Here is a 61,631-nt window from a genome sequence, read left to right as displayed (position 1 = left end):
TATACTTTTACGAGCATGCTAATATGAAGTCAGGCTGTGCTAGGAGAGCTTAGAAGCTAGCAAAAAGTAAACACACCCAATAATTTGATGATAAGATGAAGCTGACCCATTTTCACTGTATGTATCACACCATCTATAAAGAAACCTGTAGCCTTATCTTGTGACCCCTTGAAGTATAACATTTCTGGACTAATGATATTTTTGTAGACTAATGTATTTTTCAAGTTATTCCATTGGATTATTTAAATGGTCCACCTTGTATATGAAATTAACAACATTCAAACAAAATTTCATACTTGAATTAGCTTCTTTTGCAATATATTTGGTTTAGCTTGCTGATTAATGTATTATTAATCTAAAAAAGAAAGTTCTTACAGTTTGTCTCTCCCCACTAGCTTCACAAGTTTGCAGAGTACAAGACATGCATGTCCCCATGGATCCTTTTGTTATAAAATTACACAAAACATTAACTAAACCCAAGTCTTAAGTATTAATGTGTAATGTTAATCCCAAGATTCAGGATTCTGGGATTGCAATCTTAAATTATGATTCTTCTTACACTCAGTAGTAATACATATGTTAATTTCTAACAAACATAATAGAATGACCAATAAATCTTTAAAATCTGACAAAATATAACATCTGTGCCAGAGCATAATTTGAACTCAATAATTAGCTATTTCTCTTCGTCGTCCTCCAACATTATTAGTCCCACTGTCACTGCTTCCTTTCTGATTTGGCTTTGTTTTATGACTGGATGCTTTTTTCTTCTTGGTTGATTCCTGGTCTGGATCAAAAGATAAAAAGTTAGTAAACTTATTATTTTGATCCAAACATGGAATCTGCTAGAATCACTAGACTTTCAAATTCTAACTGGTTTCTATTATAGTCATTAATTTTGCATCTTAATTCTCCTACAGTTTATTAATTTCAAATGCCGATGTTTTCGGACATATTTAATCAAGGATGAGGAGTTGGAGGAAAAATACACAACTCCAAACTCCTTTCACTAATGCACCACAAGTAAGTTCGTAGTTTGATTAATAGAATTAAAATTGGTTGTAATAAGCTTTTGATGAAAATAGTACTTTAAAATATATAAGAGTCTACCTCTATGGTACACCAATATCTTATAATATTACTGAAATTTTTACTGTCTTTCTGTACAGGCTTTTAATATAAAATTAAGAATAACAAGCACTTTCAACAAATACAAAATTGTCTTCTTCAGGAAACAAACAAAACAATTTGAATATGTAACAATGTTCCAATAGAACAATTAAGAGCTACGAGCTATTAGAATGTTTTCAAATTCTTCTGTTTGTTTCCTGAAGAAGACAATTTTGTATTTGTTGAAAGTGCTTGTTATTCTTAATTTTATATTAAAAGCCTGTACAGAAAGACAGTAAAAATTTCAGTAATACAATTACATTACATTAGTATTTTATTTATTATATACTAAAAAGATTGAATGAAATTTAATTAAGAAGAATTTGTTCTGAAAAAGAAGACTAGCCTCCATCATGTCAGCATGCAAATGAGATTTGATTAAATGCAGAGCTGAAATTAATTGTTCAACATTGACTTGGGTAGGAGGCAGTGCAGTAACATGGGCTGCCTTTTGTAGTATTTAAAAAGTCAAAAAATATTTTAAATGTCAAAGCAACGTAAGGAATCGAGAGTCAATATGTTTTCCAACTCCCACCCTTAAACATAGGACACCAGAATTGTGTGCATAATAATACAATTGACTCAAGTCTGAACATCCAGAGAAAATATTAGCTTTAAAAATATAATTATTTATCAAAGCATACTTAATGATAAAAATTTTAAATCATTTTGCAACCTTTGTAAATTCCTATGAGATTTGTGTTAAAACAATTTCATAAGATACAAAAATTATATTCAAATAGATGATTGACCTTTACAAACGAAAATTTTCAAGTTGGAAGGAATATTCTCTCTCTTTTATTTATCTTTGTGCAGATATACATTTTTCTCTTGATAGAAACAATATAATAAAGAACTGTCTATATACATAAAAAATAATACAGTCTGCAATTTATAATTTTACAACAATCAAACATATAATTAAATTAGCCAAAACACTTCACTCGAATCACTTAAATAATTTATCCATGAACACGTCGAACATTCACGTCACTTTGATAACAATGCTGATATTTTTAAAACACTAACTTGAATATTAAACGAATTTGTCCAGTATATGAAATTTAAAGACTGGCTTGGCTTCCTTACAATCTAACTCTCAAACTAGTTTAAAATGTAACAGATGGAGGGACTTTTGTTAATTACATTTTTTGGTGTTTATGCATTTGTAGTACCGACATTAAATATTCATACCGACATGTTCATAAAAACAGAAGACCTTCTTTCTTTCGAGCAATGTACTTACATAAATATTGATGGCAACTCATATCTTCTCATTCTTCTGCTTTATATTTAATTCATCAAATGTAATGACAAAGTCATAATAATGTTTATAGTAATTCCTGTGAGTAATTCTTTCAAAGTGAAGATATATCCGTGAAATCTTATATGCTTCATAAAAATATTCTTTATAGTTGCAGAATGACTTGACACAATTTTATTGACTTTGGATGTATGCTTAATATTATCATCAATTGGTAAAATTGTGAAGGGTTAAGGATGCTATTTATCAATAGTCTATTTGCATATGACTTTTGTAGTTCAAGTGACTGGAATAATGACAAAACTGGTAGTTCTTCAGACTGGACAATCATAATAATTTCATACAAAACTATTGATAAATGACATCAATAATTATTCCTGCAAGTTTACCAATTGATAACAGTTTAGGAGCACAAACCTTTATCATTAAAAAGTCACTTATTAAGTTCAATTAAAATATAACCTGGGAAGTAGACTTTGAACTATCCTTAGTATCTAGTCTCTTGTATCCTCCATTTGGTCGTCTTCTACGTTCATGACGTCCCTCAATGATAAGTGCAATGATCTGAAATTAGATATAAGCTATATTCTTCATTTGGCTAGATAAAAACAATTCATGAAGTAATGTGACTAACCTTTTGTTTATTGTGAAAGACTAGATATCCAGCAATGCACAGTACTATAATTGTTAGGAAATAAGCAAAGAAATGACTGTCTTCTTCTTCGGGAAATACAGATCCCATTCCGTTACCTTTACCAATGGTTATTTCAAGTTTCTTGTCACTCTCTGTCTTGTCTTCTGGTTTTTCCTTGCTGACAGTGGGTGGCAATTCCTCTTCCGAATAGTCTGATGGCAAAATTGTCGAGATATTATTTAATAAAATTAGTAAAGCAAGAAATTAAAATAATGGTAATTTGGCCAAATTAAACAGAAAGAAGATAGTTAATCATAAGCACAGGATATAAAATTGGCATTCTTTTACAATGTAAATAAATGGAAGATATTGAAAGAAATTTGTTAAAATACGAAAGATGTTATGCAATACATATATATGCATTTTTATCATGCAATCTAGCTACATGTGCATGAACCTCATGCATTATTCTCATACCTACCATTAGATGGATCCGGAAACTCGTCACTGAATTCATTAGGTTGATTTCCAAATTCTGCTAAAGAGTAAAGACTTTTCTATGTAAATAAAACATCTTATTCTTTGTTATAATAATAAAATATACAGAGTGAGATGTTTAAAGAGGAATATTTAAATAATTTATTGAAAATTTAACTTAGTAGCTATTTTTGAGATAAGAAACATTGCAATGTTGTTTCTTATCTCAAAAATGTTGCTGCAAGTGACATTGCTAATCAAGTAGCCTGTAGCGAGATTTCATCTCATATTTACAAAGAAATAATGTGCCTCTATATAATGAGCTGTACAACAACAGTTTATGTGATAGATTAGTCACAAAATGGCCATCTCTGTTTCTTTCAATTGCATAAATCAAAACATATTCAGGCTTAAGTTTAGTTACAATGTCTTATAAGAAACAGAAATACTTGTTTGATTTAATTCTGTAATATATTAAAATCTTCCTATTTAAATATCTCATCCTGTATATTATATTGAAATTTCAATGCCAAAAATTCTATAACATTATTATCTAAAGTTAAACAGTTTCCTTTTCTAGTTTTATTATCATTAAACTAATGTTCCTGTCTGTCATTTCTAACAATGAAAGAACAATAAAAAATGGCTAATAAATTCTACAAATTTTGGAATCTTCCAAACCATTGCCGAGATAGCAACAGAAAACGTAGTCAGGGTTTAATTTGGGTAATTTATTTTATAATTAAAATAAACATTTCTTTAGTGAGCAACAGCCAAAAAGCACAGATACTGATTAGTTTATAATGATAAACAATAACTAATTAAAAGCAAGAATAAAGATCAAATTTTTGATGAAAGAACTTTTGAAAGAATGATTAAAATATAACAAACTTCCTAAAACCAAATACAGAAATGGTTCTAATACAAAATTTCTTTTCTTCTTCAATATAGAAGAAATAAAGAAAACTTCTATTTTTCATAATTATTTAAAAATAATAAAATCAAAATAAATAATTCATTTATTTTGATAAAAAATATGTTTTTCTATGAAAATTCAATAGATTAATAAGTTTTTTATTTCATTTTATATATTTTGTAATGTAATTTATAACCCAACTAGCCGACCCGGCCACACGTTGTTGTGGCTCAAAATGTATCTATTATAAATGTGTAACACTTCCCCCATGGGGGGAATTTCAAAAAATCCCTTTTTAGTGTATATTCTGTTGACGTCACCTATTAAAACGCAATTAAAAACGCAAAAAACCGCATGTAAAATAGTATAAATAGAAGCCGAGTTCTTCACGGTAAGCCTTAATCCTGTCCCTTTCCCCGCTGGGGAATATCGAAAAATCCCTTTTTAGTGTATATTCTGTTGATGTCACCTATTAAAACGCAAAAAAACGCACGCATGTAAAATAGTATAAATAGAAGCCGAGTTCTTCACGGTAAGCCTTAATCCTGTCCCTTTCCCCGCTGGGGAATATCGAAAAATCCCTTTTTAGTGTATATTCTGTTGACGTCACCTATTAAAACGCAATTAAAAACGCAAAAAACCGCATGTAAAATAGTATAAATAGAAGCAGAGTTCTTCACGGTAAGCCTTAATCCTGTCCCTTTCCCCGCTGGGGAATATCGAAAAATCCCTTTTTAGTGTATATTCTGTTGACGTCACCTATTAAAACGCAATTAAAAACGCAAAAAAACCGCATGTAAAATAGTATAAATAGAAGCAGAGTTCTTCACGGTAAGCCTTAATCCTGTCCCTTTCCCCGCTGGGGAATATCGAAAAATCCCTTTTTAGTGTATATTCTGTTGACGTCACCTATTAAAAACGCAAAAAACCGCATGTAAAATAGTATAAATAGAAGCCGAGTTCTTCACGGTAAGCCTTAATCCTGTCCCTTTCCCCGCTGGAGAATATCGAAAAATCCCTTTTTAGTGTATATTCTGTTGACGTCACCTATTAAAACGCAATTAAAAACGCAAAAAACCGCATGTAAAATAGTATAAATAGAAGCAGAGTTCTTCACGGTAAGCCTTAATCCTGTCCCTTTCCCCGCTGGGGAATATCGAAAAATCCCTTTTTAGTGTATATTCTGTTGACGTCACCTATTAAAATGCAATTAAAAACGCAAAAAACCGCATGTAAAATAGTATAAATAGAAGCAGAGTTCTTCACGGTAAGCCTTAATCCTGTCCCTTTCCCCGCTGGGGAATATCGAAAAATCCCTTTTTAGTGTATATTCTGTTGACGTCACCTATTAAAATCGCAATTAAAAACGCAAAAAACCGCATGTAAAATAGTATAAATAGAAGCAGAGTTCTTCACGGTAAGCCTTAATCCTGTCCCTTTCCCCGCTGGGGAATATCGAAAAATCCCTTTTTAGTGTATATTCTGTTGACGTCACCTATTAAAATGCAATTAAAAACGCAAAAAACCGCATGTAAAATAGTATAAATAGAAGCCGAGTTCTTCACGGTAAGCCTTAATCCTGTCCCTTTCCCCGCTGGGGAATATCGAAAAATCCCTTTTTAGTGTATATTCTGTTGACGTCACCTATTAAAATGCAATTAAAAACGCAAAAAACCGCATGTAAAATAGTATAAATAGAAGCAAAGTTCTTCACGGTAAGCCTTAATCCTGTCCCTTTCCCCGCTGGGGAATATCGAAAAATCCCTTTTTAGTGTATATTCTGTTGACGTCACCTATTAAAACGCAATTAAAAACGCAAAAAACCGCATGTAAAATAGTATAAATAGAAGCCGAGTTCTTCACGGTAAGCCTTAATCCTGTCCCTTTCCCCGCTGGGGAATATCGAAAAATCCCTTTTTAGTGTATATTCTGTTGACGTCACCTATTAAAATGCAATTAAAAACGCAAAAAACCGCATGTAAAATAGTATAAATAGAAGCAGAGTTCTTCACGGTAAGCCTTAATCCTGTCCCTTTCCCCGCTGGGGAATATCGAAAAATCCCTTTTTAGTGTATATTCTGTTGACGTCACCTATTAAAACGCAATTAAAAACGCAAAAAACCGCATGTAAAATAGTATAAATAGAAGCCGAGTTCTTCACGGTAAGCCTTAATCCTGTCCCTTTCCCCGCTGGGGAATATCGAAAAATCCCTTTTTAGTGTATATTCTGTTGACGTCACCTATTAAAACGCAATTAAAAACGCAAAAAACCGCATGTAAAATAGTATAAATAGAAGCCGAGTTCTTCACGGTAAGCCTTAATCCTGTCCCTTTCCCCGCTGGGGAATATCGAAAAATCCCTTTTTAGTGTATATTCTGTTGACGTCACCTATTAAAACGCAATTAAAAACGCAAAAAACCGCATGTAAAATAGTATAAATAGAAGCAGAGTTCTTCACAGTAAGCCTTAATCCTGTCCCTTTCCCCGCTGGGGAATATCGAAAAATCCCTTTTTAGTGTATATTCTGTTGACGTCACCTATTAAAACGCAATTAAAAACGCAAAAAACCGCATGTAAAATAGTATAAATAGAAGCAGAGTTCTTCACGGTAAGCCTTAATCCTGTCCCTTTCCCCGCTGGGGAATATCGAAAAATCTCTTTTTAGTGTATATTCTGTTGACGTCACCTATTAAAACGCAATAAAACGCAAAAACCGCATGTAAAATAGTATAAATAGAAGCAGAGTTCTTCACGGTAAGCCTTAATCCTGTCCCTTTCCCCGCTGGGGAATATCGAAAAATCCCTTTTTAGTGTATATTCTGTTGACGTCACCTATTAAAACGCAATTAAAAACGCAAAAAACCGCATGTAAAATAGTATAAATAGAAGCAGAGTTCTTCACGGTAAGCCTTAATCCTGTCCCTTTCCCCGCTGGGGAATATCGAAAAATCCCTTTTTAGTGTATATTCTGTTGACGTCACCTATTAAAACGCAATTAAAAACGCAAAAAACCGCATGTAAAATAGTATAAATAGAAGCAGAGTTCTTCACGGTAAGCCTTAATCCTGTCCCTTTCCCCGCTGGGGAATATCGAAAAATCCCTTTTTAGTGTATATTCTGTTGACGTCACCTATTAAAACGCAATTAAAAACGCAAAAAACCGCATGTAAAATAGTATAAATAGAAGCCAGAGTTCTTCACGGTAAGCCTTAATCCTGTCCCTTTCCCCGCTGGGGAATATCGAAAAATCCCTTTTTAGTGTATATTCTGTTGACGTCACCTATTAAAATGCAATTAAAAACGCAAAAAACCGCATGTAAAATAGTATAAATAGAAGCAGAGTTCTTCACGGTAAGCCTTAATCCTGTCCCTTTCCCCGCTGGGGAATATCGAAAAATCCCTTTTTAGTGTATATTCTGTTGACGTCACCTATTAAAATGCAATTAAAAACGCAAAAAACCGCATGTAAAATAGTATAAATAGAAGCCGAGTTCTTCACGGTAAGCCTTAATCCTGTCCCTTTCCCCGCTGGGGAATATCGAAAAATCCCTTTTTAGTGTATATTCTGTTGACGTCACCTATTAAAATGCAATTAAAAACGCAAAAAACCGCATGTAAAATAGTATAAATAGAAGCCGAGTTCTTCACGGTAAGCCTTAATCCTGTCCCTTTCCCCGCTGGGGAATATCGAAAAATCCCTTTTTAGTGTATATTCTGTTGATGTCACCTATTAAAAACGCAAAAAACCGCATGTAAAATAGTATAAATAGAAGCAGAGTTCTTCACGGTAAGCCTTAATCCTGTCCCTTTCCCCGCTGGGGAATATCGAAAAATCCCTTTTTAGTGTATATTCTGTTGACGTCACCTATTAAAACGCAATTAAAAACGCAAAAAACCGCATGTAAAATAGTATAAATAGAAGCAGAGTTCTTCACGGTAAGCCTTAATCCTGTCCCTTTCCCCGCTGGGGAATATCGAAAAATCCCTTTTTAGTGTATATTCTGTTGACGTCACCTATTAAAACGCAATTAAAAACGCAAAAAACCGCATGTAAAATAGTATAAATAGAAGCCAGAGTTCTTCACGGTAAGCCTTAATCCTGTCCCTTTCCCCGCTGGGGAATATCGAAAAATCCCTTTTTAGTGTATATTCTGTTGACGTCACCTATTAAAACGCAATTAAAAACGCAAAAAAACCGCATGTAAAATAGTATAAATAGAAGCCGAGTTCTTCACGGTAAGCCTTAATCCTGTCCCTTTCCCCGCTGGGGAATATCGAAAAATCCCTTTTTAGTGTATATTCTGTTGACGTCACCTATTAAAACGCAATTAAAAACGCAAAAAACCGCATGTAAAATAGTATAAATAGAAGCAGAGTTCTTCACGGTAAGCCTTAATCCTGTCCCTTTCCCCGCTGGGGAATATCGAAAAATCCCTTTTTAGTGTATATTCTGTTGACGTCACCTATTAAAACGCAATTAAAAACGCAAAAAACCGCATGTAAAATAGTATAAATAGAAGCCGAGTTCTTCACGGTAAGCCTTAATCCCGTCCATCTCCCCCCCGTAGGGGGAATTTCGACATGTATATTATATAAAAACACGTGCATATTCGAATGCAACGTTGTGTCAAAATTTCAAAGGAATCGGTAGGAACAAACAAACGTTGTATTTTATTTATATAGATAGGTAGAAAATGATCTGCTTAGGTCCATTCTCACAGAAAAGCATAATGCCTCACAGAAAAGCAAACTTAGGTCGTTGGAAGTTAGCGCCATCTGTTGGACATAAAAGCCTTAATCCATATATAAATATATTTTTGAAAGGGGGGAAATGGTGATCTTCACATATGCCACAAACCTTTGCGGGAATGTATTAAACAACTTCCCAAAGTTTCATGGCAATCGGATAAATGGTGTGGTAATGCATGAAGGACAAACACACACACACACACACACAGACATACATTCGTTTTTATATATATAGATTTACTAAGATTATCTTGTAAATTACTGTATAAAAACAGTTTAAATTCTACTCTCTTTATAATAAACCACATAAAATCTAATTTCTGATGTTTGTACAATACAAATATCATAATTAAAACCTTTATTATGGTAATTACTTATAAGCAGCAATAAAAGTTAATGTAACTTACGTTTATCATTTTTTTCAGGTTCCTGATTGGGACTATTTCCAGATTCTGAGGGATTGTCTTTGCTGGGATTTGGTAGATCTTTAGGTTCATCTTCTGGCAATGTCTTAACATTAATTGCATCTGTAACTTTTTTATCAACACCATCAAAATTCTCTGAGCTTGCAACATTAGTATTGGCAGTGTTAATGGGAGTTTGGGCTGATTTAGATTCCTCAATCTTGTTTGTGTTAGGCACATTATCATCTTTCACCTGCTGGATGGTGGCTGGCTTTATTTCTGTGTCGTCATTATTTTTGGCTGTGGGCAACTTTTTTTTTGTCTCACTTGTAGGTGATAGCATGTGCTTATCTGGAGAAACTTGATTACTTGCACTACTTTTTGGCAAGTCTTGACTAGCAGTAGATGGTTTTTGATTACTTGTTGTCTCATCTTTGACGGGCTCATCTTTTTCAAGTCTACTCCCTGCAGCCCTATTATCTTCACTTTCAGTAGTTGCATCTGCCTCATGAATTTGAGATTTACTTGGTTTCATACTTTGATTTGGAGCTGTCATTATATTAGGTGGTGGTGGTACTCTAGCTGAAAGTTTAATATGATTTTTTTATAAATACATTTAATAAATAATAAACAACTACACACAAATTATTATGCCTTTGTGTCCTTTTTAACTCTATTTAAAATTTATTTTGTATACTAATACTTTCTACATAAACACCAATAAACAAGCAAAAAATTTATATATTAAAACAAAAAACAAATGTTATAAATATAAACGAATGCATATTCTAAAAATAGAATATGCATTCGTTTATATCTACTTTCTTCTAACCCGAAGATGACCGTTTAAAATGAAAGAAAACATTTGTTTTTGGTTTTAATATATAAATTTTTTGCTGTTTTATTGGTGTTTACGTGTAGTTGTTATTATTTATCTGTATTACACCGTAGTATAATAGAGACTGTATTAACACATTAAAAAATAATTGAATTAATTAACATTAAAAGATAAACTTTAAACTTACAATCATCACTGTTTTGAGTTGGTGAGTGCTTTGGCAGATTGTTCAATTGATTAATTTCTAAAGTAAAAAAGAAGAAAATAAAATATATTTATTTCTTTAATTTCAAATTTATTAAAAATATAATGACAACAGTGATTTAAATTAGAAAGATAATATGTGCAATTCAGCATGTGACCAGAAAAAAGATGTTTTCCTATTGAAAATAATGTTCTGGTGCACTTGGCTGGAATTGTCATCTAATTTTTGGCTTGTCAGCACTTACCCATTCTCCCTATTTACCAGATCTTGCCCCTAAAGACTTTCCTGTTCTCAAAGATCGAAAGTTTGCTTAAAGGGATGTTGGTACGATTTAAAAAACATTTAGCAAGTGTGACAAGGAAACCGAAGAGCATTACAGAAAAAGACTCTGAACTATTTACAGGAAGTTAATGAGATGTCTTCAGAGCCTGTTAAATTCATTTAACCAGTATTCTTCCCATACTGGCATAGACTTGTCTTTGAAATGTCCTGTATTGTAATTACAAATTACAGTTGACTTCATTGCATGGATAATCATTAACAACAATGTGAGAATTTAATACACTAGTCTTGGATTTAAATCTCAATATATCATTCGTCTTCAGTACCATTTCAGTTCTTAGGTATTCCTTAATTTTATTGTTAGATATTTACATTATTACGTTAGTTTTAAATATATCAGAAAAAAAACACAAGTTTGTTATATTCAATTTAAACCATTAAAATAACGAAAGAAAGCCACATAAATACAAAAATTGAGAGCACACTCGATGTCAATTTCACAAGTAACACAATAAATAACCATCTTTTGTCATTAAAACTCTTTCCTATTAACACAAAATATATAAAAGCAAGCACTTTTGACCATGCATTACAATCTTCCTCAAGCAAATTATCTAGAATGAGATGTCAAATATTAAATTATCAGGCAAAAAAACAATTAAAAATTTTTAATGTACATAAATTTTTAACCTTTTTTTTCAATTCTATAACAGACCAAAGCAAAGGAACACAAACTGATGTAAAATAAGTTTTAAAACTATAAATTTGAAACTATAGTCCCAACATTATAATTAAAAATTAAATTTTTAGAAATTTGAAAATCAACTTAAAGTTCTGGTAGGTTGAGGATTGGTTTATTACAGAAGTCCATAGTTGATATGTATACGGATTTCCAGATAAATGTGTTTCTCCAGTCCATGTACTAGTCACAGTAATGAGGTTTCCAACCACAGAGAATCATAATTACGTTCTAACTTCTTCTTGGTAAGCTTGGTAGAGAAACTATTATTCAAAATGTCATTTTGGTGATTAGCAATACAGTCAGCAAGCTTCCTGACAGTGACTTCTATGTAATAGTTTCAAACTCATCTGTGAATGTTGCATTGATATTATATAAATACCAGACATCTCTAAATATGAAAACATCCCTATCATTAGAAAATATTCTGTGCAAGGATAACTATGGTTTTACATTCAGGGTGAAACTGTATTTTTGAAAATATGAACAATCAGTGCCAGATTAACTTCTAGCAGCCCATTTAAAAAAGTTGCTCCTGAAAAAAATCTGAAATAATGTCACTTAAAATTTTTAATAATAATAAAGAATACAAACTAATAATTGTGTAATAAGAGTTTCTGGTATAACAATATATATATATATATATATATATATATATATAAAATCATAGTCATTAATCCACCTTTAAAAAGTTTAAATTATTTGTTTTGGGATTTTCATTTCAGAAAATTTTTTAAAAATTTATTTATTTTTAATCTTTTTTCTGTACTAAAGCAGTGCTCCTCTGAATTACAGCAGGCCCTAGACATTTGTCTTATTTGTCTATTGGTTAACCGGCACTGTGAACAATGCATTACAGAACTTTACACTCTCCTAAGACTGCATTTATTTACAGCACAGACTCTTATACACCTTTTTACACACAGCCGTATTTTGCTATCATTCAAACGTTTTCAGTTATTTTTAATAACCTTTTTCAAGAACCGTTACAGTCGAATGCGGTCGTAATTTGAACAAATGTCGCCAATCAAAATGGAACTTTTTTGAAATGCTTCTATTCGTGATCTCCTAACGGGAAATTTACAAACCATAAACTTATAAACATGAAGATAAACATATATCCTTAATACTCATGCCAGCTCTTCATTCGTGATATGTATCACAATAACTTAACTGATTCACCTGCTTATCCCTTATTATACCTACTATACTTGTATAATACACCTATGATTCTTGTAAATTGCTGCTGTACATGAATTTCCTTGCCCGTTGCTATGCCTACTACAATTGTGAACCAAATATCGCATTCGTATAAATATCTGCTGTAGCTGGTTTTCTTATCTGCCGCTATCTTTTCTTCCTTACAACACACTGTTTCTCCATGCCGAATGAGATCTTGCTAGCTTCCCTGAAGTTAACAGCCTGCCCTTTGTAGCTGGTTTTGAAGATATTTCATGCTTCTGCATACTTTAGGTGTTTTTTGCTGTATACTTTTTGTATGAACTTTGCTTTATCCCAATCTGCCTTTACTTCTTGTTGGTCTGCTAGTATATACGTTGCCAGGGCGGTGTTAGGTTGTTCGAGTCTTATATCTCTTTGGTGCTCGGTTAGTCTTTCTTTAAGGGATCTTCCTTTTGCTCCCACATAGTATAGTTCGTTCTGTCGTCTAATATCTATTACCGAGATTTTGTACGCCCGTGGAATGAGGTCTAGGTTCGGCTCGTCTTTGTCGGCTCTTAGCAGCTGATATATTGTCAGGTTCCTTTTGTATACTATTTTTTTGTTTGTAGCCACTCCTATTCTTTTGTATACATTATTTAGTTGCGCTCTGTATTCCATGATTGTACACTCGTCTGTTTTTCTTCTATTTTGCTCTTTGTTGTTTGGTGGTTTGTAGTTAGAGAAAGCCTTGCTGTACACCCCGAATTGCTTTGCCAACGTATTGATATATTTCAACTCTTCGTTTCTATCTTGCAACTTGCTGCAGTGCGTGTATGCTCTTGTCACTAGTGTGCGGAAGGCTGCTAGCTTATATGATACAGGGTCGTGGGAGTTCCATGGTATGAACCATGGGAGTTCCATGCAAAGAGCAAAATAGAAGAAAAAGTTGGACAATTTTCAGCAGGCAAGGGAGAAACATTGAGCTCACTCGCCAGAACATAACCAGGACAGTAGTTCTCAACGTTTCTCACGTCATGGACCCCTAAAACCCCTACACCATGATGGACTGCAGAATCTCTCACAGATCACTGGTAAATGCAGCACCATGACATAAGGCAATGCGCAGATTGACAGTTTGTTGCAGCAATATTCTCTAGTTAAACCCAGTACTATAACTACAAATGTAGTTATAGTACTGGGTTTAACTAGAGAATATAGACAAAAATACCACACATGTTACTAATAAAGTTACATTTCACTTGAGAGAGGGAATGGCAACATTTGGTATTATATACACTGTAATAAATTGAGGATTGTAATTTAAGTTTTAATACAACCAGATGTATGTATCCATCAGTGTGACTGGTTAAAGGCTACAAGAGACCAGAGAGCTTCACAAGGCCTGTCTAGAGGAAAGAAGGGGGCATCATATAAAAATGACAGTGTGAAAGAGAGAGTAGGTAGGTGCAATGGTCTGCTAATGCCATGCCCATATGGTTTAAGGCCATGAGAGGAAAGATGGAGAATACTAATTGCCAACTGTCAACAATAACCCCAGAGCCAGACTGGTGCTGCCGACCTTCCCAAGGAGCATTGCCAGTAAACAGGGTACATAGACACTACACAAAGGATGGAAAGACAAGTCACAGCAGCCAAGGACGCCCACTCAAAAAATTACAACACTCCTGAAGGAAAACAGGATATTGCACTTCCAGTGCAAAAACACTAGATCATTTTAGTATACAAGGTGGATGGGGAACAATGATCTCAAGATCCCAGCACTGATGTAGTTAAATTTGGCATGAGAGTATCCTACATTGCTCACTGCAGTAACAACATACTATAGCTCCTTTGTACTAAAGATTGGGAGGATCCAACTTATTTAAGTAAGTCCAGTTTACAAGGGCAGATATAACTGCATTTATGTAATAAGACAACTGTAAGTGAGTATTAGTGATGGGACAATTAATTGGAATCGAAATCAGAAAAATTGGGCATTTCCCAATAATTAGAATCGGAATCAAGCAAATCTCGTTACAATTTCCGATTATTAAAAAAAATTCTTTCATATTTTAGAGAAAATTAATTATTTGTTTTGGTCGAAGATTAAAATTTTTTAAAATTACGATATTAACAATTAAGTTTTAGTTTATTGGAAACTTTTGACAAAGCAGAGAGTACACAATGCCCCATACTCGAGGTTGTCATGGCAGACTTTTCTTGTGTGTAGTCAGAGTGACAAGACATTGCATTCAGTCAGTACTAACTAACTGTCCCCATTTTAGGAGAGATAAGGTGATTTTAGTGTTTCCATCCAGCTGACATTGGGCTGGCTTGACTCTGTATATACAATATGTTAAAAGCAAAATGTTTGTTTGTTTAGTTACTAAAGTTATGGCAACTCAACACTTGGGTGATCTGCCTTCTAGGAGATCTTTTTAAGGGTAACTGGCCCCTATTCAGGCATTACAGATGTGGAGAAAACCCTGAAAACTCCATGTGGCCAGTCCATCCTGGCAAGCCATGACCGAACTCCTAGTGTTTGGGGAACAGAACCACTTGGCCACTGGTGGACCTTAAAAGCAAAATGTTCTGTCACTGCTGCACTCAAATAACATAACTTTAAAAATTAATTTGGTTTACAATTTGAAAATTTCAAAACAACTTTTAAGTGGTTTTTAAAATCTTTTTAATTTTCAATTCATTTGATTTTAATTAATTTTGATTTCAGTTTTGATGTAAAGACCAGAGTTTTATCTATTATTTTTATAATTTTTATTTAATTTTGCCTGCATTTTTTAACCCTTAATATTTTTTTTGTACAATCTGTATTTCTCAAGACATTTCATGGCCTCAAGTTAAATGAAACACCTGTATATTTATTATTAATCAGATTATGCAAATCAGTCATGGAGTTTACAATCCAAGCAAGTTGAAGCTTTCTTTCTTGCACTGTGGATATAGCATCCAAGTAAATGTCACTGTACAATATATAGTCTCACAAAATTGTGGATAACAGAAACTGACTTATGCCAGGGAGATGAGGAATATCTATCAACAATTTGAATATAAATTACCAAAAACAAATAATTCAATGGAAGGATGGTACATGTTTTCAGTCCAATGCTGGAAGTTTCTATCCCACCATTTGGAAATTCATTGGTTTTCTTTAAAGAGAACAAGTATTATATAAGTTTACTCCAATCAAATTCTGACTGGTCATCCTTCACAAGCTCTGAGAGAGAAATATGCTGATTCAAATGCACTGATTCTTACCATTGAGCTACCATAATCACAACAATATGGACTTTATACATGGGATAGCAAGCAGTCTCTCTCTCTCTAATATGTAAATAATAATATTAAATTGCAAATTTTATCAGAAATTACAATATTTCAACTATAAATGACTAGAATTGATAATTTGTTTTCTCTGAAACATACATATTAACTTAAGTATTTTTAAAAATTTGTATCAGCATTTTGTTGTGTTGAATAAATTTCAAAGAAACGTTTAGTTTCAGGAAAAGTTTTTATTTTTACACAGATGCAATATTGTCCTGAGGGGTCTCACCAAGGAAGATTTTATCCAGGGGTTATTTGTTCTGTTACATTCTGTAATAAAACAATCTTCAACCTCCCAGAACTAAATGTTGCTTTTCAAATTTCTAAAAACTTAATTTTTAGTTATAATGTTAAGCACTATAGTTTCAAATTTATAGTTTTACAACTTATTTTACATCAATTTGTTTTCTTTTGCTTTGGTCAGTTATAGAATTCAAAAACAGATTGTTAATTAGATTAATTGTTAAAAAAAGGTTGTAACATTACAAAATTTAAATTATGTTTTCTTGCTTGATATCCCATTCCAAATAATTTGCCTGAGAAAGACTACATTGCACTGTTTAAAAATGCTTGCTTTTATATATTTTATGTTAATAGAAAAGAGTTTTAATGACAAAACAGTTATTTATTTGTTATTTATATAAACACTTTTGTCTTTGACAAGTACAAATTCTTGGGATACAGAATTTCATCAATGTTATTTGAATACAGAAAAGCTTTTATATATCTCACAATACATAAAACTATACACACACATTAAAATCTTGATAATCCCAGTAAATAATTTAATGTAAATTTGACAAACATTTTTGATCTTACACAAGATCTGCAGGTCAACAGTGTTCTAAAGTGGAATGTACAGAACAGATTTCAAAATTTTGGAGTAAAACATACAGATATAAAATGTAAAACTACATAAATAATGATTAGGCTGCCAATCTACGATGCATTAAATAACATGTACAGAATTTAAACAGATACAAGAAATAATTATATACAAATACAGTAAGATCCCGCTTAACGCTGATTTGATATAATGCAGTCTGCTTGAAGCCTTAAAAAAGCTCAAAATTTACGCTGATTTAAATTATCGCAGCATTTCATTGATTTGTATATAAATACAATTATTTATGAACACAAACCAATCAGAAAAAGGTGACAAAACGGTGCACTTTCTTTAAATCTATGTTTGTTTGGTGCAATTTTGGAAAAAATATTTCATTATGGATGCCATAGGCAATATCGGCTTTGCTTGGCAAGAATTAACTGACGAAGTGTGGAAGAAGTTATGGCTGAAAGTATTCAAGAAATCTCCATGAAAAGAGTCTATCGCTGTATCATTAGGTAGACCAAAGTCAACCTAATCGATACAGCAGGATTAGGAGATGTAGACAAGCAGGATATAGAGGCGTTACCACAGGTTTCTGGTGAGAGTCTTACCAATGATGACCTTCAAGAACTGGAAGAACAAGGAATTCTCGTAGAACTGGAAAATAGAGATTCTGAAAACGAAGAACCCAAAAAATTTCTCTACAGACTTCCTTAGTAAAAGTTTGGTAACGATAACCGAAATCGTTGATCAAATTGTAGCAAATGATCCAAATTTTGAAAGGAGTGCAAAAGAAAAACCAAGCATTTTGGATGTGATCTTCTGCTACCAACATTTGCTTAAGGAAAGAAAAAAGTGACAAATGAAACTTCACAACTTTATTGCAAAAAAACAAGAATTTCAGAAAAGTCAGGACCTTCATCACAAAAAATGAATTTTACATTTGTGTGCGCATATGTTTGTGTGTTATTTAACATATACAAGGGCTATTTTTAAAATAAGGTCCGTTTGTGAATGAGAGTGAGAATAATGTGCAATCACGGCAGTACGCATGCACTTCTGCTCCGAGCAAGCTTCGCACGTGTTTTGACGCCATTTGCAGCCATATCGTCTGTCTGTATGCTGAGCTGTAGAAGTTTAAAATGTTTAAGAAAATTGAGTCTCTCGCCGACTGTGAGATACGATCTGCTATTTGATTCTCGAGTGCAAGAAACTTGGCAGTAGCAGAAATTCACTGTCAGATTTGTGTAATTTACGGTGATAATGCTATGAGTGACAATAAAGTTCGAAAATGGGTAAGAATGTTCAAGGATAGGCGAGTTAATGTGCATGATGAGCCACGCCATGGCGACCTTCTGTGATTTCTGAACATCCAATAAAACATTAAGTATAATATCAGGCCAGTCCATAAGTTTGTGCGTATTTTTATCTACAAAACAAGCAACAAAAAATTTTAATTAAATTTTATTTCAATCTATAATGTATTCACCATTATTTTGTACAATTTATTGCCATCTTGATGGTAGCTTTTTAATCCCGTCTTCGTAAAATGATTTTGGTTTTGAATCAAAATATTCAGTAATAGCCTTGTTCTCATCCTCAAAAGTTTTCCCTTTTAAAAAATTCTGCAAACTGCGAAAAAGATGATAATCACTGGGAGCAATATCTGGTGAATATGGTGGATGAGGTAAAATTTCCCAGTTGTAGCTTTCAAGTTTCTGTAATGTTATTTTTGCAGCATGTGGTTTGGCATTGTCATGTTGCAAGAGAACCTGCTTTCTATTCACTAATGTCGGTCGATTTTTTTCAATTTTTCATTTAAACGCTCTAATTGTTCACAAACGATTTGAGCTGTAATTGTTTGATTAGGTTCTAACAGCTCAAAGTGAATTACACCTGACATATCTCACCAACGCGGCAACGAAGCAATAGAACGACTCGTTCGCTGGGGAGAGCTGCACAAGCTATCCTTCAGCCCTGAGAAATCAGAGGCCCTGACAGTGGCCCAGACTGGTGTGTTGGCACGCCGACCAATATACCGGATACGGTGCAACCCCATCAGAAAGGTGAACGAGCTAAAGTACCTCGGTGTTATCATTGACCAGACACTATGTTGGACGCCACATCTGAGGAGTGTTCGTGAAAGAACAAACCAGACGATAGCGGCACTATCAAGACTAGCTAGGCAGGACTATGGGCTAAGTGGAGAAGCGCTTCGATCCATCTATAAGATGAGTGTAGAGCATGTTATCTGCTATGCTTGTGGGGTTTGGTAGAAGGATTCTGCCAACGTCAAACAGAGCAGGACGCTGCTAACAATCCAGAGACCCGCTGCCCTGTGGATCACTAGGGCGTACAGAACTGTGTCTACGGAGGCGGCCCTGGTCTTGGCCGGGCTGCTCCCGTTGCCCTTGGTTGTAAGCCAAGAGGCAGCCCTACTCTGCACGAGTGTGCGGTCGCCCGCTCCTCAAACTGCATTAGTGAGTTCAGCCACAACTTTCTCCAGATCCTCGACACTCTCTACCGCAGAAACGCGGTTGATGATATCGGCCGTCTTTTCGACGAGGCATTTGCTAAATCGATGGCGGTTTCCTTCAGTCAGCTTGTAGCGCCTACTCAGCCACTGGGGCGAGCCGCACCCCACCTCAAAAGAGATGAAGCGGTGGTCACTACAGCTTTCTGCATCGATAGTTTCCCACTGCGAGGTCAATCTCAGCATTGCTCCACTCACGATGGTGAGGTCAATCCAGCTCTCGCCCAAAGGAGAGGAAAAGGTAGCAATCCCGAACGGATCGTTCAGGACATGCATCCCCCATCCCTCCACCGTATCCTTCATTGCGTTCCCGTCAGGATCGTCCACAGGTGAACTCCACAGAGAGTGCTTGGCGTTAAAGTCGCCAGCCAAGACAAGCTTACTGCGGAGCGAGACAATCCCTCCAAGTTCGCTCAGGAGAACTCCCAGATGTAATGACGGTGGGCGATAACTGGAGACGCGACCCATGTGCAGGTGGGTGACCGTATTTCTACGGCCACCACAAGTCGCGAGACGTGGAGAGCGAATGCATCGACGTCCCTCCGTGTTAGAACGACTGCGGCACAACACTCATCACCTTCTTGGGCAAAAACGCTCCATTGAAGTGATAGACCACTAACCTTTCCTTGTACTAAGTACGGCTCTTGTAGCAGGAGGATGTCAATCTCCCGCTCGACTACTTCCACCCTAAGTTAGGCGGTCGCAGCTCGGCACTTTTCGGCATTAAACTGCAGCACTCTGCAGTAGCGTTCTTTGTCCCTCTGTGTGTATAAAGGTGAGGTATCAAACGCAAAATTGTTCGTTATCCCTGATATCTATGACTATAGTCAGTCCTGGCCCGAACCCTTTCAAGTTCCCACACGTAGCACGGACAGTTGGCACTCATTGCTGAGTGGCCGGTATCCAACTGCAGGCTGTTCGCTTTAGCGCTCGTGCAGTTTATACACTTCGAGGTGGTTGCCTTGCACTCTTTGCAGGAGTGCTCCCTCGAACATCGGCTACATTTTTGAGTTGCCGCCATACAACTCTTAGCGATATGCCCGAAGGCATAGCACTTGTAGCACCGAGTGCAAGCTATGTACTCCCTCACTCGGTTGCGGGTCCAGCCCAAGTGGACTCTCCCCCTTTGCAGGAGGGTGTGGAAGACTTTGGGAGTTGTTGGAAAAATAAATTTTCTACATTTTCATGATCTGTCCATAGGTGGCAACACGATCGTTTTGCTGTGAGCTCCCTCTTTTTTTTTTCCGCCCTTTTTTGTTCTCTCTTCAGATGTGTGAAGTTGTAGTGTTCCTTCTTTTGTGTAAATTAAAGTTTTTTGTTAGTTATAACAGTGTCTGTTGCAAATTTAATCATCCAGTTTCAACAGGTTATGGGCCCAGATCGCTTTAACTGTGCGATGGAACTTTCTAGACTTCACATTGGATATTTAGAAGGCAAGTCTAACTGGTCGACTTGGAAATATAAAATTTGCATCGTGTTAAGGAGTATTCCTGGTGCAATGGACGTTGTTGAAGGAAAAATTTCGAAACCGGAAGAATTAGATTCCGACGCTTCAAAGGAAGAAAGAACAAGGTATGAGAAAGAACTATTAAATTTTACTAATTACGACAGTAGTGCCTTGTTAGTTCTAACTTGCAATTTGTCTGAAGAAACCTTAAAGAAAGTCATGCGTTTTACGACAGCACGAGGCGTCTGGTTAGAATTGCATAGATTATTTGAAGGCGTCTGTGAGGACAAGGCTTACGATCTTTGTATGAGATTTTTTGGTTATAAACGTCAAGTTGGAGATGATATGGCCAGCCATTTATCAAAACTAAAAAACATTTGGAATGATTTGAATGTAGAATTGACAAAAGACAAAGGAATGGAAAAGTTGCCAGATTTATTGTTAATTTGTAAAGTCTTAGATACTTTACCTGACGACTATTTTTCATTTAAGTCAAGCTGGCTTCTTATTTTAAGAAAAGATCGTACTATAGATAATTTAACTGTTCAGTTGTGCTCGCATGAAAGAGCTTTAGTTTGTAAGGACAATGAGAATGAAAATCAGGAGGTCTTAGTTACTAACACAAGTAAGAAGCTGTTCAAATCTAAACCAACGGGAAAGTCTAGTTCAGATATAGTTTGTCACTATTGTCACAGATCTGGTCATAAAATAAAGTATTGTTTTAAAAGAAAAGCAGATAGTAAAACTAAACAAGAAAGTAAAGAGTTTTCTGCGGGATATTGTAGAGATAATAATTGTAATATGACTCTCTTGACAATTATGTCGAATATAGTACTTAGTGAAAATGATAAAGACTGTTGGTATGTGGACAATGGAGCTACTAGTCATACTACCTATCAACGAAATTTGTTTTGTGATTTTGAGCACTTCAAAGATCCACATTCAGTTACCACAGCTAATGGAGATAAAATATCTGCAATAGGTAAAGGAACAATTGAAGTAGAAGCATATGTGGACAATACATGGAATAAAATTACATTATGTAATGTTTGGCTTGTACCGGATCTTAAGAAAAATTTATTTTCAATGTTAGCGGCTCAAGATCGTCATCACTCCAGTTTATTTATATCAAAGGCTGAAGAATGTAAATTAAAAGTTGATGGACGCGTAATAATAACTGGTAAACGTAGCCGACATGGAGGTCTTTTTAAGCTTAATTTAAGAAGTGTAACATGTAGTAAGCCATGTGAGGTAAATGCAGTTACTAAGTCAAATTTATTACAGATTTATCACGAGAGGCTGGGTCACCAAGACAAGAGACATGTGAAAACAATTGTAGAGCGAGAACTTGGTGTTAAAGTCCACTTAGATAATGAAATATGTGAAGGATGTGTTTATGGCAAATCTCATAGATTAAAGTTTGGAACACGTCCACGTGCTACAAAACCGGGTGAACTGATACATACGGATGTATGCGGACCGTTTGAACCATCTATGTCTGGTTATAGATACTTTGTTTTATTTAAAGATGATTTTTCAAGAATTCGATTTATCTATTTTATTAAGAAAAAGTCTGAAGTGTCTGAAAAGCTAAAACAGATGATAACTGAAGTTAAAGTTACTGGACATACAGTCAAAGAAATTCTGAGTGATAATGGCAGAGAATTTGATAATGCTATTGTTAGAAAAATTCTACAGAAAAATGGAATAAGACAACGATTGACTATGCCATATACTCCAGAACAGAATGGCTGCTGTGAACGTGAAAATAGAACAATAGTCGAGGCAGCAAGGTCCTTAATGTATACTAATAAAACTTTCACTCAAAAGCTATGGGCTGAGTTAGTAAATACTGCAACCTATATCCTAAATAGAACAAGTCCATCAAGTATTGAAGGTAAATCGCCATTTGAACTGTGGTTTAATAAAAAACCAAATATTAAACACTTGAGAATTATTGGAAGTGTACCTGCTATGCCCATGTACCCAAACAACTAAGAAAAAAATGGGAGAAGAAAGCACAGAAAGGTATCTTGATAGGATATGATAATGATAATGGTTATCGCATTTGGGACAAAGAAAATAACAAGCTCATTCGTTCGAGAGATGTCACTTTTCAAGAAGAATCCTTGATAGTTAGAAATGATAACTTGAATATACCTCATCCAGAAATAATCATGAAGCCTGATAGCTTACAAGAAGACGATAGTTATCTGAATGCTGAAAAAGAAGATTTGAGTTTCCAAGATGAAGTTCAGAGCAAAGAGGCAACACAACAAATGACTCTACGGGATCGTTCAGAGCTTATACGTCCCAGAAGATTTGATGACTATGTTATGTCAGCGATCTCAAATGCTTTTGAAGATCCGAATACTTATACAGAGGCAATTACTTGTGAAAACCGAGAGAAATGGTTAAGTGCTATGAATTGTGAAATAAAATCCTTAAAAGATAATGAGACATGGACCCTTGAAGAGTTACCAGATGGAAGAAAAGCAATTCCATGCAAATGGGTATTTAAAACAAAGACCAATCCAGATGGTTCAATAGACAAGTTTAAGGCAAGACTGGTAGCGAAGGGATTCTCTCAGAGAAAAGGAAAGGATTTTGATCAAACATTCAGTCCTGTTGCTAAGTTAGGAACAATTAGAGCACTTTTAAGTGTTGCAGCAAATGAAAATATGTCTCTGACACAATTTGATGTCTCAACAGCTTTCCTATATGGTAAAATAGACGAGGACATTTACATGGAGCAGCCAGAGGGGTTTAGTGATAGTACAAATAGAGTCTGTAAGTTAAAACGAAGTCTTTATGGACTTAAACAAGCTTCACGATGTTGGAACAAGAGATTTGGAGACTATCTTTTGAAATTGGGTTTCCAAAGAAGTAATGCAGATCCTTGCCTGTACATAAGAAAAAGAGGTCCGAATAAACTTTTGCTAGCCTTATATGTAGATGATGGTTTAGTGGTGGCAACAGATCCTCAGGAATCAGCAGAGTTTATAGAGCAATTAAAAGGTGAGTTCAAGATTGTTTCTAGACCTGCTACCTATTTCTTAGGTTTAGAAATTCACAGACAAAGTGACGGATCAATTTTTGTAAATCAAAGGTCTTATACTGAAAGAATTCTTAAGCGTTTTGGCATGCAAGATTGCAGACCTGTATCAACGCCAATAATTAATGAAAGCAATAAATCAGGGAAAGTAGGTTCCTGTGAGAATAATGAACACACAGAGGATAAACCATATCGTCAAGCAGTAGGTGCTCTTATGTACCTGATGGTTGGTACACGCCCTGATATTGGTTATGCAGTGGGAGTTGCTTCAAGATCACTTGAAACTTATAATAATGAAAATTGGATAAGTGTTAAAAGGATTTTCCGTTATCTAAAAGGTACACTTGATTATGGAATACTTTATAAGAAAGGATATAAGAAGGGCATCCTTGAGGCATATAGTGATGCTGATCATGGTGGAGATTTGGTGACTGGACGTTCTACTTCTGGAGTTGCCTGCATTTATTCTGGCGGAGCAATCACTTGGCTCAGTCAGAGACAAAACTCAGTCGCAATATCTACCACAGAAGCAGAAGTGGTGGCTGCAAGTGAAGCAGCACGAGAAATAGTATGGCTAAAGCGGCTGTTAAGGGATATTACAGAACTCAAAGAGCCTCCTGAATTACAAATTGATAATGAAGCCGCAATAAGACTGGCGCAAAATCCAGAATATCATCGCCGCACTAAACACATTAAAACGAGACATTTTTTTGTACGCGAACTTGTTACAGATGGAACCATTATGGTAAGGAAAGTAACCACAGAGTTCCAGGTGGCTGACGTACTGACAAAGCCTCTTCAGAAACAGAGACTAGAATTACTTTGTAGAAAAATGGGTATTCAACATCAGCAGATCATTCAATGAGGGAAAGTGTTGGAAAAATAAATTTTCTACATTTTCATGATCTGTCCATAGGTGGCAACACCGATCGTTTTGCTGTGAGCTCCCTCTTTTTTTTTTCCCGCCCTTTTTGTTCTCTCTTCAGATGTGTGAAGTTGTAGTGTTCCTTCTTTTGTGTAAATTAAAGTTTTTTTGTTAGTTATAACAGTGTCTGTTGCAAATTTAATCATCCAGTTTCAACAGGAGTGACGTCAACGACCCAGTTGACAAGACCTCCCTTTCCCTTTAATGGGAACCTGACCTGCAGGTCACCAGTCTGCAGGTCGAGGTCATTTTTTGGATGCAACCCACGTTTTGCAGTTGGTTTTGGCTGCTTGTCGCGATCCATCCATTGTCCTTTTCTCATCACATTATTATAGAGGATCCATTTTTTGTCTCCAGTAACCAGCCAATCAAGAAAAGATTCTAAAGCAATATGGGATAAAAGAGACATGCAAATGTTTACACGTTGTTGTCGGTTAGCTATTGACAGTTCATGTGGTATCCATTTTCCTAGTTTTGAAACTTTTCCAATTTGTTGTAGGTGTCTATGAACAGTTCCATGGGATGAATTTAAACGTTCCACAATTTCATCAACTGTTAACGATGGTTCTGCTTCAACTAGTGCAGAGAGAGCATCATCATCAAAGTCAACGGGTCTTCCAGTACGAGCCTTATCCTCCACACTAAAATCATTGTTTCTAAATCTTTCAAATCACTTCTGAGCAGTCCTTGCACTAATTACAATTTGATTATGTACAGTATTTATTTTTTTGGCTGCATTTGTAGCATTCTCACCACTTAAAAATAAAAAGTATAAAACATGTCTTTTATATTCATCCTTTACTTCCATTTTAACAAAAATAAACAACTGAAATGTTCCCAATTCCAATTATTATATAAATGAGATCCAATTTAACACTTCAGTGTAAAAAGTATCACATTAGACTGACATTTTTAACAGCAAAACAAGATTTTTCTCCAGGTCACAAAAATGTGCATGGACTTATGGACTGACCTGACAGTTGATGTATCTTACTATATCTTGCAAAGGTAGACATATAGACTATCAGTTCCTTTAACCTTCTTTGGATAAGATACTTTTATAACCAAAATGGATAAGGCGAGTCCAATGGATTCAGCATGAGTTCTTTGGAATGAATACATTTTTCTTTTATGTTATTGTTATTTTGAACTACATTATAGTACAAAACATGTTTTTTTTTATTAATCCCATGAATTATATTATGTCAATAAATTTTATTTGAACTTATTTTTACAAGCACACCATATAGTCTTTACTGAATGTTGACTGCATACAATATCATTGCATACATCAAAATGTTGTTTTTGAATTCCAGACTTGTTCAAAAGGCACACAAAACATTGTTTTTATTTTTCTGGTTCTTTTCTACTAGAACAACATATCAGAGCTAACTTGTCTTTCTTATCTTGAATTTTAATAATCAAATCTAATGCCCCACAATGCTTGAATGATCAGTGTCCAATAGCAGCTCTGAAAATAGGAGAACTGTAAACAGAATGCCACAAAACCTTGTAACTTGTGTCATTGAGTTTCAGATATTTCGCAGTAAGTCCAAAAATGGTTGGATTTATATTGTCAGATAGTTTTCATTCATGTCTCAGATAATGGTTACTGTATACTCATATAGTTTACTGGTTTGTAGAAGTATATCAGATGTTACAAATAAGTGAAAACTGTCAAGTATTTTGACAACTTTTTCCAGGTCGAAGAATGACTGGCTGGTATGTCTAAACCACTTTTTATATTATTACATAACTGAGCTTTTGACAAGATAAAATGGAAGACCATGTGAGCCTACAATTGTACCCAAATATCAATCATCCTTTTCAAATTGAAAAGTGATTATATTGTCCGGAACATCTGATAACTTTGGTTTGTGTCAGACTTTTGATAATTTTTTTCCTCAACATTACCAAATACAATTAGTTCATCATCACTAAGGTTATGTATAATTTCCTAAAGTTCTTAATCAGACAAAACACAGTGAGACATTTTAACAATTGAGGTAGATTTTATTTCAAACATAATAAATTTAACATTATTTGCTACAAATATTTGTAACTTTACAGAAAGTAACTTGAAACTTTAGTAATTCACTACTGGCAAGAAGCAACACCTTCAAACAACAATAATCAAAGTCTGTATAATGTTTTCTGCTGTCTCAACAAGAAAAATATAAATCTTACACAGTGAGTCTATCATACACACATTATCTATTTGAAGGTATATTTATTTTAATTTATATTATTTTAGTTCAATATACACAAAATGCATTATTATTCTAGAATAAAGTTTTGTAAACATAAATTGACAAATACATAAAGCAACAAATAATAATCTTAAATAAAAAAGATATGAAGATTAATATGTTGAGAAGAGTGGAAAAGACTCATCTTATCTGGATATGGGTCAAGTCTTTTTACTCCTATGAGTATTGGCTGCGTTCAGCAGAGTAAACAGTTGTGACATCTGCAAACAAAATTGGTACATCTGCCGAACGACAAGTGACATATGCATCGGAACAAAAAGTAGCCATCATCGGTCGTTTCAAGTAGCATAAATGAAAGACGCTACTAAATGTGATGCCAAAACACCAAAAACGTGTTTTTCTGCCAAACACCCTCTAAAGTAGCATTATTTTACAAAATAGTGCTACCTTAGAGGGCATTCGGCAGAAAAATACTCAACGGCTCCAAACTGTGGAGTCTGCCAAATGCAGCCATCGTCTACATCTTCGATAAAGTACCCAACCAAAATAGTAATTTGTACGGTTATGTGTGCACCTCATTCAGAGCTGCACACATGACCGTATGAAGTTACTATTTCACTGACATGCCATTACTTTACTCTCAATACAAACGTATGAAAAATGTGTATTTGGGTTAATGTTACATGCAATGTTACAACCTAACCTAACCTAACCTAACCTATTCTAATAAATTACCCCTATTCTAATAATTTAATTGACAATAATTATGGTAATTTATTAGAATAGGTTAGTACGTGCGTCCCCACTGTTTCAGAGATGAGCCACCATGTTCGCTACCATAGGTAACATTAACCTGTATTTGTAATGATTTTAACTTACTTAAATTCTTAATTCCTTACCATTTTTAAACTCCATCACGGTTTTTTTAACCCAAAACAACTTCAAGAGCAATGGGCAAACTTTCGGATGACTCTTGCAGAAATCATTACAAATCTTTGGATCTTTAGACAGTTGAACACTCACAGCTTCATTTTCACTGCTATAAGACTCAATGATACTCGAATTTGCAAAATTCATACACACATCAATACCTTCATTGAAAGGCATCTTTCTGCTGCTGTTGATCAGTTTCTCTCTCAGTTCTTTCATCCCCCATATTTCCCCGAGGGTACAATTGCTTATATCGTATGCCAAGTGCTGAATATCGGCACAGAATTCAATATCAACAGCATCAGCAGCTCGACAACTTTGAACGTTTTCATTTAATTCAGTAGAGAAAGATTTCACTAATTCGGGCGGAATACTGCACGAATCTAATTTTTTTCCTGCCGGCTTACACATTACTCTAGTTATCGCTAATACCACGAATAACGAACATAAATACTTCAAATTTCGCATTTTATCTTCCATTTTTCAATATTTATCTTACTACTACACCTTCGACTTTAATCATTACGTATTAAACCATCTTGCTATATTAGCCCTCTAGTGGTGAGGAAATTTTTAAGAAAAATAATTTAATTACATTAAAAAAATCTTTCTTCGTTTTAAATACTTTCTAGTTATATATATTTTATAATAATTTTAAATAAATTATATAATCAGATATTTATTCAAGCTTGCGAATTTTTTAATATCCTCACCCACGGCTGCCACCGCATTTTGTGGTGGCGCTAGTAAAATGTGAACAATACAAGGTCTTATTATAGACCTTGAACAATATGACTACTAAGGTGCATGCGGTTACGTTCCCTGAACACTGGGAGTTCGGTCGTAGGTTGGCGTCTCGCCGGGACGGGCTGGCTACGTGGAGTTTTCCGGGTTTCTCCACGTTTGTAACGCCTGAATAGAAGCCAGTTATCCTTACAAACACCTCCCGGAAGGCATTATTTCCCGCGTAATGACCATACAACTACTATCACATGAAATTACGTCACACTTTACACAGTGCTATATCGCCCCATGGTAAAGTGTGACGTAATTGTCTAGCTGATACAAGACATGGCTACGAATCGAGGATAACGCGCGTGGACATGTTTTAAACTTTATATTAAACAATACTTCGATATTACTCTCGGCCCCAGTGTGAATATAAACGGGTTAGCCGGATGGCCGAGCGGTCAAGGTGGCAGCCTACCGCACTGGGGAACCCGGGTTCGAATCCGAACGGGTCGAAAAATCCCCAGGAATCTTTCGGGGGGGGGTCCGTCCGGATATGTCTGGTCCCGTCCTCACCACCGGCCGAACCCATAATGGGTTTGCTAAAAGAAGCCCTCTTAGTGCCCACAGGGCTGAGAGTTAAAAAATATATAAACAGGGAGATTATTGTGAAAACAATTTTCTGTTCATTATAAGTTTCCGGTAAAAAGCAAATTTAAAAAAAGTCAATAAAACGTTTTTCAGTTTAAGTTGTGACTTATTTATCCTACTGTATATCAAAGACACTTTAAAAAAGATATTACAGTGCTTTAGTTTTATTCTATTTTTGTTATTATTATTATTTTTTTTTTATTTTAGTAATTCCCAAACCTACTCTCAGCTTTTCACAAAGGAATGTTACTTTTATTCAAGCAAGTTTTTTTTCCTATATTTTTTTATAATCACAGGTAAATAATATTGAAAGCAAAATATGTGAAGCAAGTTGATTAACCATTCAATAAATTTCACATCTTTATTTACTTTGAAGACAACAATTTCTTTATGAAAACTTGAAAAGACAAAGGTAACATTTCTTCATATTTAAAATGACGTTTGAATTTGAGCAAAATACTTGCTTTTCTTTGTAAGACAGTATGTCCCGTATCTAATTAACACCTTTTATTTTTGGAGATTTGAGAAGCTGGTTTAGTTAAGATTAGATAAATATTTAATACCTCAGTGGCGTGCCGTCATTGGAAGCGATGGAAGCGCCGATTCCACCTTCCAATGACCTTCCCTTGTATTTTATAAAATATAAATTTTCATATTTTAACGTACTTTGAATTAATTAAAATTAATATTTTATTGTAACTGCATTATGTATCTTTTACAAATTTCTATACTACATGTGAAAAAAACGATAAGATTGCTATTGTATATTCGAATAATTCGGTGGCGGAAGGAATGTCGAAACCGGGTCAGTCTCCAATCAGCCAGATTATATAGGCATTAGCACATGCGGTTTACAGTGCACCAACCTCACCCGGTTTAGCTGGTAGAAGCGACACACTCGTAAAGAGTACAGCTTTATATCCCGGAGCGGTTGTGGGCTGTTAGCCGCCTGACTGTCAACTTCCAAGCAGCCAGATTATAGGCATTGGCGCATACGCTTTACAGAGCACCAACGTCACGGTTTAGCTGGTAGAAGCGACACACGCGTAAAGAGTCCGCGACTTTATATCCCGGAGCGGTTGTGGGCTGTTAGCCGCCTGCTAGATATTCGGCCACCCTCGCCCGATTATGTGAATCACGAGCAGACTAGATCAACGGCGGGCAACCCGCGGGCCAGCTACGGCTGGCGAAAAGTTTCTATCCGGCCCGCGAGATCTTTAATAGATTATTAAATTGGAAAAATAACTATTAATTAGTTATTTTTCCAATTCTTTGTAATTTTCGAAAACGATAAAAAAATAAATGTAGTAATTAACTTTTTATTTATTTATTTCATATTTGCAGACTAAAAAAATTACGAGTCACAAGAAGGCGTCAATTAACTACTACGGCGCGGAAAAAAACGTAAAATTTATTCTGGCCCATGTTATAAAAAGGGTTGCCCACCCTAGACTAGATTTATAACAACCCAACCGATAGGAGTTTACTGGCACTGTTTTTATGATAGTTCTGTATAGTTGACAGGAGTTTAAAAAAATCCATTAAAATATTTGATATATTTATTCTGCGTTTATTCCGCTCTCCCATCTTATATTACTTACGGATTTCGATGTTAAACCGGTGATATTACGATTTAGTATGTCCCATCTGTAAGGGGATGCGGAAAAACGTGTACAATTCTAGTACAGTGTTAAAAATTAACTGTTACTTTGGCAGCATCATTTACAACCAAATTTAATGAATGAGACGTACAGTACATACAATGGTACAAAAAAAAAAAAGCTCTAGAATTTATTTTCCTTAAATTTACGATTTATATATCCGTTGTCATAAAAATTTGTCTTTCCACTGTTTTCCCAAGACTACAGATATTCAGGTACAAAGTAACTGGTTTCGACTTATTTCTACTTAAGAAGTGACTAAATAATTAAGAGATTAGGGAATGGGGACATAAATAAAACCCTGTTGAAAGAGCCAGAATTTTACTTCAACAAAAGCTTAACAGAACCAATCACTCGCTCAGTACAGTGGGAAACTGATTTCCGTGTACACCTGGTATTAAAACGAATTAGTTAGAAAACGAATGACTATTAAGTTTAACATAGTTAGATTTTTACAGCTACGGTGAGAAACGTTTAAAATTTACAACAGCCCTGTGGCGTCCTTTGAGATATACTAGTGATGCGACAAAAGAGGCATTTGACATTGACCGGTATCGGCACCCTCGGGATTTGGCACGCACACACTCACTACACACCTACCTGGACCGTCACTAGTTCCATCCATTAGCTACTCGTATCAAGATATTTGACTAAGTGGATTGTTTTAAGATTTAAAAAGTAAAGAATATTTTATGTTATTTTTATGTACGTTTCTTTACAAAGCTATATTTTAATTATAATTTCTTTAAAAGTATATTAATACAATCGAACAATACATTGTACCAGGTATGTATATCCACCGCACATTTTATTTCACCGAGTAAGTTTTTATAATTTATTTTTAATTTTAGCCCTTATATCGTGGCTAGCGATTCAGAATGTAATTGTGATATTAAAAATACATTTAGAGAAGTCTACAGTTTTTACTGGCTTATCGAACAAATGAATACGAATGGACCCTAGACCAGTGATTCTTAACAGGGGGCCGTGGCCCCTGGGGGTCCATAAGAAGTTTGCCGGGGGCCGCCAAATTATGCAAAATTTCCTTCGAGAATATAATAAAAAGAAAATTGATGTATAATCCGAATATCGTATTGAAAAGTGAAATAAGAAAGATAAAGTTTTTCTATTTAGTTTTTATTTATTTATTTTGTATTTCTACCTACATACAACTTTGTTAGTACAGAAGAAATAAATGTAAATATGCTACTTACACCGCAGTATTTACTTCTTTTATTCCAAAGCAATTTTAAGAAACTATTAATGCTTGGAATTTTAAAAATAATTAGGAAAAATAGTAGGCTTTGAAAATTTAAATATTTTTGCAAAAGTTATGCAAAATCCTTACCACAAGTGGGCGTTTTAGTTTTAGTTTAGTTTTAGCATCGACATTGGATCGATTTATCGACATGTTTCTTATTTTATTTTCTGTTAAAAATTAATGAGTTTTCATGTTTAATTGTGAAGTTTGAATGTTATTTAAATAGATAATGAAATAATAAAGTTATGATTTACATTTATTATATAAAAAATAAAGCAATAATAAAAAAATCAATTTATTATAGATAAATTATCAAATTATCAAATATAAATTATTATTAAAAAATGGGGGTCACAAAAAAATTATGAAATATTTGGTGGGCCGCGAGTATAAAAAGGTTAAGAACCACTGCTCTAGACCATCACTGACGCGCAATTAACTGATTGCCCCTGGAAGTCGGCTTCTTACAGAAACACAGCTTCCCTGTCATCAAATGTCACGGCACGCCACTGATATACCTACTTAATCTTTACTAAACCAGGAATTAGATAGGTTACCGGTACCTAAACAGCAAACCAAGTGTTTAAATTAATAAAAATTGATAAATAAACTATTTATGGCCGTTTTATTGCCAGAACAGGTAAAAAGTAAAAATTGTTATATTCATTTGTGGCCAATTATCTAAGCATTCAAATGTGTAATTCAATTCTCTATTGTAGTTTTAGTAAATGAAAAACTAACAAACTTACGGATTACTACATTGGCTGTCCGACAAGATTCACTTGCATCAGGCAGCCATTGATAACTCATTAAGACAAGTAAAAATTATTAGGAATGTCATTTATCAAACAGCAATATGCAAAATCCGTGGCGAGATGCTTAAAATAATTACAAAAAATACACATATATATATATTACCAAAGTAGGAGCATCAGCGACAACTAAAGCTGCTCATTTCTGTTTCAAAATAATGATAAAGTACTGAAACCAGTGGCGTTCGCAGACTATGAAAAAGGAGGGGCATAAGTTGTATAAAAGGGCATCGTACATTATGCAAAGAGCTTCGAACTCTACGATTCAACGTCGGATCAGCGCACCCACAAAGTGATGATTACACTCAGGGTTAACTTGGTCTTGAAACAAGGAATGGGGTCGACATACGAGGAAGTTACATGGATCAATAAACAAATATCACGATTAGTTTTTTATATTTGCAGAATAGGCTGGAAGTCGCAAATTTTCTGTTGTTTGGGTATTAATAAAAGGACAACCAAAACGAAAAGGGAAGTACGTGCCTGAAGTGCCCCAATGTAGGGCGCCCCTGGCGGTCAAGGTTAGCAGCCTACCGCCCTGGGGGACCCGGGATCGAATCCGGACGGGTCGAGAAATCCCCAGGAATTTTTCGGGGGGTGGTCCGTCCGGATATGTCGGTCCCCGTCCCTCACCACCCGGCCGCCCCATTGTGGGCCTGGCCGAACCCATAATGGGCTTGCTATAAGAGGCCCTCTTAGTGCCCACTGGGCGGAAAGAGTTACAAAAAAAAAAAAAGGGCGCCCCTGGCTGAAACTACAGAATTTTTGTGTTATGTATGACTTTTCAGTATAGTTATTACATAATATTTACTATTTTAATAAAAAATTGTACGTCTGAAGAATTGAATCTAAAATAGAACACATCTAAAAGTCAATGTCGTATATTTTCATTGATGATGTTAATATTTTTACAATTTCTTAAAATTCAAATTAACAGCATTAAAAAATGAAAATGAGATCTTTCCATAATTAGAAGTTTTGCCATTTTTTATTAACAAAGCAGAATGTGTTTGAAAAGTTAGAAAAAATTGTCGAAGATAGAAAAGATCAACTTAGGATAAAACCATACAACCAAAGCATAAATATTAAATTAATGACTGTAATTGTAAGAAAATAAAAATCAATAGAATTTTTAATCCCGTCATTTTTCTCAAAATAGAGGCAGTTTGAATTTTCTGTGAACTGTTCAAAATTAACTATTTTATTCAATAAATATGAATTGAACGACTTAATTCAAAACCTATTTTGGATTTTTAATTAATATTTTGTTTTGTCGAAAGCACGTAAAGCGGCATTGCGTATAATACCCGTAACTGTATATCTATTATATAGCAATCCTAGGATTGCCTAGTATAAAATAATGAAGTCCAAAATAACTTCTAATTTTGTCCATCTTAGATTTTCCATTATATTGGGCAATCCGCAGATTCTCTTATTCCTCAAGGAAAAACTGGGGGTTTGCTTTTTTCTTACATGCATTAATTTATCATTTACACAGTAGTTTTAATTTATAATAATTTAACCTTTTTATACTCGCGGCCCACCAAATATTTCATAAATTTTGTGACCCCCCATTTTTTTTAAATAATAATTTATATTTGTTAAATTATCTATAATAAATTGATTTTTTAATTATTGCTTTATTTTTTTTATATAATAAATGTAAATCATAACTTCATCAAATATCACTTCCTAAGCCTTTTAAATTTCCGGTACTCCATACGAAAATTAACAACTAATTAACTAACGTTTTCGATCGCCTCCGCGATCTTCGTCAGGTTTTATCGACGGTTTTGAAATAGAATGCAAATAGAATTATTTCAAAATTCAAACGATCGAACCTCTCCCGCGTGCAATAATTGCGAATGATCTAACATGCAATTAATCTCCCTGATACCATCATAAAAATGTCTCTGTCCATCCATACAGGAATACTACACTATTCTGAGATGCTACCATTGCGGGTGCATTTCGGATACATACCGCCACGCATATGATAATACGTTGCCATCCTTGAAATTAATACATTTCCCCGATTTTGACGCCTTGTAAATCTCAAGGGTCTCCAAGGCCCTGATGCGGTCCGTGTCGAATGATGTTTTAACGAGGCTGGTTTTATCAAAATCTGCCTTTATCTCGGGGTCGGTGGCGTACATCGACAGGGCGGTGGTGTGTCTTTTTTTGGCAACGTCATATTTGTGTTCCGAGATCCTTCTTTGAACGGACCTCTTGGTAGATCCGATGTATATTAGGTCCCTTTGGGACCTGTGATCCCTTATCGGGACACTATATACCCCTGGTGCTCTTAGAAAATCCGGTTTGTCTTTGGCGTTCCTGAGTAGCGAATAGATCGATTGGGTTCTTGAGTACGCCAACTTGGTGCCCTTCTTCCGCGCTATTTCCTTGTATAGGTCCTGCATACCTCTGTTGTACTGGACCACCGTGCGCCGGTTCGGCCCCGAATTGGAGCTATCCCGTGCCACCGAAGCGCTAAGTGCCGTGTTTGTATTACGGAAGTTACGCGCTAATCTACGGACGAGGCCACGTTTATATCCATGGCTAGCGGCTATGTCTTCTATGTGTCCCAGCTCTGTGAGCGTGTCCTCCCATTTAGAATTATGAGTGTACGCCCTCCTAACTAACGCCCTGAACGCCGCAATCTTATATGGATACGGGTCTTCAGACCCAGCAGGTATGTACATAGGTAGGTAGTCGGGCTTGTAATACACCCGCGTTTCAATACTGTTTACCTTGAGTTGAATGGCGACGTCTAAAAAGTGCACATCGGTGCCCGATAGTTGATCTAGTTTAAGCGTTAGCCCATACGGGTTGTCGTTAACACTGCGCAGAAAATCATGGACGTTCGGCTTGTTCTTCCATATGACCATCACGTCATCCACATACCTACGATATAAAATAATATCGTGTGTAAACCTGTGAATGACATCCCTCTCTAACTGCCGTAAAACCAACTCACACAGGTCGCCCGATAAGGCTAGAGCCCCTACGAAGTTGCTAGAAACCGAGTTGCACCGCATATTGGCCGGACATCTCCAAGATTATCCCTTAACAGTGAAGAACTCCAGAGAGTTGGTCGATGAATTGAAGCGTACACAGGTTACAGAGAGCACTCACGTCACGGTATTGGATTTTCAGGCTCTATATCCATCCATCAAACTCCAACCTTGCTTTTGCGCCCTTAGGGACGTCCTACTAACCAAGTATAGCCTACCAGCACACCGCAAACACGTACTTGAGCTCGCACACCTGGTGTGCTACAATTCGCTGTTTAGGTTCGACAACGCCACGTATTTACAGAAAAGGGGGGTCCCCATGGGGAGCCCAATTTCGGGCGACCTGTGTGAGTTGGTTTTACGGCAGTTAGAGAGGGATGTCATTCACAGGTTTACACACGATATTATTTTATATCGTAGGTATGTGGATGACGTGATGGTCATATGGAAGAACAAGCCGAACGTCCATGATTTTCTGCGCAGTGTTAACGACAACCCGTATGGGCTAACGCTTAAACTAGATCAACTATCGGGCACCGATGTGCACTTTTTAGACGTCGCCATTCAACTCAAGGTAAACAGTATTGAAACGCGGGTGTATTACAAGCCCGACTACCTACCTATGTACATACCTGCTGGGTCTGAAGACCCGTATCCATATAAGATTGCGGCGTTCAGGGCGTTAGTTAGGAGGGCGTACACTCATAATTCTAAATGGGAGGACACGCTCACAGAGCTGGGACACATAGAAGACATAGCCGCTAGCCATGGATATAAACGTGGCCTCGTCCGTAGATTAGCGCGTAACTTCCGTAATACAAACACGGCACTTAGCGCTTCGGTGGCACGGGATAGCTCCAATTCGGGGCCGAACCGGCGCACGGTGGTCCAGTACAACAGAGGTATGCAGGACCTATACAAGGAAATAGCGCGGAAGAAGGGCACCAAGTTGGCGTACTCAAGAACCCAATCGATCTATTCGCTACTCAGGAACGCCAAAGACAAACCGGATTTTCTAAGAGCACCAGGGGTATATAGTGTCCCGATAAGGGATCACAGGTCCCAAAGGGACCTAATATACATCGGATCTACCAAGAGGTCCGTTCAAAGAAGGATCTCGGAACACAAATATGACGTTGCCAAAAAAAGACACACCACCGCCCTGTCGATGTACGCCACCGACCCCGAGATAAAGGCAGATTTTGATAAAACCAGCCTCGTTAAAACGTCATTCGACACGGACCGCATCAGGGCCTTGGAGACCCTTGAGATTTACAAGGCGTCAAAATCGGGGAAATGTATTAATTTCAAGGATGGCAACGTATTATCATATGCGTGGCGGTATGTATCCGAAATGCACCCGCAATGGTAGCATCTCAGGATAGTGTAGTATTCCTGTATGGATGGACAGAGACATTTTTATGATGGTATCAGGGAGATTAATTGCATGTTAGATCATTCGCAATTATTGCACGCGGGAGAGGTTCGATCGTTTGAATTTTGAAATAATTCTATTTGCATTCTATTTCAAAACCGTCGATAAAACCTGACGAAGATCGCGGAGGCGATCGAAAACGTTAGTTAATTAGTTGTTAATTTTCGTATGGAGTACCGGAAATTTAAAAGGCTTAGGAAGTGATATTGGATATTGGAGTACCGGTATGAGGATTGTTTTCTATAACTTTATCATTTCATTATGTATTTAAATAACATTCAAACTTCACAATTAAACGTGAAAACTCATTAATTTTTAACAAAAAATAAGAAACATTTAAAAATTCATAGAAAAAACAAAGAATATTCAAAAATAATTTAATGAGACTTCTGCAGTTGAATATCCTCAACTAATTTGTTAAGTCTTGGTTCAATTGTTTGTAATGCTATCCGCATGCAGGCATCTAATCGCAATCAATTGCGTTTTTTTGTTTTTATATCCGCCATAGCTGAGAACCCTTCCACACAAATATGTACTAGCAAAAGGCAGTAAATTTTGCATTGCTGCTGAAAACAGAATTCAAATTACAATCATTTATTAATTCCAATAATGTATCTTCAATCAGCTGATGATAAATTGGTATTTTTATAATTGTTGTATGGATCTTAAATCCGCAGTTTTGTAATGTGAACTTCATCATTAGGAAAATATTTATCAAATTTATCATTTTAAAAGATGATATTTAATTAAGGAATTTACATGTTGTTTCTCAAATTGAAATTTTGAATTAGATTAATTGTGAATATAATAGAAACATTTATATATATTTGAATCTATTCATTGGATCCATCTTTGTAATTTTATTTTCATAGCCTCAATTTTGTTATACATATTAAAAATCAGGGTCCTTGCATAGATAGATTCAACTAATTTAGAATTGTAAAAAATATATTAATAAGTCTTTATTTTTAGTAGTTGTCACATTTATGAGCGTCTTTTGATTTTTTAATTCGTTTTTTTTTCTTATAAAAAATCCTGCGTTTTCTTTTGATATTGTTTGTGCTTAGAATTTAAATGCTACAACAATTTATTTGGTTTCATTGCTTCATTGAAGAGAACTACACCGCAAATGACGCATTGTAGTTTTGTAATTCCTTAAACTTCTATGCTTACGAACCCATATTTGATATAATCACAATCGTATTTTCTAATTTTAATGTTACTTAATTTCATACCTTTAGTTTTAGGACTTGTGTTTTTTTCTGTTGCATTTTTCACTGTATCATCATCGGAACTTTCACTAGTATTTTCCTCACTATAATTTCTTTTTGAAGGTCCCGGTCAGCGATCACTTACATTAAAAAAATTTTCTAATGTTCCTTTTCGTTTTTTGCTCACTTTTATGGGTTATTTATAAATAATTAAAACTAAACATACAATATAAGAAAGAAATGCACTGTTATTCGATCCAAAGTCGATGCTAAAACTAAGACACTCACAACTTGTCGTAAAGATTTTGCATATCTTTTGCAAAAATATTTAAATTTTCAAAGCCTACTACTAAACCTACTATTTTTCCTAATTATTTTAAAAATTCCAAGCATTAATAGTTTCTTAGAATTATTTTGGAATAAAAGAAGTAAATACTGCGGTGTAAGTAGCATATTTGCATTTATATCTTCAGTACTAACAAAGTTGTATGTAGGAAGAAATAAAAAAAACTAAATAGGAAAACTTCTTATTTCACTTTTCAATACAATATTCGGTTATACATCAATTTTCTTTTTATTATATTCTGCATAATTTGGCGCCCCCCGGCAAACTTCTTATGGACCCCCCAGGGGGCCGCGGCATCCCTGCTTTAAGCAACTAAAAGTTGCCTCTTTGTGAGCTTGGAAATCGTAGGATATTGCACTGTATTTTAACTATAATATATATATATATATATATATATATATATATATTTGTTTTTATATTAAATTTTATTGAAGGTTAATAAATAAAACAACTACTAATTGAAGTTACATCACATCAATTCTTACATTATAATATCAGATATGTAATAAAGTTGTAATATAAATAGTACGAACTTCAATATTCGAATTAAAAACAGTTTGAAAGTTTATTATCATCATTTTTAATAAATATAACATATCAAATTTACTCTGAAGTAAAATATATAAGTCAATTTCCTCTTTTTAATTGGATATTTATCACACAAACGAAGACGGAAGTTATTGCGAACATTTTTCTTTCAGATCGTTCTATCGTCATGATAATATTCAGTAAAATATCATGATAGAAGCTATTTATATTTCTTCCTAAATTTTAGATTTATATAATTTTCTATATTCTTATAATTTCAGATTTTGAATGGATCACTAGTTCAGAATTTAAGAATTGTCACTGAATAATTGTAACTATAGAGAAGGAAAAAAAAACCCAAAAGAAAAAAAACGTTCATAGAACATTTTTTCCTTTAATGTTTAACAATAACTGATTATTTATGTTTTATGATTTAGTTTAATTAAAAATTAACCATAAATATCAATTGAGTATTGAACACAAGACTGTTTTATTCATTAAACACTTGGCTTTTTCCACCTTTATTAGTTGATCAACTAATAAAGGTGGAAAAAGCCAAGTGTTTAATAAATAACACAGTCTTGTTTTCAATACTCAATACACAGTAAAACACGGTTTCAAAAATAGATAAACCATAAATATCAAATTGTAATGCTTCAAGTTGGCTTGTATATTTGGATTTTCGCATTGCAATGTACTCAAATTTTATGAAAACTGTAAAGAAATATTTAATAATTTACGGTTATTTGTTCAGATATCAAATTATTCACATTAAATTTTGATATTCAAATTTAAGTTCTTGTTATAGGATTAGTGCTTTAATGGTTACATTCGATTTCTTATTATTGAAGCGAACATAAAATTTGATAATTATAAAAATAATATAACGATCAAGACAATTAAACATGAGTTAAACAAGATAAGTTTTGAGGCCTTTCTCTACAAGAATCTCGTGTATTTAAATGTATTATTATTTGATAGAGAAATAAGAGCTTCTTATCTAACGTTAAGGCCATAACAAGTCTAAATGATGATAATCATTTAGACTTGTTATGATGATAATCATCACTCTCAGAATGAAACTATCAGAGCCATTTGTTACGGGTCCCATACATAGACCCAGATACGGAGGGACTGTAACATCTATGTTAAAAAAATGTAGCAACGAGTTACGTAACTTCTTTGGCTGTTATGAGACTTTATTTTGAGAATAACATTTATATTATTAATTAAGCGTAATAAATAAAATTGTGTGTGGCGCCATCTGTTACTAGATTTTGTTATAAAAAACTTTTTATATTATTAAATATTATAAAATGGCAAAAAACTCAATTTTGAGAGTAGCGATGAGTTTTATAAAACAAATGTAAATGCTAATAACGAGTAAAATCATCAAGTCTTACCGCACTCGAGATATGATACATGACCTCTCCTATCTTCCCACCCTCTTCGACCTTTAACCACTAAAATTAATAGTATCAATGCCCCTTAAACACAAGATATTATGCCAAATTTTGTTTCTTAATTCTTATCCCTCTATGAGATATTAAACAAAATAGATACCAGTATATATACACATTTACATATCCATGGAATTTTTTTGACTTTTTTACATTTTTTTGGGGTTCAGGAGGTCACAAAAACGTGGAGATTTGCAAAAATCTCGGAGGGTCAAATTTGACATGATTCCAATACTTTCCCTTGTTATATATACATAACAGCGAGGAAAGTAAAACGTTATATGAAAATGGCACAAATTGACATTTGTTTTCATAAATGGTGAAAAATCCGTTTTCATTCATATATTTTTATGATTTTCAAAGAAAAAGTGATAAGGGACCTTGTGTCAATGGTCCTTTTAGTGATTTAGATCAAGGTACTTCAGGCTTCTATCTGTCCGAAAAAGCTAGTGACAATGACAAGTCTCAGATGATCATGTCCTAAAATAATTATAGCCTGAAACTGAAATTGTCCTGATGATCAAGTCAAGCTCTGTGGAGAATAAACATTAAATTATGAAAGTAAACATAGTTTGACATCCATTTTATTGTTTTTTTCAATGTCATACATAACAAATCTTATAATTGTAACGACTTAAACTTTACACTATAAATGCAATAAACTGATTAAAAGCTTCCAAAAAACCGTATTAAATACGTCAAATATGACACAAAATCACACACCAGACCGAAAAAAATTATATAATAGAATTATTTAGTTTTCATATTGTCGACAGCGCGAGAAATATCTAAAAATAATACTTTTTGAGGTTTATCTAGACGAGATTTGCATATTTCAAGAGCATTTTAAAAGAAAATAACGGTATTTGAGAGATCTAAAATGTAGCTAAGAACTGTTGAAATTTGTAGGGATTTATTTATGCCAATTAGGGGGCCTGACGGATCTAAAAGTAGTTGGTGCAACACTGTTACTTTGCTGCGTCTGTTTCCACGTTTTCGGAACAGTATTGAAGTTTTGATAGTTAGATTTTACGCCATGGGGTCTAGTGGGTGTCGAATAACGCTGAGAACTGAAATCTGGAGACGAGAAACCTGAAGTTGGAGAGCTTTCCCCTATCAAGAAGAAAATAATAGTGATTAACAAAGGACTACTTTGGGGTGGCACGCTCGAATGTAAAGTCTTACCTTGAGCATTTCCTATCCATCCACGTGGTGCTTGCCTGTATACACCCGTAACTGGAGCGCACGCGGTATAAGAAGCTACAGAGCCATTTTCCGATATGGGGGATTGCGAATTTGATCTAATCTTATTTTCGGCTGCCTTGATAACACTTTCGGCTAATTTAACTGGTCTGGCATCCGCAAAGGCCCCATCGCAGCAACCTATGGGTGACTGAAGAGCCGCTTCCCAAGGGCTCTTTACCAATTTCAATTTGGGATGTTGGAACTTCTCTTGAAGTTTTCGCAAACTAGGCACTGGCGGTTCGGGGATTGGCTCTGGTGTTTTGGTATGCGCTTTGACTATTTCTTCGTCCACTACCCAATCTTCAGCCTTCTGTTTCCTTTTAGCGAACAGTGCGCTGCCTTTCCCCATAGGGCTCTCTAGATCTTTAACAAGATCCAGACATACGTCCGGACTAACGACATTATGCTCGCTTATCTGTTGTCCGGATACTCTTAACATCTCAACATTCTGCGGCAATCTCGGGTCTAAGATTAGTTTCAAGTTAGGAGGTGTTTTACTCTTCGGACGGGGTGGCATATCTTTGGGTACCTTTTCCTGGATATCTTCTTTAATTTCGGACGTAGGAGCATCTTCAGTTACAGATGCATCGGGATCTGGATTGTAAAGAAAAAATATTTAGATTCAAGTTTATAAATGAGGTGCACAACCGGTTAGTGGGGTCATTGCACGAAGTGAAGGTCACCCTCCCTTTATTCAAACGGCGTATGAAAAGCTACAAAGTAAAAATATCAACAGCAGTTTAGACTGATGAAAGAGTGAGAATAAGATCGAAAGAGGAGACATCGTGGCACATGTCCAACATACCACGCAGGTTGAACCCGAACCCGGAACGACACGAAAGTTTATATTTTAAGAGAGAATGTTACCTTACATTACTTTTCCAACTAGAGTTAACAAAACCTAGTTTACAAGGTATCATTATTCAAAAATTTGACTGTGAAGTGTCAATGTTACATCTGAACATAAAAGATTAAACACAAAATCATAAGATCTTGCCATTTCCTATATAACATACAGTATTATAATTAACCACAAGTTCGTGTGCATTTATTAATTTATTTAAATATTTCAGAGACGAAAAATTTAGTTTACAATAAAAAATTTATACCAAATTTAGTTTGCCAAAGATTTAAAAATTTCGGTACCGGTTTAAACCCAGATTTAGTTACTAAAATAACTATTCTAAATCATGTGCTTTTATGTCACGTACAGTACTTTGTTCTCATTTACTTTAAGCGAACATAACTCAACTGTAAATTATAAATTAAAATTCGACTTCACAAAAATTAGAATATTTATATTAGCAAAGGATAAATTAAAAATTAGTATTGTTATAGACTAGCTTACTGTATACAAAACGGGGTTTCCTATGTATTGTTATCATAAAAATCACAATTAATTTGCATATAGTTTACGTTATTTTTATATCCTTTACCTACATACAACTTGTCATACGTCAGACAAATCTATCTGATGATATTTCTATCAGTTTACTATACTTGGGTTTCAGACACGAGATTGAAAGATCCCAATGGGTACAAACACAGTTTACGTGTTTGTACCCATTCAACTCTTTCAATCTCTTGTTTGTATGGGATACATACGAGAATTTAGAACTTACTTTCATGTACCCATTTGTTAGCCGTTTTCATTTTTTTATCAAAAAGGGAAGCTCCCTTTGATTTTTTCCCGCTTTCATCGCATAGAGAATCCGCAATCTGGCGACACAGTTGCACCTGTTCCTGGATAGTTGGATAAGAGACTTGAGGATCTTCATAGAAACTCGACGAAGAGAATTGTTTTTCTGAAATAAATTAATCAATTGTTACCATAACCGAAAATTAGTTAAGAATATCAACGACAGATGGTGCTAACTTTTTCGTGGTAGGGTCAAACTCTCTTCACTTAGTTGTCGACAGATGTTTTTACTTGAGTCTGTTTCCGTTATTTTATTAACGGTTTCGACACTGTTGACGGCTCCTGTCTGTAACAAAAGAGGAAAACAGACGTTAAAATGACGTTTTTAATACGTAACAATTTCAAATAAAACACACGTGACACAAAATTAATGTCATTTTCAACAATTAATCATTCAGAAATGACATTAATTTCATAATATATCACTTTCAACAGCTGATAAGGATGGAAAATGATTTAAAAAGTGTTGTTTAAACAGTATTTAGTCACAGTTTAGAGAATTTTTAAGGTGTTAGTAAGGATGGATTGGTAAGAACTCCTACACAATCTTACCAATTTTTTCTCTTGAATAACTTCTTTATAATTTCTCTTGTCCAAAATTGGACAACTTAACGGTCTCGGTGGCTTAATTTTGCTTTCTATTTTCTGTTTGGTTGTTGTCGAACTAAAATTCATTTGCTACATAATAAAAGAAGGAAAGTATAGAAAGATAAAGTATATCCATTTATTTCAGTATTTTTTCTTCGTTCACAATTAAAATCGATGGAGGAAAAATTTGACGGATTCAATTTCTCAGCTTGCCAAAATGGAGAAAGAAAAACCTTCAAAAACAGTAATTATATAATGTTACGCAAGATACTATTTTAACTTTTGGTGAGAAAACGCTTCTATGTTGTTCTATATATACTCAATTTGAGTGTAGGTTCGATGAAAAGCACCTTTTGATGCGAGTGTGGTTGTTAAGATGCATTGTTTGGCAACGAAACTTTTAAAATTATAAAAATAGAAGAAATCGAACTTACGATTTCGATTTATTTACAGATTTCCATTTACTTTTCGTAGAATTATTAACATAGTTATGTAACTTTTATGTAAAAGTTAGATAACTAGGAATTAGGAGTTAGGAGTTATGTTAATAGAAAATTAAATGAAAATCTGTAAATAAATTCAAAGGGTAAATTTAATGTCTCCTACTTTTATAATATTAAAAGTTTCATTGCAAATAATAGGTCTAGGAATAGTTCTAAAACTTTGATAGAGTAAAGTAAAAATCATTCGTTAATTTAAGGTTTTAATTTGTTGTCGGTGGATTATATTAATTTAAAATAGCGATCAAATTTCTGAAATAAATGGCTGAAATCATAAGAAAGAAATAGATTACAGATGGGAAAATCACTACAGAAAAGTTACAAAACTAGAAACAAAAATAGTCACATCTATTAGAAAATATTTTTACAACCTATATATACAAAATATTTAAATTAATAAATAACCTTTAATATATCCTATACTATATCCTAACCTTTAATATATTGCTACAATATTAACTTTACGAATGAATAGAAAGGTTTGATGTTTATAGTTTGCAGCAATATTAACCCAAATTTCGGAAATACCCTTTTATTTTATAGACGTATTTAACGCATTATGTAAGTCAGGAAGAGTAATTATTATTATTTTTTTAATATTTAAATAAGGACAATCCTATAAATTAAATAAAAAATTTCGACCATAAAAGAGTGAATAATTTCTTAAATTATCATATGAAACTCACAAAATCCTAATAAAGAATACCTGTTTTGATTGCCATCCGTCAGTGGATGATATCTTATCTCCGATCTCAGTCGTCTCAATAGGTCTCCATACTGGATCCTGTTTTGTCTCAAATTTTGAAATTTTGAACGAAGACGATTGCGGAACGACTTGAGAAAGTATTTGGGGTGCATTCTTTCCAGCTATGAAGGTATCTTTAGTAATAGATTCTGTCTCCTTGCGGATAATAGTAGTCTGGCAGCTTCCCTTTGTTTCCTGTATTGTTTCTGTTGTAGTTTTCTCTACTTTATTCCCATCCGACGATACTTCTTTCGTTACAGTTTTATCGCTGATGCTCCCCTCGACTGGCGATGGTGTAAAGAGCTGGCGATCTTTAACAGCTATAGGTATGACCCTTTCTGAAGATGGCGACCTCCTTTGAATGTCTACGAGTTCGGGTTTCAATTCGTTCGTAAGTACGGGCGGCGTAGCGGATCGAATTATTGTCGATTTGATTTGTTGATATTGAGATTGTTCTGTAACCTTTCATATAAAAATTAATAAAAGTTAGTTATTGCGTGAGCTATAAATAGTGTAGATGATAAAAGATGGTTTCCTCACCTTAGTCTGCTTCGTAGTAGGTAACGTTATATCTGGAGTAATTGTGGCTGGAACAATGTTTTCTTTATTCGATTCTAATCTGTAAATAATGAAAATTAATATTTTAAAATGTATTATTTATATTTAGTTTACAAAATTTAACAGTTTTCAAAAGTAGAATTGAAGTGACTGAGCAATAACGGTGAGATGAATAGAGAGGAATGGAAGCTAAAATTAAAAAAGCTTTTGATTGAGGAAATCCTAGTAAGAGGAAAAGAAGAAACAAAAGAAGCAAGAGAAGAAAGACAAGGAGAAGAAAAAATCCAGCACCGATTTGTTGCATAACTTTCCCGGAGAAAAATGTTTTTCTTTAAGAAATACTAAGACACATTAGCACAAACTTAAAATTGTATTTGGCGCCATCGTTATTAAATTTGTTAAAAAATAACTTTTATATTATTAATTGTTATAAAGAAGTAAAAGACTTAATTTTGAGGGTAGTGATAAGTTTTATAAAAAAATTAAAAAAATTGTAAATGCCAATAACGGGTAAAATTTTCATTAAGTCAGACCCTATTCGAGATACGATACATGACCCTCCTCTTTTTCCTGAACCCCTCGAGCTTTAACAACCAAAATTTAATAGCATTACTACTCTTATACACAAATTACTATGGCTAATTTCGTTTCTTACTCTTTAGTTTCTTACTTAATCTTTACTCCATCCTGATATATTAAACTAAATAGATATCAATACACACACATCCCACAGAATTTCCCCCTTTTTTGACTTTTTTGGATTCAGGAGTTCTCAACACATCAAGATTTTCAAAAACCCGAAGGATCAAATTTGACACGATTCCAATACATAATAGTTAGGAAAGCAAAAGGAGGAAAATCAATTATTATTTTTATTTTTTCAGTGAGTCTAATAAATAAAACGTGTTCGACCAGCAGTAATTGGGCATAAGTTGTATCAAAATTACGAACATCATCAGAAGAATTAAATTTTTCTCCTATTACCTAACAAGTTAATGAATATTTTGAATTTACGGTTAATTTCTGTATTATTGTTACGTTTAACCAGAAACCGATTATTTTTAATATTAAATAAATGATTTAAATTCGAAATATAATTTTTTATTGCGATTATCTTTACTTTTTTTACGAAGAAAATAATTTTCATTAAAAAGTAAAGCAAAATACTAATCAAAATAAATATTGTTAGAGAATATACCAAAAAATATTCAGAAAAAAAATTCATTAGAATAAAAATTAAATACTGCATTTAGTGAATAGACCACGTGTTCGATGATATTACGAAAATAATCAATTACAATCAATAGAACAATATAATAATACTCAATTATTGAATTATTTTAAATAACAATTAAAACAAATCAGTGACAACAATGAATAAATATACAGAAAATAATCAATTATAAAATTAGGCCATGTGACTAATGATGAATTTAAATCGATCAGTTACAACAATAAAATATACAGAAAGGAATTAAATTAAAGCACGTGATTAATAATAGATTTAAACTAATTGATTACAACAATCAATTTAATATTTTATAGTAATTAAATAACAGTAAATTAAACTTATTTTAATAAATAAAAATTAAACAATAAACAATAGAAGCAAACAAATAAATTAAAACAATACAGAATTAAAATTATTATTATTACATACAGTATTTAATTATTATAATATAAATGCCAGCAATTTAGAATAACAAAACTAAATAATATTTTCAGCAACAGAAAACATTTCAATAAGCCTTATTTAAGCAAATTAAGTAAAAATTGATAATAAAAAATTCCCAAAAAATACAAAAAAATGAACAAATAAATTGAAGCTTACTTCATGTATATTTTTTGTATTAAATTTCAAAGTAATCAACCTTAAAATAACCTTACGAGACTTAAAATTATGTTCTATATTAAGTTCCCTAATATACTGTTGTATTACAATTAAATTTAACTTCTTGTTTACTTTGGAACACGTTAATTAATGTTAACTCGATAATATTCTATTTTATAAATAAATTTTTATATACTAAACCTTAAAAAATCCTCAAAGGGGTAAAACGATATTCAAGAGATTTCCAACATTTCGCAGAGACGGGATGCAAGAGCAGTTTTCATTCTTTAAAGCGTCGTATACGGGAAAGGAAATTAAAAATAGCAAATCGACTTTTGTAAACAGAGAACTCTCAAGGACAAAAGAGGGTAGGACCATTTTCTATAAAAATTTCTCTGCTAAAATTTTATGGATTTCGTGTAGAAATGATGCTAAAGTCGTTAAACAGTTGCAACAATTTGATTAATGTTGCATGCATTCGTTTCGATGCAAAGGAATTTCTAAAGAGAAACGTAGAGCCTTGAAATAGCCGCCATATTTTTTTTTTTTTTTTTTTGTATCTCACTCATCTGGCAACAAAACAGCTGAGCCTTCATTTACTAAGCAGAAAGGTCGATGCGATGCCTTAAAAAATGGATTTAAAAAATCCATTCTTAAGAAATTTTAATCCACTTTCCAAGCGTAAAATGATCGAAGTAACCCTTCTTTACATTAATTAAAACATTTAAAAAATATAAAAGTACTATAGCGGAATGAATTTTCAATTTTTATTTTATAAATTTTTTTATATAAGTTAATGTGATTTATCAGTGATAAACATTGTCAAAATTTTCTAAAAAATTGGATAAAGACCAAAAATTGCCACTTAAAAACTGTTATAGGCACGTGAATGTCTAGAGAATTAAAGAAAGAATAAACTATACTTAACAACGAGGTCAGCTGGTTGCTGCATTATGCTATGATAAAAAGATACTTTTACAGGGGCAACTAATAGCCGATACATTTGTTAAATATATTTACTTATTAGCCACGAGTTTATTTTTATTACCACTTAAATTTATTTTAAAGTATAGAATTTTCCGCATTTTTAAGTAACAGAAAAGTCGTAATAAGTTAAATAAGTAAATAATTAATTAAATATATATTTAACAACATAAATACAGCAAAAAATGCAAAATTATAAATATTATAGAGAAAATGAAAATATACATAAAATAGGAATAAATAAAGTTTCTTTTAAAAAAGAAATAATGTTTTAAAAACCCAAAAAAAGTTGGTGAAAATCTTAATAAAACACCGTCAGAAACTATAATAAAGTAAAAATGTATAGTGTCTCTAGTTAGTGTGTATAAAAATGTATGATATATATAAATAGCTGTATAGTTAATTAAGAGCTACTGTATCTAAAAATATACAATAAAAACTAAGAATATGGCTAGACAAATGCGTGTATAAGTACAACAAAGTGTAGAATACTTTAAAAAATTACGAAAATTGGAGAAATGGTGAAAGGAATATATCAATTACGTCGAAAAGAAAGTACGTAAATAAGCGTAAAGAATGTGAAAAATACCTCTTTTTAGTGTCTTTTACTTGTTTTTTGTTCTTCTTACGACTCTTTTTCATTTGAGAAATCACTGTTTGAGCCACAATACCCACAATTAAAGCAATTAATATCACAGTCGTTAGGATCACAACAGGTTCCATAATGACATATACATACAAACATAACAAAGCACTAAACTAGCAGAAAATGAATTAGTCAAACGTGTTAGTCTCCTCGCTAGGTGGTGCGTCTCACGTAGTGATTGTATGACCCTATACATCCCACTTCTGCCCTTGGCACTCATCCACACAGATTGTAATTATCTTTCACTGTTTACACAATTAGAACTTTTCCAGGCAATTTTAAATTTATATCAAAATCTACAGCCATGTGTTGGGCAATTTTATACATCGTTCCTTACTCGTGAAACTCAATTAAAGTGACTTTTTGAGTTGTATTTGTGATGCAAAGATACTTTAAAAAAGACATTATTAATTAGATTATAAGTTGGAGAGATTGTTAGGTTTCTCCTTTCTTTCTTGCTCTTTAAGTTAATTTAATTTTAAAAAATATACTAAAAAGTATGTCTTAATGTTCAAATAATTTAATTTTATATAAATTAATTTTTTTCAATGATTTTATTTATTATAATATTTTTCCAGCTCGATTTTGAATGTGGATCAAAAGTTATTGAAGTTGTAAAATTTAAAACGTAAGTAAAATATGAAAAAAAATATATAATTACTATTTTTGTATTTATATTTTATGTAATTATTTTTAATTAAATGCATTAAAAAACTCAGATTTAGTTTTGTAAATCATTTAATTTGCAACGTTTAAAATTAATATTTAAACGTATCCACGTGTTCGTTATCTGAGTGTTTACATTTCTAACACTTGTATGTATTTGCTTCGAATTCATATATGTGTGTCTGATGTCTTTATTTGATATTGTATCTATGAGCCTATTGTAAGTACTTTCTGTATTTTTCTTCTGACACTTTGTATACATAAATAAAACATTCATTCACGAGTAAAGATCTAATCGTATTTATAAGTGTCTACGCTTCTAATACACTAAGTTTGTCTGCTTGTTTCCCATTATTGTGTTTAAATACACGAGAAACGAGTGTTTGTATCGCCAATTCTTGAGTATATCTCTATGTATTTATATTTCTAACTTTATTATATATGATGGTCTTATTTGTATATTTGTATCTAAACGAGTTTTCTTCCTCTTTTGTTTCTCACTATGAATACGCTTATATTTTATTCATTCGTGATAAAAACTTCTATATGCCTGTCTGCTTGTCTGTGCTTCCGATTCTTTAAATATTTTTGTACTTATTTTTGTTATCTGCACATAAAACTGAGTATACATTTCCTACTCTCGAATGTATACCTGAATTTCCAGAACACTTTTCAAACTATTTATGACAGTATTTATTAATTTTCAAGCATCTTTAAAAAGATTTTTGTGTTAATCTTAAACAACTGCAAATGGCTGTTAGCATATTGGATTTGGACCAGACACACTCTATACACACACATTTAAATTACTGTACGTTTGTAGACGTATATAATAAAAGCATTTATTTATCTACGTAAATATATTAATAATAATGTAATAAATAAAAATTTTCTATTAAATTATCTAATTTTTAATGTAATGCATTCAGTATTTATCCAATAAAAGAAAGAATAAAAATGCCTAGAAAAAAATAAAATAAAATGAAAAATCATTTAGTTATGGGCTGAAATTTTTATATATATTTTAATTTAAAAGTCACCTGACTTCCGGACCGGAATTTTGTGATTTCGGGGCCTCCTGTTCCTAAGCTGGTTTCGATTTTCGCTAGATTAAAAAAGGACGGACGCCCAGACGAACGACAGGTATGCAATTTAAAAATTGCAATCCAATAATTATATAATTAAGTAATATTTTAATAATTTGAAAGCATTTACTGTAAAATTACTAAAATAATTGATTAAAAAAATTACATTTAACACACGAAACGAGTGAGGAGGCAATTTGATGAACGTTTACAAACTTTAAAACACGAAAATAGATACTAAAAACGTCTATTTATAACCAAAAGTTTGGTTATAATTTTAAAGGAAAATATAAATTATAATTAATGTAAAATTTGCAAAAATAGAATGTAAAATTTTGCATAATTTGCACATCTTTCGTATAAGCGCATATTGCTCTTGTGCAATATTTTGTAATGCTGACGAATGCATTCAAGTGTCACGGTTTATTTGTCCAGTAAAAACTTGGATCGTGTCCCAAAATATTCATAGATCCTGAAATAGTATTTACTTTAGTATTACAACATCACTCGTGAAAATGTCATTTATTGTTAAGTCGTGCTTTTATGTGATGTTATCGAACTGTAATTTAAACTGTGTACCTTCAGCCACGTGAAGATAGAATTAAATGCGGTAAAAACATAAAAATTTGTAGAATATGTGAAATTAATCATAGAATGTAAAGCAATGATTATGGCTAATTATGTGTTTTTATACTTGTATGTTAATATACACTCGACGATAAAATTATGGAAACTTCAAGTTCATCTTTGATCACAAGTAGTCAAAATTATTATCGTTTTCACAAAATGTATTCATAACACTTAAAACTACATCGTTTTGCCTTTATTTTAATAATAAAATTGATTTTATTCTTAAAAATTTTAATTCAAGAGTTTTTAATAAAAAAATTTAAAAGCAAGACAAAATCATGAAAACTTAAAAAAAATTTCAAAAGGCAATTTAATACTTTGTCCAGATTCAAGTGCCACCACAGGTCGTAGCATGGTTTCAATTAAAGATTGCATTCTTCTTTTGTAATGCTTAGCCAGACTTCTTTTATAGCAGTGTTCTATGATGCAGCATTTTATGGTTTTGCGTCTGTCACGTTTTCCTTAGCCCACCAGTAGTCAAGTGATTCCGTTCCCTGAACACTGATAGTGCGGTCCTCGCCAGGACGGGCTGGTCACGTGGAGTTTTCCGGGTTTTCTCCACGTCTGTAACGCCTGAATAGAGGCCAGTTATCCTTAAAAAGACCTCTTGGAAGGCATTTCCCTAGGCGGATCGCCCAAGTGTTACGTTGCCGTAATTTAAACAAACAAACACTTTTTCATTCATTTTATCCCATATATTTTCTATAGTTGTTCATATCAGGACTATTTCCTCGCCAGTTTAATAGTGAAATTGACTGTTCTTCAAACCAATCTTTGGTTGAAGTACGAGTAGTTAAATGACTTGATACGCCATTCCGCTGATAAATAAAGTTCAAAGTTTTTACCCATCTTCCATTCCCGCAATAAAACTGAGCAGTGGGAATTAAATGATCTAATATTTTAATGCAGCCAGCCGAATTCAGTGTTCAGTTAGACAAAAACTTCCAAGCTCGGATTGCTCTATAAACCATGATAATAACTGGAAACTTCCGATTTACACAAGCAGCATGATACTTTTCATGTAAATGGTGAATAAATCGTAGCCATAATTAAATAACGAAAAAAGACACTCGTCACTAAACAACACCGTTATTTTTCTGTTGTCCAAGTTTTGTATCTGCCCAGGTTTGTGCTTAGTTAAGACTGGTTTCTTCTCTGTAACTCTTAAAATAATGCATAATTTTTTTATATTTTCTTTTCAAATGCCAAATAGTGGTTTTAGCTGACACGTCTTTCCCAGTTCAATCGTTTGATCGTCTGTTATTGGCTCTTACAAGACCTCAAATATGCTTATCTTCATTAAATAGTCGTAATTTTTTTTTCCTTGACTGGTTTTGCTTGATGGGTTCCATTTTCATTGATTTTTAAAAAAAATTATTTTACTTAAACAATATTTGTTAAGCTGTAAATTAGTACACATTTTCACTGTTTCTTATACCTTTTTCATTTCCTTTACTGGTGTTTTCTGTTATCATTTCCGAACAATTAATTCTCCTATGTCACATAATAGTTATTTTGAAGGTGACATTTTTTGACAGTTTTTCGTCTCTGCAAACATGCAAATGTTTATACATGATACTACTTTATAAGAATATTCTCTTACCGTTGATTTACACCTCTGAATTTTAATTTAAAAATAAATTTTTCGTATTTTTTCTCTCGTAATTATTAAGTTTTTATAATTTTGTCTTACATACAGAAAATTTTGAAGAATAAAATCAATTCTATTATTAAAACAAATGCAAACAATGTCATCTTAAGTGTTATAAATGTTTTAAGTCCGTGAAAAACCTGTATACACTGTTTAGCTTTATTGCAAACTATACATTATAAATTATAATACGCTCATTCCGTATATCTATGCTACAAATGTATATATCATAGTTCTGTATACACTCCATAAGTGCATAAAACTAATATAATGTTGATACATTTGATGCTGCTATATAGATTATACAGTTGCATCAAGCACTACGTGAGCTTTACAGTATCAGAAAATGCATTATTTTCTGCATAATTTAGTGTAAAAGCACGTTTAATTAGTCCAAATAATTAAAATTATAACATTTTTAATAAAATATAAATATAGAAACGGAATAGAATTCTATAATTATTCTTTAAACAGAAAAACAGATGTAACTGCGTATAATGTGCACCAGGAAACATGTAATTTTGCTTAATATTTGTAGCGTTTTCTTTAAAATTTTGTGCAGAAATAACTTCTTTTAGAGTTGTAAATTGTTACTACTTTTTTGCTTTTAAAAGCGCAATTAGTTTGTTAGTAACAACTTTAATTTATGATACTTTACCTGGTAAAGCTCCACATGACTTAAGTACAGGAGCAAGAAGAAGTCGGTTAACAGTACGTGTTCCTGCCGTATGAAAATCGTGAAAGGAGTATGAACATGCGCAAAAATCTTTGGCATCAAGCTAGAAACATGCTTTCATATGTGTTTAGTGTGGTTATTTTTGATTTGGCATCGATACTTAACCTCACGAGAATATCTCTAATCGATTTTTTTTAAACTTCATAAATCAATACAAATAATCAGTTAATTGCGTAACTTACCTCTTAACTTCCAAAACTAGTTCGTTATTTGCTGCGTCGACAATATTCATGGCTTGATCGTGGGTGAGTTTATCGCAAGGATGGCCATTGATGCTGACTATCACGTCTCCTTCGTATAAATTGTTGTGTGCTTTGCTCTTCCTACGTATCTGGAATGTATAAATGTTTGGTTAGAAGGAGATTTTTTACTTTTCTTCTTGATAAACTAGCAGTTATAAATATTTTCATTCAAAACGGTACAGGACACCCTAACGCGTTTATATCGTAGCAATACTCATATTAGTGGGATACGTGATGCGAGATGAGCGACTTCGATTTACTGAAACGATTAATTAGGATAAAAATGCCGAAATATATAATTTTGAGAATAATTTCGTTCGCTGGTGTTTAATGGTTAATAAAGCTTACAGTTTCTTTGAGTTTAATGTGAAGTCGCGACACTCTTCGTCGCGAAAACAGTCGATGACGTGACAAATTGTGTAATGACAGCAACGATGCACGATATGGCGATATTGTAAAGAAGATAGAATAAATGAAAAAGTGCAAGTATACAGCGATAATTATGTGACGAAAGAAACAGGCAGCATACTATTAAAAAAACGCCGAAAGTATAAAGTCGCGAAATTCAAGATGGCGAAAGATGACGGTTTAATTTGCGTGCGTAGGCTTTAACATATGTACTTCAAGGAAAAAGAAAAAGACGAAACGATGCCAAAACTAACTAATTTTTATAGAAAAATCATTCAAAATTCAATAAAAATCATATTAAAATAACAGAAAAGTAACAACATTTAAAATGCTTGTTAAAAAGTACACAATGAAAATAAAGTACGAGTAACAATTTTACACTAAAAATTTTAAAATATTTAAATTTTTCTAAATAAATTAAGTGAAAAAGTAAAACACTTATCATTGATACAGAGCAGAGATAAAGGTTTAACGTTAATTAATTCCTCTAGAGCTACTACAGTATCGTGTTTCAATCTGCAATCACTCATCTCAATGGAAGGAACTATAAACAAAACGTACTTCTAGCAAATATTTTCGAGTAGAATGATTAATATATAGAATTTTCAATTGAATTATTTAATATTTTGAATATTTCCTTAATATTTCTACATAATTTTTGACAGAATTTAATGTAGAAACTCATGAATTTGACAGGAAAAATGAGTTCTCCCTGGAAATGCTTATGAATTTCGGTTGGATAGACATTTGATTTATGTTTTATTATATATTTTTAATGCTTATTTGTAAGTATTTCAATATATTTTATATAAAAATATGCTTTTATCTTCTGGTATTATATTTTTTCTAGTTTGAAGAGTTTTTATTATAAATTATCAATAGCTTTGTCTACTTTCCTTCAATTTAATATATAATTCATTTAAATTTTTGCTATTCAGTATCGGATTTTGAGTCATATTTTCTGTTTATTAAAAATTTTTTGGCTATTTTTCCTGTCTAAAGCAATATTTTGGCTCATTTTCTACATACATTGCAAGTTTTGGCCAAGTTTTATACTATTATTGCAAGTAATTAGAGTAGAATTTTCATAAAATTTCTTTAAAATTCTCCTATAAAGTTTATCTATTACAATATCTTATTATTAATAATTATAAATTACTAATTCTTCAACTTAAATTAAACCACCAATACTTGTTTCTAAACTGAAAAAAATATGCAGAAGTTTTGCTTTAATTCTAGATATAAAGCTGTAGCAGTATTCATTTTAAATATTTTTAAACCATTTTAAACATTTAATCCAAAAATTTATAGCGATTTTAATCAAAGATTTGCAAGTACTTTCAGTTAAAATTGTACTAATTTACCTTTATTATAGAATTATCATCTACTTATAAGATTTACATAAAAGAAGTATGCTTTTAATCTTAAAAAAGTCCATTTTTAGATAATTATCTATCATTTTAATAGCCTAATTTCAGGAAGAAAAATCTGGTTATTCTAGAATTCCAACATTCAAAGAGCTAAAAATTTAACGAACGATTTTTAAAGATATTTTAACAGTAATGAAATGTTAAAAATATCTGCATACAGTTTGTACAACGCTGCATACAGCGTTACATAATGGCATAGCGACCTAAAAACAATTAAAGATTCTTAAAATAAGAGCGTATCATTCATATGACATCATCGCGAAACAAATCTTTCTCTCTATACCTGATGCCCGAAGAGAGGCCATAATTAGAACAACCCAGACTACAAGACATAAACAAGTAAAAGGTAAAAAAATTGCAGAAAAAAAACAGCCAGATTAATCGAGAAAAACGTAAATTTCTCTAATCTGGAACAAATCAGTCTTGTAACGAAGAAACTGATTTTTTCTAGATTCAACGAAATTGATTTATTCTAGAGTAAAATATATATATATATATAAATAAACTAATTTCTTAGCGAGGAAACTGGTTTGTTCTAGTTTTAAAAAGATAAATCAATATCATTATAGAGAGACTGATTGGTTTTTTGAGTCTAGAATTAATTACGTCATTAAGAAACTGTACTTGGCACTCAAGAAGTTAATTAACGGCGTGTGATATTAAATGAGTACATAAAGGCCACTGTCAAGGTTTAGCTATAAATGATGTAATTCTTTGTCATCACAGACGTCCCTTTGTCATTGAGCAAAACCTGCTTTGAGTCATACGAGGAGTCATTCGATATTCTGTTTTGAAGACGTTGACATGTTGACGGAAGGCTAAAATTCGACAGATTCAAAGTTTCCACCTACCTAAATCATTAGCGTGTGGGTGGGGTATTTGATTTCCGCTAACTACCCGCGAAAAAATGCGATTGGCGAATATTTAAAGAAGTATACCATTCAAAAAGCATTCCGATCTTCCCACATAAGAGATTCTACTATAAAATAATAATATTTCGAGACGTTAGAACTAGATAAAGGTCGTCGAACTATATAGATATTTTAAAATTTAACCTACCTTTGCTACTGTTAATGGATACCCTGTCTTGGCTCCACCCTGCAATCTGAATCCCCACGGACATCCTCCACTTAAACGTATTGTATGCTTGCCTCCGGTCATACTTATCCTAATCTTCAACTTAACACCAGATGCAACTCAACGTAATACAGTTTTTACAGAGTATTTTAAGGAGTTGACGAAAGGGTCTTTGGGTGGTGAGGTCCAGAAACGGCTCTCCTGACGTTAGGAAGTGCAGGAGCGTATGCAAGAGACGTGAAGTTGCCCACACAGTAACTATATTTAAACATACAGCAACACAGTTTTTGTTTATGATAAGTTTAGGAAACGATCTGATGTCGATTCGAAACGGTCAGTTAAAGGCGTTATATTTCTAGTTTCGAAGGAATTCTACATATTTGAGACTAACTTCACGAAGTTGCCAAACTCCTGACATCCTCTCGACGGTGATGACGTAACCGGGAGATAAAATAAGATTTTTCTTATGCTTAATAATGAATTACTTTATTCTAAGCGAAGCAGCCAACTAGAAAGTGTGCTTTAATTAAAAAATTATTAATTGGAAGTTATTTTAGGCTGTTTATATTAAATTCGGCTCTCGTAAAAGTCTAATTGATAGACTAGTTTCGCGATAAAAATCATTTATTACTTATAATAGATGATTTTAACGCGTGATGCTTGAAAAAAATGAAATATTTATGCTGTAAACGTAAAATTGTTCCAGAATTTTTAGTTAATATGTGTCAAGAACAAGAATTTCCTTTTATTTTTGTGCATATTTAACTCTTAGACAGAGTTATAAATTCTTCCACCTCCCATCTAGAATTATTTATTATTTTCACAAACACTCTCTTCTGAGATTCGCATCTTTTAACATTTAGATTGCAAAATTTACTGCAAAATTAAATTTAATTTCGGAAAGTAAAAATCTATTAAACTTGCAAGCTGTAAATTTTTATTAAAAAATTTATGTAAAATGTGAAATAATTCTTAAATGATTTTATAATTAAAACCACAGAAATCTTTAAAGTTATATACACTTTTATCGATTCTAATTATAAAATATATTTTATTTAAATTCGAATTTTTCTAATGTTTGAATTTTCTTAATCGTTATCAGGATTTTAATTTCATAGGACAAATATTTTACTTTTTAAAATAATATTAATTATATAAATTGTAAAAAATTATTTTGTTTTTGTTTATTTTTTTAACAAATTGGTTTTCTAATTCTATTTTGAAAACTAAATTTTTAAAAATACGTTTAAATTTTATAGGTTTTTATATTGTTTTAAAAATAAATAACCATTTTAATTTTCTCAGTTTCATTTATTGATTTTTTAAAAAGAAATATATTTGTAAATTTCAATTGTTATTTGTTTTCTTTTATTAAAAAATGCAAGTAAAATTTACGATTAAAATTTCGATTGTTGTCAGTTACAAAAAAATTATGTAAATTTCGTTTGCGTGTTTTAAAAATGAAATAAACAAATAATTATTGAAACTTACAAATTAATTTTGTCAAAAAGGCAAAAACTAATTGTTTCAATTTCAATCTTTGCATTTTTTTTGAAAACGACAAATTTTTTATAAAAAATAAAAATACAAAAAAATAATTTTTTAAAAACTAACAATTAAAATTAACAGTTTTTAAATATTGTTGGAAAAAAATTAAATTATTCGGAATAATTCATTAAACGTTTTAAAAAACTTATGTAATGAATTAGTTATTATTATTTTATTTTATTTTAGAAAATAAATAAACTTTTCTACTAGGTTAAAATTAAATTTATTTCATTTAAAATTATTTTAAAAAGTAATTAATTAATATGTATATATATATATATTTACAATGTTTAATCTTAAACTTTTAAAGATAATTTATCAAGTTTTTTTAGCTTGATAAAAGTTATGAAAATATTTTAAAAAATAAATTATAAATTTAATTTTTTTTCTAAAAATCTTAATTTTAGATTAGATAAAAATGATAAAAATTTCAGTTTCTAATAATATTTTAAAGAATTATTCCATTTATTAACCATTTTATATTCAAAATTATATGTTTTTTTTAAAGTTTAAAAAATACAATTTATATTAAAATATAAACCGATCACTTTTTTTTATCGTTCATGTTCTGTTCAGTCTAGACGTGTCTAAGCAATAAAACGAGCTTTAAATAGTAACACAGATCTAAAATTTGGAAAGAAAAATGATGTGAGAGTTTTCCTATATTTGATACGCGATCTTTTATCGAAAAAAAATTGTCAAATTTAAAGAAATAAAGCGCAGAAAAAGCTCCAAATTCGTTAGAAAAATGTGTTATTATCATTACTATTATCTAAATTTTATTTTTAAAATGTAACAATTTAACGCTGTTTTAGAATGTTTAAAATGAATTTATAGGTCAGAATTTGCATTTTAGTATAGATAAATAATATACCTCGCTTTACGACAATCCATTTTTGCGACTGGCATTAACTTCCTATTATGACTAAATGGAATGCCATACTCTTGGCCATTTTTTGGGTGATATAATATATTTAAAGCTGTACAAACTGTACATACATTTTCAGAAAATGACATTATGGGAAAATTACTTGGCATAAATAGTGAGTTCATATCTTCATATAAATCAGTGATGGCGAACCCATGATCCGTGAGATTTCAAGGTACCTTCATTGAACGTTTAGAAAGTAGGTCCTATTAGGTTTTTTTTAAAAATATAAATTATAAAAGAATATGATTACATATACAAAGTTTTAACCTGTGTGAAAACAGGGTCCTAAAGCTGTTGTGGGAAGTCTTAAAGGCTGATAATAAACCTCAGTTTAAAAAAATTTATCATCAATAAACTGCAACAGATTTTATAATTTTTTTCTTTATATATATAAAAATTCTTTGAAATAGCAAAATTACCTTTTCGATACTTTAAGTTTGTTGTGCAATCGCCAATCCTGGTTCATTCCAGTTCTTTTAATGACCTCTGCTACCAATTTTGCCCTTTGGACTTTTCAAGGCACATTACAATCTATTCCTTTTAATAAAATTTGTTGTGTAACTTTCTCTCAATTTTAAAATTAGTTTTATTCAGTATTGTTTTAGCATAGTTGCTTGGTGTAGTAACCGTCGTGCTCGTAGTACTGAAGTTCGTATAGAAGTGTGGCAGTAAGCAATAACGGTAGATGTTGGTGACAGAAGGAGAAAGCTAGAAATGAGACATCAAATTACTGCACGATCAAGAGATTTCACGCTAACCAGATGTCAATAGGTCAGTTAATCAGCAGAAGGCATCTGGTCGGCAAGATCAGTTCGAACGCCAAACGAAGGGAATTCTTGCAGCCTTGTCCACCATTCTTGAAGACCCTCAACATATTCCAGCTGAAATGTTTAAGAGAGCAGTCTTTGTTGTTTCAGACTGTTTCGAGAAATGCAACAGGAATGCTGGCCTTTACCTAAATTCCAGTTATGCGCCAGCATAGGTGAAATTAGGTAATGGTAATCTTTACACAACTCTTTTACGTTGTTTCGAAAATTCTATCTGTTTTAATAGCTCAATAAAAAAATTGTACATTAATATAATTTACCGAAAAAGTTTATTATAAATAAAGTGCGTTTGGTCTTTAATTAAACATAAACAAAAAACGGACTTAATTTTTCAATAATAATATAAATTTTTTTAATAAAACTTGATTTCAAAGATAATTAT

The 61,631-nt window shown here is 32.9% G+C and overlaps 4 protein-coding genes across 10 annotated transcripts; 1 reads left to right on the top strand and 3 right to left on the bottom strand.

Moving 5' to 3' along the window:
* Positions 1-1,937: 1,937 nt before the first annotated feature.
* LOC136990934 (trans-Golgi network integral membrane protein 2-like) lies at positions 1,938-28,657 on the bottom strand. 3 transcript variants are annotated; one of them, XM_067289411.1, is made up of 6 exons: positions 28,084-28,657; positions 10,641-10,697; positions 9,619-10,197; positions 3,550-3,606; positions 3,069-3,280; positions 1,938-2,998 (listed from the first exon to the last, which is right to left on the bottom strand). In XM_067289411.1, exons 1-6 carry the CDS (start codon positions 28,592-28,594, stop codon positions 2,885-2,887), a joined length of 1,530 nt encoding a protein of 509 aa, XP_067145512.1. In that variant the 5' UTR covers positions 28,595-28,657; the 3' UTR covers positions 1,938-2,884. The 3 variants fall into 3 exon arrangements, with proteins under 3 accessions (XP_067145512.1, XP_067145518.1, XP_067145525.1); XM_067289417.1 differs by having other exon boundaries at positions 3,550-3,603; XM_067289424.1 differs by lacking the exon at positions 3,550-3,606.
* A 6,523-nt stretch (positions 28,658-35,180) lies between these two features.
* Positions 35,181-36,116, bottom strand: LOC136990873 (uncharacterized). The gene has a single exon (XM_067289327.1). The coding sequence runs from the start codon at positions 36,114-36,116 to the stop codon at positions 35,181-35,183; it is 936 nt and encodes a 311-aa protein (XP_067145428.1).
* Positions 36,117-36,168: 52 nt separating this feature from the next.
* Positions 36,169-37,614, top strand: LOC136990867 (uncharacterized). Its single transcript, XM_067289321.1, has one exon. It carries the CDS (start codon positions 36,169-36,171, stop codon positions 37,612-37,614), a length of 1,446 nt encoding a protein of 481 aa, XP_067145422.1.
* A 4,176-nt stretch (positions 37,615-41,790) lies between these two features.
* On the bottom strand, positions 41,791-58,353 carry LOC136990907 (synaptopodin-2-like). Of its 5 annotated transcripts, XM_067289366.1 has the most exons (9): positions 57,926-58,350; positions 54,969-55,117; positions 46,540-46,618; positions 45,961-46,461; positions 44,719-44,844; positions 44,344-44,452; positions 44,090-44,272; positions 42,408-43,061; positions 41,791-42,335 (listed from the first exon to the last, which is right to left on the bottom strand). In XM_067289366.1, the coding sequence occupies exons 1-9, from the start codon at positions 58,025-58,027 to the stop codon at positions 42,136-42,138; spliced, it is 2,103 nt and encodes a 700-aa protein (XP_067145467.1). In that variant the 5' UTR covers positions 58,028-58,350; the 3' UTR covers positions 41,791-42,135. The 5 variants fall into 5 exon arrangements, with proteins under 5 accessions (XP_067145467.1, XP_067145485.1, XP_067145493.1 ...); XM_067289384.1 differs by lacking the exon at positions 44,719-44,844 and having other exon boundaries at positions 57,926-58,353; XM_067289392.1 differs by lacking the exons at positions 54,969-55,117; positions 57,926-58,350 and adding an exon at positions 54,709-54,800.
* Between the last annotated feature and the right edge of the window lie 3,278 nt (positions 58,354-61,631).

Source organism: Centruroides vittatus, unplaced genomic scaffold (assembly GCF_030686945.1).
Source record: "Centruroides vittatus isolate TY-2023 unplaced genomic scaffold, ASM3068694v2 contig_1032, whole genome shotgun sequence".
Classification (NCBI taxonomy): domain Eukaryota; kingdom Metazoa; phylum Arthropoda; class Arachnida; order Scorpiones; family Buthidae; genus Centruroides; species Centruroides vittatus.
The sequence above is the reverse complement of the archived record's forward strand: the minus strand, read 5'-3'. Positions and strand labels throughout refer to the sequence as shown.

Excerpts from the sequence above, each read along its gene's own strand:
- LOC136990934 (XM_067289411.1), bottom strand. The coding sequence starts at position 28,594 with ATGGAAGATAAAATGCGAAATTTGAAGTATTTATGTTCGTTATTCGTG. Across the intron at positions 10,198-10,640 it reads AACTCAAAACAGTGATGATT|CTAGAGTACCACCACCACCT; the intron begins GTAAGTTTAAAG and ends TTAAACTTTCAG. Across the intron at positions 3,281-3,549 it reads GTTTCCGGATCCATCTAATG|ACTATTCGGAAGAGGAATTG; the intron begins GTAGGTATGAGA and ends TTTTGCCATCAG.
- LOC136990873 (XM_067289327.1), bottom strand. The coding sequence starts at position 36,116 with ATGGTCATATGGAAGAACAAGCCGAACGTCCATGATTTTCTGCGCAGT.
- LOC136990867 (XM_067289321.1), top strand. The coding sequence starts at position 36,169 with ATGACATCCCTCTCTAACTGCCGTAAAACCAACTCACACAGGTCGCCC.
- LOC136990907 (XM_067289366.1), bottom strand. The coding sequence starts at position 58,027 with ATGACCGGAGGCAAGCATACAATACGTTTAAGTGGAGGATGTCCGTGG. Across the intron at positions 44,845-45,960 it reads ACGGATGGCAATCAAAACAG|CAAATGAATTTTAGTTCGAC; the intron begins GTATTCTTTATT and ends TTTATTATGTAG. Across the intron at positions 43,062-44,089 it reads TAACAAATGGGTACATGAAA|ATCCCGATGCATCTGTAACT; the intron begins GTAAGTTCTAAA and ends TTTACAATCCAG.